A 72089-nucleotide genomic window follows, 5' to 3' on the forward strand; every position below is an offset into this window, starting at 1 on the left:
CTTTGCCATATAAGGCAATCTTCTAGCTCGCAAGCTTGTTTTGGGTAAAATGTATCTCTTAGTTTCTGGGTAGAATGTAAGGTCTCTTACCTCAACCAATGAGGATAAAGAGATTGAGGTAAACAAGTGGGGGGAGGGTTTTCTTAGACTTGTTTGTCTAAGGGTGTATAGCTGCTTGTTTGCTGCCTGTATCTTACCTCCCTACTGCAGTCCGCCCTGGGTAGGTGATGCCCAATTTTCACGTGAGACTTGCTAGAATAAAACTTCTGTTTCTACTGAGAGAAACCTCTGAATTTTTATTTGGGTAGGTGGTCTCAATCCCACTCAATGATATGGAATGTAGCCTGCTGTTTTCTGAGGTGGATCATCATCTACAGCTTGTTTACAGGCCTGAGAGAAAGAGGTATCCATTATCTTAAGGTGTGTGTTGAAACAAAGTTCCAAGAAGGCACTAGGAACCCAGAATGCAGAGACCTATCTTTAGTCATAACAACCAGAATTTCAATCCTCCTCAGAGCTTGGCAAAAGATGGGAGCTTACGAATCAGAGAAGGAAAATCACCCACTGCCACGCTCCAAGTACAAATCAAGTGGAGCACAAAGGGCTTTTGTAGGTACCATACTTTGGGTCGCACTGGGGGCAAGGCAGAAGGTAATTATTAATTTTCTGATCCCACTGCTGCCACTGTACTGTCAATTCTGGTAACAAATGACCAAAGAGCCATAGAGGTTTTGCAACCAGTGTTAACTCCAAAAAGAACAATGATCTCGCACAGGTTAAAAGCAAAAAAGCTTTCTTTATTCTGTTGGGGGAGAGAAATTAGACACATAGGTCAGGGTCTCCTCTAGTAAGATACCCGAGTGTATGGGACAAGTGAAAGTTTCTCATGTAAGAGGTAAGCTATGCTCCATAAATGTAGTGAGGCTTCAGCATGAGCTGGGCCTGTTTCATTTTTGTTTCTGGGGAAGGGAGTTGTGCACCAGCTGCCCACCCCCCTCCCTTGTTTTGTAACCACCCGCTCTGTTGTTTTGTGCCTTAACTTTACCAAATAAGGCGATCCTCTAGCTCCCGAGCTAGTTTTGAGTAAAGTGTATCTCTTGGGTTCTGAATATAGACTGTGAGGTCTCTTGCCTCAGCCAATGAGGATAAAGAGATTGAGACAAACAGGTGGGGAGGGGGGCTTTTTGAAGTGGTTTGTCTAAGACTGTATATATATACTGCTTGCTGCTGTTTGTGCTTTGCCTCCCTACACCAGTCTTCCCTGGGTAGGAGATGCCCAACTCTTGTGAGAGACTTGCTGGAATAAAACCTTCTGTTTTCTACCTGGAGATGCCTCTGAGCTTTTATTTGGGTAAGTGATCTTTATTCCACTCACAAGGCAGTGAGGCTAAAGTTTGAGATATATATAAGACTCAAACAGTACAGTGTAGCAACAGTGAGGCAAAGTTGTCTAGTGACCAAAAGTCCATTCATATCAGGGCTTTACGCTAGAGCCTGTTGGTGCTTGCCAGAACTCAGGGACCATTAGTTCTATGATTTAGTTGCAGCAGCGTTCATCCAAAGGATGAGCACAAAGGATTGTTGTTATGCCAAGCTCAGGGCATAGCTTGCTTGCTGGGCCTTAAGCTCTAGAAAATAGTGCATTTCCTACTAGTGAAAAAAAAAGGAGTAAAAAGAGAGGGGTGGCCTTGAATCTTGACAGCCACAATATATCAAAAAGATTTTTTTAAATTAAGAAGATAAATGAGAAACTGCATTTTTGCTTTTTTTTTTTGTGAGGCAATCAGGGTTAAGTGACTTGCCCAGGGTCACACAACTAATAAGTGGAGAACCTATATTTTTTAAATTAAGCTTTTTTAAAATAAATTTATTTTGATTTATCAGCAATAACTTCCATAACTTTTGAGTTTTAAATTTTTCTCTCCCTCCCTCCCCACCTCCCTCCCCAAGATGGTGTGCAATCTGATATAGACTACACATATGCATTCCTATTAAACATATTTTTACATTAGTGATGTTGTAAGGAAGAATTAGAACCAATAGGAGGAACCACCAGAAAGAGGAAACAAAATACAACAGAAGGAAAAAAAATAGCATACATATAGAGTCTGTAGTGCCTGACTTTCCTGGGATCTTCTATTCCACTCCAGGTGGGCACCCTTTCTCGCTACTTACTGCTTCATAGGGCTTGCTCCCCACCCCGCATACAGCCACAGATGACTGCCTGGCACCCTGGGGCAATTCCACTTGAACTTGAACTCCTGTGGACAATGAGAACAATGATAACCTGAGCTCATTCTTCAATGATTAACATACTTTTACCCTTTCACGCCTGTCCTATTCCAGTGATTCTGAACTCACAGTTGCTATTGTTCAAATTCCATTCTCCGTATCCTCCCCTTCCCTATTGCCATCCCCTCAATTCTCCCTCCCAACCTCCTACTTGAAGCTACTCAATCCTTCCGCTATGCTCTCTGGAATGCAAACAGGATTTCATCTTAAATCTTTTTCTTTCTTCTGTCCTCCATTCTGTTGTACTCACTGAGACCCAGCTCCCTCCCAATGATACAAATTTTCTGGCTAATCTTTCTAGCACTGGTTGTACTTTCACTCTCTTCCTTCTACCCCCTCCCCCTCCCTCAATCATAAACACACCTTACTCCTCATTGTCACTTCCAAGGCTCTCCATCTAACACGGGCACTCAGTAATCTCTTCCTTTGAAGCTCATTCAATTCATATTTATCACCCCATCGGGCTTCTCTGTCTTTCTTGCTCAATGAGTTAAATGTGTGGGCTCATGGTCTTTCTCTCCTCCCAACTTCTTCCCTGATAGTACAGGTCTTCAATATCTATATCAATTCTCCCTCAAATGCTCTTTGAAGAACTTCCAGTTCCTCAGCTTATTCATGACTGTTGCTATTCACAGAGATGGTCATACCCTTGATCTTGCCATCATCCACAAGAGTTCTACTTCCCATTTCATGAACTTTTTTAAAAAAAATATTTCCACATTAGTCATGTTGTTATGGGTTTTTTTTTTTGGTTTGTTTTTGTTTTTTGGCTAGGCAATGGAGTTAAGTGACTTGCCCAGGGTCATATGGCTAGTAAGTGTTATGTGTCTGAAGCTGGATTTGAACTCAGGTCCTCCTGAATCCAGGGCCAGTGCTCTATCCACTGCACCAAACACATTAGTCATGTTGTGAAAGAAGAATCAGAACAAAAGGGGGAAACCATGAGAAAGGAAAAAAAAGAGAAAATAGTATTTTTCAATCTGCATTCAGACTCCCTAATTCTCTCTCTGGATGTGGATAGCATTTTCCATCATGAATCTTTTGGAATTATCTTAGATAATTGCTGAGAAGAGCTAAGTCTATCAAAGTTGGTCTTCATACAATATTGCTGTTCTTCTGGTTCTGCTCACTTCACTCAGCATCAGTTCATGTAAGTCTTTCCAGGTTTGTCTGAAGTCTGCCTGCTCATCATTCTTATGGAACAATAATAGTATTCCATTACATTCATATACCATGAACTTTTAGATTTTTTCATCTGATCACAATCTATTGTCATTCTACTTCTACCTCTGCAGAGCCACCAAACCATTCTTTGTGCTCACCAGGATCTCCAATCCCTTCACTTCTCAGTTCTATCCCAAGCCATCACCTCTACACTGGCTACACTCTTTTCCCTTCCTCATCCTGACCCACTGGTGAACTAGTTCAACTCTACCCTGTCCATTTCTCTTGAGTGCCTTGCCCTGTTATCCTATCAGGTAAAATCTTTCCTGTTGATAGTAGTGGAAGTGGGCCAATGAGTAGCTGCAGCTCTCTTCCTAGGTAAGATAGGGAGATTCAGTCTTAAAAAAAAAGGCATAATGTATATTTAGGACAAATTAGAGTACTTAACTAATTGGTACATTTCACAGCAATATATATTTAAAAGTACAATTTGTATAATTTTGTTTCGTCCTAGAACTTTCTGGCAATAAGGAGCGCTCCTAATAATATTATATGCTTTATTTGGAAAAATCTATTCAGTTATTTAATTATATGAAGACATTTATGGTCGTCTGTGTTGATCTGGCAAAGCTTTTGGACCAGACTTAAATATATTTCATTGTCTATGTTTCCCACTTGTTTGTCCTTCAGTCTTGAAGAGGACCATGACAACAGGAAGGTGATGCTATGGTTTGCAAGTGAATTGGATTTAAGTGAGGGAGGGCTATGCAAAGTCACCAGCCTCACTTTCTCCTTCAGAGCCATCTGGGTCCAGTGGCAAGACATAGATCAGGGCTATTAGAGATGGCCCCCATGTTCCCCACTATCAACTGGAGAAAGGAATCATGCAAACTATCAAAAAATGACAGTATTCAATTTAAACTTTGTCAGGATATTTGACATATTGGGAAGAATTGTGTTATACTGGAAAGAATGCCACATTTGGAGTCTGAGTACCTGAGTTCAAATCTCAGCTACTTATTACCTGTGTGACCTTGGACAAGTCACTCACCCTCTTTTTACCTCAGTTTCTCCATATGTTAAATGAATGGGTTGCCCTAGAGGTCCTTCTCAGCTCTAATATATTGTCCAGTGAGTACAGCAGTTCTTTCAATGGATCTGTAGTCTCACTGATGTGAATATTCTCTTGAACGGTAGAGATCACAACCCATCCGTGCCTTCTCCTCCTGTGTGATTCTTAGCCAAATCTTCCCAAGAATCATTCTTTAAGGAGCTATCCAACATGCTGGATGGTTTCCTTTAAGTCTTTTTTTTTCTTAACATTTTGTGGGTTAATAGTGGAGGACTCAGGTTGTCATCTTATTGCCTTTCACACCAATTACATTATTGGCTCACCTTCTTTTCTGATCATATATTTCCTAGGTGATAGCTCTTACATTTCTCATATACCACTCATTATAGGAAATATGCCAGAGATGATTTATGTTCATCCTATGTTTCTCTATTACATTTTGGGTCGTCTGAAATTTTGATTTTTTAAAAAAAATTATGATTTTCTAGGATTTGCAGACTGCATCACTAAGAATATATTGGCATCAAAAAGATGGCATCTTGTGTCAAGGAGCAGCTTAGGATCATTGACTGAACAGTACAGTTTTCCTAATGTGATCTGATCTGCCTCTTTCTTCTTATTCAGTTCTGGGTCCAGTTCACTGTTCATCTCTAGTGCAAATCTAACACATATGTCCTTATGGACTAAATCAGTGGATTGCATTCAACTGCATGCTATTATCTGAAAAATAAGTAGTTTTAACCATTTGATTTCTCCTGTGAGGACTGTTTAGTCAATCCCTTTTCTGGGATTGTGAATCTGATTGAGGAGATCCTTATTCTGGGGACTGATCAATAAACACAATGTCATCTCATTCACAAACACGAACCCTCAGAGGACCTTATGATCTATAGAGAACACCTCTTCCATTTGTATTCTCTGAAGGATATCCTCCTTGACAGTGATAGATACCTTTGGTGAACATATGTCTGTTTCAGGCCTTTCTTAGTATTGATGATCAGCTATCTGAACAAAAATTATTCCTATGATTGTTTCTATCATGAAAATTTCATGATTTTAACATATGCCTGGTAGATATCTTGTGGAAGGAGCCCCTTTATCTTGCTCTATCAAATAAAATATTATTTTAAAAAATAAACAAACTATCACTGTAAGATTTTACTTCTAGACTTTTTGATGAGTTGTTTGACATTGAAGACGTGGTCACTGAAGATAATTGCAAAATTCTCCTGTTTCAACTCTGAGGTACCACCTCACACTTCTCAAGTTGGCTAATATGACAGAAAAGGAAAATAATAAATGTTAGAGGGGATATGGGAAAATTGAGATATTGGTGGAGTTGTGAACTGATCCAACCATTCTGGAAAGTGATTTGGAACTATGCCCAAAGGGCTATAAAATTGTGCATGTCCTTTGATCCAGCAATACCACTACTAGGCCTATCTCCCAAAAAGATTTTTAAAAATGGGGAAAGGACCTATTTGAACAACAATATTTATAGCAGCTCTTTTTGTAATGGCAAAGAATTGGAAATGCAGGGGATGCCCATCAATTGGGGAATGGCTGAACAAGTTGTGGTATATAATTGTAATGGAATATTACTGTGCTATAAGAAATGATGAGCAGGTGAATTTCAGAAAAATCTGGAAAGACTTACATAAACTCATGCAAAGTGAAGTGAGTAGAATCAGAACATTGTACACAGTAACAGCAGCACTGTACAATGATCAATTGTGAATGGCTTAGCTATTTTCAGCAGTACAATGATCCAAGATAATTCCAAAGGACTCATGATGAAAAATGCTGTCCACCTCCAGAGAAAGAACTGATGAAGTCTGAATGAAGATCGAAGCAGACTATTTTTCACTTTCTGTATTTTTCTCATGTTTCTTCCCTTTGGGTCTGTGACTTGTTTCTCAACATGACTAATATGATAATATGTTTTGTATGATTGAACATGTGTAACCTATATCTAACTTCTTAGGGAGGGAAGAGGTAAAGAAAGGGGAGAGAAAATGTGGACCTCAAAAACTGTAAAAAAAAAAAGAATGTCATAAATTGTCTTTACATTTAACTGGAGAAAAATATTATTTTTTAAAAATCTGTTTTTCCTCATATTTTCATACACATATTTAGATTGTTGTTGTAAGGTTTTTGCAGAGATAAGCATATGAGCTAGCAGTTAGTGATTTAACTACCATTCTGGCAATAATACAGTTATGTTATCTTTTTGTATTGGTTTGGCAAATTCTCTTTGCTATATCTTGAAAATCAGCCCTTAGTGCTTTAAAAACTGATCTTCAGTGCAAGTCATGTCAAGTAAAGTCAATGAGCATTTATTAAGCACCTACTGCATGCCAGCCACTGAGCTAAGACCATGAGGATGCAAAGAAAGGTAAAAGACAGTCCCTGTTCTCAAGGGGCTCCCAGTCTAATGGGGGAGACGGCATGCAAACGACTCTGTACAAACATTATGCACAGGATGAGGTAGAGGGAAGGCTACCAATATTAAGACAGATCAGAAAAGTTTCTTGCAGAAGGTAGGATTTTAGCCAAGAGTTGAAGGAAGCCAGGAGTTGGAGATGAGGAGGGAGAAAACTCCAGGCATGAGGCAGAATCACTGAAAATGCAGATTTGGGAGACAGTGTCATTTATGAAGCGCAGCAGGGAATACAGATTTCTTTTTGTGTGTATGTACCTGATCTATTTTAATTCCAACATCCTACAAGTAATGCTATGTGGAAGTGAGATAAGAAACCCATGTCTCCAAAGAAATAAACTTGAATAACACTCTGGGGGGGCACTCTGGGGACTTCCAGGACTTTCCACTTGCCCTGTGGCTGAACTTTGAATTTTGCTGTGTCCTCCAATTAGAGTGTGAGCTCTTAGAGAACAGAGTCTGTCCTACTTTGTTCTTCGGATCCCCAACATTTAGCACAGTGATTGGTATGTAGTAAGCACCTAATAAATGCTTTTTCATTCATTCATAATAAGTGTAAACAGGAGGCAATGAGGAACTCTGAAGAACAGGAGTAAACGCTGTTATTAAAGAATTGAATAATGAGAAAAAAAAGATGGGCTAGTCATGTGGCAAGCTCAAGAAATGACACGTGAGATCCATTGGTACCCTCTCAATGTCCGGAGAAAGTAAGAAAGGTCTACGACATTTGTGGACCCTCTATGGTGAACTTACGGAAGAACTTACAAGAATGGCACAAGATGGGGTGGTATGGATGGCCAATGAGCTTCACTGTTGGAGGAAACTTCAGGATGAAGGCTAAACCAATATCCTTCTCTTTGAAAACTGATCTGTTAATATTTAGTTACATAAGTTTTTTTAAAGTATGTTTCATGTTTTCATTTTTTGCTTTCTCATTGTCATTTTTAGAAAGGATGCTATAATATAACGCCCTTAGGGTCACCCTGTACAGTTTCTTGGCTAGCATTGTAAGTGTGGTTCTGTTTTGTTGCTATTTGAGATTGCCACTTGCCTTCACAAGTGATTATAATGGGGCCCCAGCAATTTCTTCCTATAAAATTGATGATTTTATTTGCAACGAAAAGTATTAGAGTGTAAAGGCTTCTTTGAATGGGAACCTTTGAATGGAGACATTAACCTGTCTGCCTTCCTGCATACTCTGATGCAAAATGTCTTTGAAATAGATCTCTGTGTAAATGTGCCTTTCCCCACAGCTACAGTATTGATGAGTGAAAATAATAATAATAAATAGCATTTATATAGGCATACTACATGCCAGGCACTGTACTAAGTGCTTTACAGTTATCTCATTTGATCCTCACAACAAACCTGGGAAACAGGTGCTATTATTATCCCCATTTTACAAATGAGGAAACTGAGGCAAACAGAGGTTAAGTGACTTTCCCAGCGTCACGTAGCTAGTAAGTGTCAGGTTGGATTTGAGTTCAAATCTATGATTAATGTTTGTGATGGTGACACTGAAGTGCTGAAAGATTCTCAATCAATCAACTCATCAATCAATAAGCATTTAATAAGTACCTACTATGTGCCAGGCACTGTGCTAGGTTCTGGGGACATAGTGACAAAGAATGAAGTGATCTTTGCTCTCAAGAAGTTTACATTCGAATCAGAGAGAAAATCAATCCATATGATTATTCAGTATAAATATAAGGAGAATACCTATACATACATACAAATTAGTTTGAGAAGGAGAGAACTAGAAGTTGAGGGGCTTAGGAAAGGCTTCATGGGGAAGGGGATTCTCGAGCTGCAGTTTGAAGGAGAGGGCTTCTCTGAGGTAGGGTGAGGAGGGAGGGTATTCTAGATGTCAGGGATGACAAATGCAAAGGCATGGAGGGAGGAGTATGTGGGGAACAGAGAAACGGTCACATTTGCTCTATTACAGTCCAGGAAAGAGAGTATGTTCAGCAGAGACCAGAAATGTAGGTTGGGGCAAGGGGGCGAAGGATTTTAATAAAACTAAGTGGAGGAATCTATGTTTTATTTTAGAAGCAACTGGAGCCACTGGAATTTATTGAGAAAAGGAGTGACATGATCAGACTTGTGCTTTAGGAACATCACTTTAGCAATTGTGAGGAGGACGGACTGGTGTGAAGATCTGACCACAAGGAGCCAACCAGGAGACTGTCGCAATAACCTTTTGTTATTCAATTGTTTCAGTCATGTCAGACTCTCCCTAACTCCATTTTGGGGTTTTCTTGGCAGAGATACTGGAGTAACTTGCCATTTCCTTCTCTAGCCCATTTTACAGATGAAAAAACAGAGGCAAACAGGGTTAAGTGACTTACCCAGGGTCACACAGGTAGTAACTGAGGCCAGATTTGAACTCAGGTCTTCCTGACTCCAGGCCCAGAACTCTACCCACTGCACCACCTAGGTGCCCCTCTGAAATAATTTCAATGGAAGACAAAGAGGATCTGACTATTCAAGAAGAGAGAATGGGTCAGAATGGGAGAGATGTTGTGGGAGTAGGAAAAAGATAATATTTGCTAACTGAATGGATGTATGGGCTGCGAGTGAGAAACTGAGAGTAAGACCAAGGTCATGAACCTGGACAGCTGGAAGAGCTATGGTGCCTTTGACAGACAAAGAGAAGCTGGGAGAGGGGTGGGGTTTAGAATAGGTTCATTTTGAGAAGTCTTCGTGACATGTAGTTTGAAATGTCAAAATGTCCTTGTAAGGTGGGACTGAAGTTCAGAGAAGGGGGAGCCTGGGGCTGAATGTACAGATCTGTGTTATCTGCAAAAAGACCCCCAGGGGGTCTGGGGAGGTCACCAAGTGCCTTTTGAATCATTAAAGAAAGATCAACACATGTTTTGAATGTTTTCAGCATAAGTTGATTTCATTGTTTATATATTTTGTAAATTTGGTTTTAGGCATATAATATATATATATATTTGATTAACTAAACAACACATTCTCTAAACATGTCACATAATAAGGAATTTGCTGTATATGTCTTAGAGTAACGTAGTGCCTGGTACATAGTAAGCACTATATTATTATTGTGTTATAATATGTATTAGTACATCATTAGATTAAAATCAGATGGAAACTACATTTTAATTTGGTTTGGCTGTACTCAGGAGTGCGGTGGGAAACACATTTCTGCTCTGGGAGATATAAAGAATAAGACAGAAGCTCATCCTTCCTTCAAGATGTTTGTAATATCAAGCAGATAAGACATAGACACATGATGTAATAGAAGAAGCTGGATTGTGATCTAGCAAGCTAATTCAATTCCAATTATGTTAATTACTAGCTGGGTGACCTTATCTTTGGGTCTCAATTTCCCTATGTGTAAAATGATGGGCGTTCTGAAGGAGACTCAGATATAAATAATACATGGGCCCTGCCCTCTTGGAAGGCATTATGTAGTGGGTGTAGAATGACTTGCCCATAGGGTGACTTCTGAGGTCCCTGGTGGCTCTAAATCTATTATCCTATGTAAAGTAAGTCACTTTACAAATTTGAATGGAAGGAAAATGAGTCAGCTAAAGAAAACTGCAGGGGTACAAGGAGGAACATCTTCAACCCTATGACTCTACACTAAGGTGACTCTTTCCAAGATCTGTGGTCAAGATAGCGCTGAGGACCTTAGAAATCATCTAATACCCTCCCCTCTCCTCATTTTGTAGTTGAGGAAACTGAGCCCCAGAGAGAAGTGACTAAATCAAGATCATTAGGATTGTGTGTAGAAAGCTCTGATCACAAGATTTCCTCTTAGGCTACCACATGGGGGAGCCAGTTCTAACTAGCTGGCAAGCACCCATTGTTAAATTTTCAATATGAATGTTTATTTACACCTCAAAAATCAGCAATGTCTGCAAATCAGGGCTTCATTTATTGTTGGTTGATTTTTCTAGACTCAAGAAAGTGTTAATAATTCAGATTACACTTTCTAAACGTGTTTGCATACATTTCCATCTCCCCACTCCCCCAACCTGGTGTTAAACATTTACCAACCCACCACAGCATTGTTCTATAAACTTTGTTTAAGCTCTGCAAGTTATCGGAAAGGAAAGAAGTCATCACCTCGTGACTGTAAGATAATAACAATTAATAATAACAATAACTGGAACAAATTTAGTGCTTCGAGGTTTGCAAAGTGCAAACCTCCATTTTCTCATTTGAGCCTCAAAACATCCTTGGTTTCATATACATCATAACCTGGACTTCGCAATTTTTTTTTCAGTGACTCTAACGTGTAGATAGAGTATGTTTAATCTTTTTTTTTTTTTTGGCTAGGCAATGGGGTTAAGTGACTTGCCCAGGGTCACACAGCTAGTAAGTGTTATGTGTCTGAGGTCGCATTTGAACTCAGGTCCTCCTGAGTCCAGGGCCGGCGCTCTATCCACTGCGCCACCTAGCTGCCCCCTTTATTTAATAATCTTAATGCGGCTTGTAAGTATCTTGCTGATGATCCACGTGTAAAATTCTCTTTTAATCAAACTACTATATTCAACCCTCATACACTCAATGAATGAATTAAATTGAGTGGATCGTGCAGGAACTGGTCCACAAATAGGTAAGACCTGTCGTAAAGCAGAGAAATGTTTGCTTTAGGGTTTAGTAGTTAGATATTTCAAAACAAACACTTTCATCAGCTAGTTCGGAAAAAAAGCTATGGCATACTTTCAGTTTTAAGCTCAACGCAAGTGTTTCTCTGGTTGATTTTATTGTTTTTAAGGTGCAGCTCTAGCCGGTGTTTATATCAGAGATTAAAGGCCACTTGACGCTCCGCCCCCAGGGCCGTGCCTCTAACCTCTGCCCTGGGAACATTCCGACCTCAAGGTCCGCTCCGCGGGACCCAGTTTCAGCAGCCAAGGGTGCTGACACCCCGGATCTAGCTTCAGAATCAAATGCGAAATGTTTCCCGAAATCTTCTGTGCTCTCGCAGGCGTGTTTGCCATCCTAGGGCGTTTCCTCGCTTCTCTAGCTAGCCGGATTCCAGGTAGGGGTTCCACCCCTTCCTCCTGCCCTTTGGAGGGCACCCCCTGGCATCATCCCTCTAACTCCAGAGCGCAGATTCCTCCCTTTTTTCGTGCCGGGCCAGGCCCAGATTCCAGTGGGCTGCAGGCTTAGGAGTCAGTGGGCGGGGCTGGAGGAAAGACTTCGGCTGAAACGAAGTGGGGATGGGAATGCTGGGAGGTGGGGGCGGTGAGAAGATGAGGGGAAGGAGAGGGTCTGGGTGCCTGCTTATACAGCGAAATATTTTATTTTTTCCCTTCAGGGATAGGCATCCTCAGCTAAGTGTGTTCTTAATGTCATTCTTAACAGCCTGCAAGTGGTTTTCTTTGGCTTCCAGTGGGGATAAAACTTCATAATCAGATCGCACCAGTGTTTTATAATTAAAAAAAAATAAACAGCACGATTTTTTTTAGGGCTAATGCAAACTTTGATTCTGCTACGTAAAGGCCAAGTGCAGAACCTGATTTGTTACTGTATCATGTTGCCTTGTTACTGCATTTTGTTTTTGTTACAGCTGTTTATTTTGTGTTGCCACTGAGGAAGCTTGACAAATATTTATTAATCACCCATTATGCATTATTACTAATCAATCAACAAACATTTATTAAGCGGCCGACTGTGTGCCAGGCACTGTACTAAACTCTAGGGATACAAAAAGAGGCGTTAAGTAGTTGCTACTTGTTTGTTAGGCACCTGCCATGTATCATTAAGCACAGTGCCAAAGATGAAATAAAACTGCCACCACGGAGCTCGTAATTAAATGGGGGTGGAGTGGGGGGTGGAAAATGAATTGCTAGGTGAGAGTGGAGAATAAGAACCTTACTACACACGATAAGTGTAAGGTTGCATTCAAAGGTAAAGGAGAAGTCCAGAGTGAAATTGCTGGAGAGATCCAGCAATGGGGTTTGAGGAAGGATGACTGGAAGATAGAGCCCCTGAACTGGGCTTTGAGAGAAAGAGAGGGATAAGGAAGAGAAGAGTGTGAGCAGAGTCCAGGGGACTAGACGAGACTTGGACTGAGAGTACTTAAGAGCAGTGTGAGTTTAGGAGGGAAACAGAGATTGGGAGCCAAATGGAGGGGGGTCTCGAATGCCAAGATAAGAAGTGTATATTTTATTGTGGGTGCTCTGGGAAATCACTGAAGGTTTTTTAGTAGAGGAGTTATAAGATTGGAAATGTGCATGGGGAAGCTAATTTTGACAGCTCTTAAAAGGAGCTATTATTGAGGTAATGTGATCACTTAAAACTTTGATGCTAGTCCAGGGGAGAGTGGATGAGGGCTTGAACAAAGGTGGTGGCCGTATAAATTGGGGAGGGGGTAGGTGGGTGCTAAACATATTTCAGAGGTAGAATTGACAGGATTTAGCAACTTATTGGAAGGGAGCTAGGTAAAGAAAAAGGAATAATAAAAGATGACTGATTCTGAGCCTGGGTGGACCTCGAAGATGGTGAATCAATTAACAGAGATTGCTACATCGAGGGAGGGAGCAGGATTGAAGGGAAATGGTGAGGTCAGCTTTTCTGCAAATTGAGTAGGAGGTGCCAGTGGGATAATCAAGTGGAAATGTCCAGTAGGCAGTTAACTAGAGCTAACAGGTATGGGAGCCCTAGGGAGATATGGAGGTAGGGGAAGAACACATGAAGATTATGAAGAATTGTATAGGCTGAATTGAAGCCATGAGAGTCGATGTGATTGGAGAGAATATAGAGAGAAAAGAGAAGAGAAGAGGGTCAAGGAAAGAGCCTTAGAGAATGCACACGAGTAAGGGGAAGGAGGATCCCTACCTCTTAATATATAAATAAACAAATTATATACATATATATAAATGTTAATATTGTACTATGTTATATTATATATGTACATAATATATTATGATAAATAAACATTTATTAAGTGCCTACTGTGTGTCAGCATGAGATCAACTAGAATAGTTTCAGAACTGTGAAAATGTACTGTTGCAGAAGGCAAAGGCAGACTTTGAGCATTTAGAAATTATACAGATAAATGCTGCACAATGTTTTCAAAAACAATATAATTAATATTTTTGAGAGGTTATTATGTGCAAGGCGCTGTACTAGGCACTATGGTGTTTACAGAGTTTACAGAGTTGGGGAGGATGTGCTCCCTACTCTTATGGGTTCAGGGAATGCTCCAAAGAAGAGATGATATTTGATCTGGGCTTTTAAGGACAAATAGGATTTCTAGAAAGGGAGATTAGGGGAGGATATTATGGGAAGAGGGAATGTCACAGTAAAGGAGTGTACAGGCATTTTCCTGGAATGATAAATATGCCGGTTTGACTGGATTATAATTTATGTATTGGGGAATTGTGGGGAAAAAAAACCAGGCGCTTCATGGAAGCTGCTGAGACCACTGAGATGGGGTGTGGAGAGAGAAGAGAAGAGGGCCAGGACACAGTATTGGGGTACACCAATGCATAGGAGGGTAGGTAGGTTACAGGTTCCCTCATTAGTCTAGCATTTAGCTTGTTCAGAGACAATGTGGAGCCTCTGAAGGTTTTTTAGCAGGGTTACTCAGTCTCAGAATTGAAAGGAACCTCAGGGAGCCTCTAGACCAACCTTTACCGAGACAGGAATCTCTTCTACCATTGGCCAGTTGGTCAGCAAGCCTGTTGGAATACTTCTAGTGAGACGCCACCTCCCAGCTTCCAAGGCAGTTTGTTTCCCTTTTGAACAGCTGTAACTGTTGGGTGGTTTCTTCCTTACTTTAACCCTAAATTCTCCATCATTTCTGTCCACTGCTGCTGGTTCTGCCTTCTGGGGCCAGTCAGAACATATTGAATCCCTCTTCCACAGAATACTGGAAGGCAGCCATCTTCTCTCCTCCACCTCTTTTCTTTTCCATACTAAATATTACCAATTCCTTCAAGTGAGCCTGGAAAGATGATTTCAAGACCTTTAACCATCATGGTCACTCTTACTTACTCTTTACCTTGTGCAGCTCTTTCTTAAAACATAGTACCAAGAACTTAACTTACTATAATGGCCCTAGCCTATGACACAGACACTCTTTTAAAGAAGAACTGAGACTACGCTAACTTTTTTAAATTGTATTTTTTTCCAATTATATTTAAAGACAATTTTTAGCCTTAATTTTTACAAGACTTTGAGTTCCAAATTTTCCCCCTCCCCTTTTCTGAAAACAGTAAGCAATCTGACATAGGCTATGTATGTACAGTCATGTAAAACTTTTCCATGTTAGTCACAGAGATTACACTAACTTTTTGGGAGCACTATATCACACTGTTGGTTCTGGTTGAGATTGTAGGCCACTAAAACTCTCCAGTCCATACTCTGCACAATTTCCAAACAAAACAAAACTAAAAAAAAACCCCAAAACCAAAAACCCTCAAAGCATCCTCATGAAACATAGGTACAAATATGTCACTTCCTTGTTCAAGAATCTTTAGTGTCATCCTATTATCTTTGGCATAACATACAATGTCTGTAGCCTGGCATTTAAAAGGATCTTACGTGTCTTTGGCCCACCCTTCCAGATCTTTGACCTTACTTTCTGTTACAGTCATTTATTAAGCACCTATCGGTGCTAGGCACTGGGTTTAACAATATAAAAGTAAGATACTCCTTGACCTTGAGCAATTTGCCTTCCCCTAATAATACACATATTTACAGATAATTCAGTATAGCATATATATGAAACAATAAATGCAAATGGTTGTGGGTGGGCATTCCCAATTAGAGAGGAATCAGGAAAGGCTACCTGAAGGAGGTGGCACTCCCTGATAGTAGGAATTTCAAGAGGCAGAGGTGAAGAGGGAGAGTATTCTAGGTATGAGGAGCACTCTATGCATAGGAATAGAGGAGGGAAATGTATTTTTGTATATATGAACAGCAAGTAGTCCAGGTGGCCTGGAGCAAAGAATGTGCAGGGGAGTAATAAGTAATAAGCCTAGAAACACTATTAGATTTTGAAGGGCATTAAATGCCAAACAGAGAAATTTATATTTGATTTGAGAGGCAGTAGGCAATTGCATCATCCTGAGCAAGGGAGTGCCGTAGTCTCACTTATGCTTTAGAAATAGCACTTTAACAGGTTTGAAGGATGGTTTGCATGAGGGAGAGACAGGCTAAAGGGAGACTAATTAGGAGGCTATTGCAATAGTCACGTGAAAGGTGATGAAGGCCTGAAGTAGGGTGGTTGTGGGATGAGCAGACAGAAGTGATGCATGTGAGAAATATTGAGAGGTAGAAGCAAGAAGACTGGACAGCTGATTAGATATGGGGGTGGGGTAGGGTGAAGTGAGTGAAGAATTAAGGATAATTCCTAGTTTATAAGCCTTAGTGACTGGAAGAATGGTGGTATCTTTGGTAAACAATAGGGAACTAAGGAAGAGGGGTGGGTTTGAAGAGCAAGAGAGTGAGTTCTGTTTTGGAAATGTTGAGTATTTACGGGACATCCAAATGGAGATGTCCTATTAAGTAGGAGATGTGTTACTGGAACTTAGGAGAGAGATGAGGGCTGGTTATGGAGGAGAATTGGGAGTTTTAGAATTCTGTGTTAGAGAATTGGGAGTCGTTTATATAGATATGATAGTTGAATCTGTGGGAGCTGATAAGACCATTGGGATTAGGTATGGAGAGAGAGGAGAGGGCTCAGAACACGACACTGATGTATACCAATGCACAGGAGGTGAGGAGGCATGGATGATGATTCTACAAGGAAAACTGAGAAGAATTGGTCCAATAGGTAGGAGGAGAAACAAGGAAAAAGCATCACAAAAATCTAGGGAGGTCAAAGTATCTAGAACTAGGGTTCTTAACATTTTTTGGTGCCATGGACTTCTTTGGCAAGTGAAGCCGATGGACCTCTTCTCAGAATACTATTTAAAAAAATGATAATGGAAAGAAATGTTAAATTTCATCTAGAAGTAGTGAAAATGAAGGTATAAGTTTTCCCATTCAAGTTCACAGACTCCTTAAAGTCTATCCATAGAGTCCTATGTCATCTATAGACCCTAGGTTAAGAACCCCTGATCTGGAAGGAGGACATAGTCAATAGTAGTGTCAAAAACTGCTGACTGACCGAGAAAACCATATAAGGATTGAGAAAAGATCATTAGATTTAGCAATAAAGAGATCAGTGGTGACCTTGAAGAGGGTAGGTTTAATCCAGTGGTAGGATCAAAGCCAAATTGCAAAGGTCAAGAAATTGTTGGGAGGTAAGAAAATGGAGCAACAAATGTAGTCTAGGAGTTTGGCTGAGAAAGAAAGGAAAGATATATGATGGTAGCTTGAGGTGATGCTAGGGTTTTTTTTTTAGGAAGGTTTTTTTTTTTTTCCCCTTAAGAAAGAACAAGATTTGAACATGTATTTGGGAAGCAGGGATGGAGCCATTGGATAATGACAGGTTTAAAATTGGGAAAGAAAAGGAATGATCAAAGGGGTGAGTTTCCATAGGAAATAGGAGGGGATGGGATTAAAGGTCCATGTAGAGAAGATGGTGTTGGCAAGGAAAAGGCCCCCTAATTCTTTGAGAGTGGAGCAGAGGAAAAGAGAAGGGGGATACCTTGAGTTGATTTTTTTCAATGTGGAATTTGGGAGGAGAGCTCCTGACAAATTTTTCCAGTGAGGTATGAGGCAGGGAGACCAGTTAGGCTATTGCACCACACCTGGTAAGAGGTGCTGAGGATCTGAACTAGGCTGGTGACTGTGTGAGTGAAGAGAAGGTAATGGAAGCAAGAGATGTGAAAATCTGGCAACTGATGGAAGAGTTGAGGATAACACTCATGAACCTGGGAAACAGGAAGGATGATGGTGTTCTTGACAGCAAGAGGGCTGGCTATGTAGATTTGGAAGTCCTCTGCGTAGAAATAATATGAAAGGCTAGATAATAAGATGGGTAGCTAGGTGGTGAAGTGGATAGAGGACTGGGCTTGGAATCAGGAATATTCATCTTGCTGAATTCAAATCTGGCCTCAGACATTTAGTAGCTGTGTGTCACAAGGCAAGTCACTTCACCCTGTTTGCCTCAGTTTCCGCATTTGTAAAATGAGCTGGAGGAGGAAATGGCAAACCACTCCAGTATCTTTGCCAAGAAAACCCCAAATGGGGTCACCAAAAGTTGGATTGAAAATCGACTAAACAACAACAGAATAGGATTGCTAATAGGATAATCATTGGAGCTGATGAGACTACCAAGAGAGGGTGTAAAAGTAAAAGAACTTTTCACTTCCTCCATTACAGAAAATGTATGTTTGCAGGAGGAGTGGCTTTCCCCCAGAAAGATAATAAGCTTTGTTTGGACACATTGAATTTGACACAACTATAGGACTCAATAAATGCTTGTTGAATTAAATTGAATGTGGGGAGAAGAGATAGAAGACCGTTGTAATAATCCAGGAAGTCCTGTTATATGGAGGATAATGAGGATGGAAAAGAAGGCACAAATTCACCAGCTATTAAGATGGGATTACATGGGACTAAGGCTTTTTGGATGCCACACATATAACCATCATAGTCTAATTGAGGATAACATCCTCTCAGATAAGCTCATATAGATGAATTCATATACCATTAAAATACAGGGTGTTCCAAAAGTCTTAGTACATCGTTAAGCTATTAAAGCTTAAATCTATTAATGTTTATTAAAAATGAAAAGTACTAAAACTTAAAACTGCACTAAGATTTTTGAGGTACCATATGTAACTTTATAAACATGGTAGTTTTACATATCACTAAGTTTAATGTAAACTTGGAGGAGGTTTCAGGGGAGAGGAGTCCATTTGTGCTGGGAGCTGAGCCACAGATTTGTGGATTATTAAATATTGAATAGGCATGATTATTATTATTAGGACAAAATTCAAGTCAGTCAGTCAGTAAATATTTATTAAGTGCCTGCTATGTGCTGGGAAGTAGGCCAAGCATTGGGGATACAAAAAGAGGCAAAAGACAGTTCCTGCTCTCAAGGAGCTCACAATCTAATGGGGGAAACTAGTTATTAATTATTCAGTACAAATTATTGATTATCTTCATGATATTGTTATAAACACAGCTGATACTTCATAGCATGTAAATCATCTATTTAGATCAAGAGTCTTTAGCCTTTTTTGTGTCATGGAGTCTGGTGAAGCCTGTGGACCTTTGCACATTCATGCTGTAAATGCATAAAATGAAATTCATGAGATGGCAAAGAACACTAATTATGTTGAAATTGAATTGTGTGTGTGTGTGTGTGTGTGTGTGTGTGTGTGTGTTCCCAGACTCCAGATTAAGAAGCTGTGATTCAGATAGACATAACTATTGCTTATCCAATGGCAAATGGTCGTTAGTCATCCTTGGTAAAGCCCTGAATTAATTAGTAGACGATTAATTCTCTAAAGTCAAAAGATCGCCAATAGTTGGATTAGAGCCTTGTCATTAAGGAGAAAAGGAAAAAGAATTGTGTGGTCATTTGAAGCCCTTCAAAATCTGGTTCTAGCCTACCTTAATATACCATATATACCTCCTCTTCACTTATTCCCTGTTCTAGCCAAACAGCCCTTTTTGCTACTGTTCTCCAAATTTGACTTTCCATCTCCTGTACAGCAACATAACTCTCCCCCTCCCCAAATGCCTTTGTGCGATCTGTTCCCCAAGACTGGAACGCTCCCTTCTCACCTCTGCCCCTTAGAATTCCCAGCTTCCCCAGAGGTTCCATCCCACGGGAGCCACACCTCTTGTGGGAAGCCTTTTCTGTTACTCCCAGTTCTCTCTGTTCTTAATGAGTATTTACTCATTTTTGTACTGTTTCTCTTATCTCACCCAAGGAGAATGTAAGTGCCATGTGGGTGGGGAATGTTCCATATTTTGTCCTTGTGTGCTCAGGAACTGACCCAATGACAGATACATAGTAAACATTTGATAAATGCTTATTGTATTGGATTGTTTCTGATATTAGAGTGGAGAGGAGGGGAGAAAGAAACAGAATTTAAAGGGGATATCTGGCGGGGTTGAAGTTTGGACATTTTTATATTTCTTGTGCTACAACTAGGCCTTCTTTCTGTGGAAAGGCTAATCTATAGCTGGTTCATGAAGACTTTCTGTGCTTTTATTTTTTCCCATAGTTCTGAAGAACTATCTGCCAGATATTCAACAGAAGCATGTAACCTTCAGTGACCGAAAGGGTCTGCAATGTATCGCCTCATTAATAGCCACCGTAGAGGAGACCCCTCAGTCCATCCCTGCCAGGACCCAAGGCCATTTTCCCGAGTGGCTCAACGGTTGTCTGATTCGGATAGGACCTGGGAAATTTGAATTTGGAAAGGAAAAGTATGCCCTGATTGGAGAATGGAAAGCCATTTGTATTGTTATTACAATAGGCCCTTTTGTGTTTTAAATCTCCAACACTTATTTTTCCAGTTTGAAACTCTACACAACCCCTCCCCACCCCTTTCCCCTATCCTTTTAGTCTACAGCAAGTTCACTGATGTTATTGATAACTGTGATGTGTTCCTGGTTGAAGGTACAACCATTGGTTTGATGGCATGGCTCTGCTTCACCAGTTCAGGATGGAGAAGGGCGCTGTGACATACAAAAGCAGGTTTCTGCAGAGTGACACCTATAAGATCAACAGCGTTAACAACCGGATTATAATCTCAGAATTTGGGACTCTGGCCCTGCCTGATCCATGCAAGAGTGTTTTGGGGCGCTTCATGTCAAAGTTTGAGTCCCCTGGTAAGAACATTTTACATTTAGAATTTTCAGTGTTTGGTGTTAGTATTTTAATCGTTATTCTTTGTAATGATTGGTGCAGTTATAAATTCCAAAGATGATTTTTATGGGTCCCTGAAACTATGTTGGTGGTTTTTTTAAACCCTTCAACTCTATATTTAAGACCCACTGCAAAGAGACAGGGCAGTTATCTGTATTAAGTGGATCTTGGGTTTATTTTCAGCCATGACAGACAATACCAATGTCAACTGTGTGAGGTACAAGGGTGATTACTACATCAGCACTGAGACCAACTACATGAATAAAGTGGATCCTGAGACCCTGGAAAAAACAGAAAAGGTGAGGTGTCAGTCATGAGTGAGAAATGAGAGGCTGGCATTTTCTTCCTTCCAAAAGAGCTTTGGAGGTAGCTGACAACTGAATAAGAGATTGGAGCCTTAAACTTGACTGAGCTTTGGTCCAACATGCCAGGCCTCCCTGAGCTGATGAGCGTGATTATGCTCTGGGATGATAAACACTTTATTAAATCTGGAGGACACAAGAGTAACCTACTTCTCAGTGACGGGGGAGGAATGGAAGGAAAAAGGTTATTCTGATGCTCCCTCAAGCCCTGCTGCCTCCCTCTCCCAATGAGATTCTCCTTTGGTCCTTGGGGCTGTGGTTCCAGGGAAGCCTAGAAACAAGGAGGTGGGGGTGGGAGTGGGGTAGGTTTGCTGGAGCCAGCTTGTACAGGCTCATGATTGTTAAATTTTCAGTGTGCACATTTACACTTCAGAACTGCAAATGCTGCACGTGAGGGCTTGATTTATTGTTATGTTGATTGTCTAGATTTAACAGTGATGGAGAAAGTGAGAATAGTGTAAGTTCAACTTAAAAGTGTGACCTTTGTACCCTTCTCCACCCTGAGAACTGGTTGTTAAACGTTTGCCAGCACACCCCTGCCTAGAGCGATGCTCTTAGACAGTCTGGTCTACATCATATTCAGAGGTAGTGCAGGACCTCCACATATGCCTCCACATAAATGGTATCTTGGTTCAATAGAAGTTTAGGTCAATCCAAACTATGTTGGTTAATGCTTGAGCTGTAATTATGGCTTTGAATTTTGAGTTCTGCATTGTTGGAGAAGTCAAATACAGGGTTTTTTTGGTATTTAGGTTTCACCTTTTCAGTGGCAAAAATGATTTTGACCTGTCTCTCAGAAAGTGGGATATGTTTGTGTGTGAGAGTGAGAGATTTAAATTTATATATCCACCTGCCCACTTGGTCTGGGTCTGTGATTTTACTGGTGTCAAGAACATGACACTCTCTCTTTACCAGTACAGAAAGCCAAGACTCCTTCAGCTTGTAATCTTAAAGAACTGAGTGAGACATTGAGAGGTTAAAGGATTTACCCGGGATCACACAGTCAAGACTGTATGTGTCAGAGGCAAGACATAAACTGAAGTCTTCCTAATGCTAAATCCATCTTTCTATTCCCTCCCTCTTCCTGATGTGTGTGTGTGTGCGTGTGTGCATGTATTCCTGTGTGTCCCAATAGCTTGAAACTAAACTAAGACTTTTGGGATGCCTTGTTTGTCGGAGCTCTCAAGAGCACATACGCACACCCACATCCCCCCCCCCCACAGCCACCTACCCACCCACATACTCCCACACACCCCTGCTGTTTTTGAGACTCTACATAAAGGCTTTTCTAAAGACCTTTTTGCCAGTTTTTAGCAAACGTTTTGTCAAAACATTAAAAACAAATCTTTGATATACTTTAATTTGCAGGTGGATTGGAGCAAATTTGTTGCAGTGAATGGAGCAACCGCACATCCCCATTATGACCCTGATGGGACTACTTACAACATGGGGAACTCTTATGGACCACATGGTAAATGGGAATAGGAGTCTTCGGAAATTACTTGGGCTAACTGGTTCCCCAGGCTTCCTTCCCTCTTCTGGTTGGCATGTGTAAATGAATTACTGCGTGTTTGGGAAAGGAGACCATCATTTTCAATTGTACACCCTCCTATGGAGGAGGTTCTGAAAGGACTCTCTAAACTCCCAGCCCTTTACTTAAAGGATGTCACTTCTCAGAGTGGTATTCCTCTGAAACCAGTCGGTTGTCTCTTTGCATTTTCCTTACTATCAACATATACATTTTCTTCCTCCCCTTCCTCCTCACCCGCTCCTTCCTCGAGAGGTGTCATTTGCTTGTGGCTTAGTTTTTTGACCATTTTCCTTCAGTCCTGATGACCACATGCATGGAAGAGAGCTTTCCAGGACCTGTGTCCTGGATGTTTAGGTGGAAATAAAATTTGAGATGACTTGCAACTATAAATTTTAAAGAAAGCTGTGATAAAAGTGACATCCTGTGGTTATTCGGCTGACTGCTTTCTTACTCGTGTATACATTTTTCTCTTACAACCACATATTTACCCACTATCTCAGGAAATTACTCAATATTTACTAAGCAACAGCTATTTGCTGAACCTTCTATTGGGATTTTTACTGCCTGCCTTCTGCCAGTTATCCAACTACTTGCTCATTCTCTTAAGGCATTCAGGACTTGGTTTCAGAAGAATGTGGTTTGAATTCTGTCTCAGACTGAACATTTACCACCTATGTGTCCCTGGTCTTGTTATCTAATTTTACTGAGCCTTAGCTTTTTCACCTGTAAAATGGACAAATAATAACATCTACTTCACAGGGTTGTTGTGAGGATCAAATGAGATAATATGATATGTGCCGAAAGGCTTAGTGTAGTTTTAAGCTATTAAAATTTCAAACTGCACTAAAACTTTCGGCATACTGTATATATTTGTGACTGTGTCCTTCACTGGTGGCAGCTAGGTAATGCAGTGGATGGGGTGCTGGGCCTGCAGTCAGGAAGACTCATCTTTGTGATTTGAAATCTGGCCTCAGACCCTGGGCAAGTCACTTAACCTTGTTTGCCTCAGTTCCTCATTTGTCAAATAAGCTGAGAAGGAAATGGTGAACCACTCCAGTATCTTTGCCAAGAAGACCCCTAATGAGGTCATGTAGAGTCAGACACGAGTGAAAGATGACTGAACAACAACCCTCACTAATGGATGCATTTATATCTTTCTGTGCATAGATGTTCAATTCAATAATTTATTAAGTTCTTACAACGGGTGCTAGCCATACAAAAATAAAATTAGAATCCCATTACTTGAGGAGAAAGACATATAGCTTTGAGGTCTATATTTTGTGTTTCTGTAGGTCAGGAGTGTGTGTGTGTGTGTGTGTGTGTGTGTGTGTGTGTGTGTGTATAATATGGAGTACTGTATGTGTATCATATATCTATGGTGGATATTTTCTACCTACCAGTCAGTGCAGATCTGCATGTTTGTTTATGCTTGTGGTGTGGGCTGTGAGTGTGGGTGTGTGGGTGTATATATATACTTGTTAGAGGAGAGTAAATGGGAGGCCCGGTATTTGCAGTATTATTTTGTGTAGTATCCCTTAATGGGTTTCAAATGAGATCTGAGTGGTATCTTAAATTTTTTTTCTGTCTCTAAACCCCAGCTATATTCAAGTTTTCTGGTATTATCCTCATATAAGCCCCAAAATGAGAGGATCTTTTTTGTCATTTATAGTTTCTTGAAGCGGTGTTTTACTTAGATATTACTCTCTACTTTCCTTTGGGTAAGTAATGTAGCCTCTCACTTTCCTCATCTGTAAAATGGGGATAACAAATCCTGTACTTCATAGATTTGTTGTGGGCATCAAGTGAAATAATGTAAGTAATGATTTTCTAACCTTAAGGTGCTATGTAAGTGTTAGCTATTGTCATTATTCTCAGCTTTGGGTCATCTTCAAATTTAATAAGTATTCTATCTGTGCCTGGCACATAATAAATAAATGCTTGTCGGCCTATTATACTTTCATTTAAATCACTGATAAAAATACTAAAAGAATAGGACCAGAGATAGAGTTCATCTATTAGCAATGGCCCGCTAAGCTGTTTATATTTACTTTAACAAAATTCTTTGCCTGCTGTAATTTAATCCATTCCAAATACATCTAACTGTATTGTTATTCAGCCCACATCTATAGCTTGTGCCACAGGATATTGTGAGAGACTGTCAAATGCCCTGCTGAAACCCAGAGCATTGCTCAGATCTACTAGTTTGTAACCCTGTCAAAAAAGGAAATCAGGTTAGTTTGGCATAGCTAGCCCTTAATAAAGCTATTGCTGGCTTTTGGTGACTGTTTCCTTTCTAAGAGCTTAGGAAGCATCCCTTTAATAATTATTTCTAGAATTTTACCAGGCTCATTGACTTAGAGTTTAAAAATACCCATCTTATTTTCTTTTCAGAAAATCCATTATTTTACACATTTCTAGGTTGAAATTGACCATTTACCATGATTCTTCAAAGACAACCAACTCAGTAATACCATTTGTAAATTCTTTTAGTAGCCTGAGATGTAGCTTGTCTGGGCTCTGTGACAGCAGAGATGCCTTTTCTTCCATCTCCTTATTTTAGATTTTGATTTCCTATTTAACATTTTGTTTTTTTCTTTCCTTACCAGCTTGAAAATCATCCTTCTTGGTAGAGAAAATAGAAATTGAATTTTCCTTTTTCAAGTCAACAAATTATTTTTTATAGTACTTATTATGTGTTATTAAACATCTACATAGTGCCAGGAACCATGCTAAATACTGAGGATATAAATAGTGGCAAAAAACAGTCCTTGTCCTCAAGGAGCTCCAATCTAATCTGATGAAGGAGACAACTATTGTCTGCTTTCATCTTTCTATTAGTGACAGGCACTGACAATCTTTGTATCCATAGTGCCTAGTACAATGTCTTACAAACAGTAGGCATTTAATAAGAGTTTGTGCTTTGCTTATTGATTTGAACTGAATGGAGCTGACATCCCAAGCTAGATTTCCACCCCCCCCCCGAGTCTTGTTACATACATTTAAACTTACTAATAGTGTTTGCATTAAGACTGGTCTACTTATATGACTTTTGTTACTGTATGTTTTGACATTGAAGAAGCAGTGTGCCTCCACTTTGGTCACCCTCCTTTGACTTTGTTCTTGGCATGTAGGTGGTGCAGTGGACAGAGTCCTAGACTTAGAATCAGGGAGAACTGAGTTTGAATTCTAACTCAGATACTAGTTGTATGACTCTGGGCAAGTCACTTAACCTCTGTCTGCCTCAGTTTCCTCATCTGTAAAATAAAAATAATGATAGCACCTACTTCCCACCGTATTTGTGAGAATCAAATGAGGCAACACAAAGAAAGTCTTTGCAAGCCTTAAAGTGGTGTATAAATGCTAGCAATTATTCTCTGCTGTGAACTCTACAAAGGGTTTACTGAATCCGTGGCCAGGTGGAAGGATGCTGCTATACCTGGTTCTTCTCCTGTCAGCTTTCAGCTGTTCTGTTCTACTGTTCTGTAGGCTTGCATCAGGGTCCTTTGAATTCACCCCCCCCTCCAATTGTGTATTTCATGTTGCTGTAAATATATTTGACCTGCCTCTTCCTAATACCACTTTCCCCAACTCTGGTTATATAAATCTTGTACATACTTATGAATATTTTTTCTTTTTAAAGAGATCATTGTAGGGGTGTGACCTGTGTTCAAGTCAAGAGGCAGGCAGAGTGGCAGAGGGCCGGACTCTGAGTTAAGAAGACCTGGGTTTGAATCCCACTTCTGGCATTTGCCAGCTGAGCTATCGTGGACAAATCACTTAATCTCCCTGAGCCTCAGTTTCCTCATTAGTTGAGGTGAATGCTTCTAATACCTACCTTTTTGTTTGTTTGTCTTTCTTTGCATCCGCAGCACTTAGTCCAAGTCCCTGGCATACACTAAGCACTTAATAAATGCTGGTTGACTGACTGACTAAAGTTCTATGTAAATGTCAATTATCATTCAATGGCCTTTCACTCTTCATCCTTTTTAATGTCTCCCCAACATTTGATACTGCTGACCACCCTCTTCTTTTGGATACTGGCTCCTCTGGGTTTTCATGACACTCTTCTCACTTGGTTCTCCCTTTGCTTATTTGACTTCTCCTCAGTGAATATTTAATAATCAACTCTCAAATGTTTAATGATCAACTCTCTGTAGACGAGGACTCCCAGATCTATGTATCCATGCTGATTCTCTTTCCCCAAACTCCAATCCTGCCTCACCCACTGCCCATGAACGTTTTGAATTTGATAGGTGTCTCAAACTCAATGTGCCCCAAATGGGGCTCATAGTCTTTCCTCTCAGACAACCCTTCTTCCTCACTTCCCTCTTCCTGACAAGGGCACTTTTATCCTTCCAGTCCCATGGTTCATAACCCAGGAATCATGTTTGACTCTTTTTTGGGTTTTTTTTTTGGGGGGGCAGTGAAGCAATTGGGGTTAACTGACTTGCCCAGAGTCACACAGCTAATAAGTGTTAAGTGTCTGAGACTGGATTTGAACGCAGGTACTCCTGACTCCAGGGCCAGTGCCCTATCCACTGCACCATCTAGCTGCCTCCATCTTTGACTCAACTCTCATCCTCTTCCCTCCATACCCAGCCAATTGTCAAGCTTTTTCCTTCCTTCCACATCTCCTGCATCCATCCCTTTTTCTCCACGCTACCACCCTATCTCAGGCACTCATTGCTTCTTGTGTGGACTACTGCAATAGACTCCTAATTGCTTTCCCAGCCTTTAGACTCTACTTTCTCTAATTCATCCTGTATACAGTCCTCAAAGTGATATTCCCAAAGTGCAAGTCTTACCATGTCAATCTTCTGCTTAAATAGTTTTTGTGGCTTCCTGTTGCTTCCAGGATAAATTACAAATTTCTCTCTCTGGCGCTTAAAGCCTTTTTACAATCTGGTTTCGATCTATCTTTCTCAGGCACATTTGTATTCTTCTCCTTCTTGAGTTCTGCATTTCAGCCAGACTGGCCCATTTATTGTTTGCTACACATTTCATGTCTTCATTTTTACCCTTGTACCCTCACTGCTTAGCATACACGGTGCCCATCACTTGTTTTCTTCTTAAACTTCACCTGTTGGACATGTCAGACTGATGTCTCCTAGACATCTTAAGCTCGAGCTTGTCCCAAACCCAACTACTGAACTCATTATCTTTCCTTCCAAATCCTCCCTTCTTCCTAACTTATCTATGACTGTTGAGGGTACTGCAACCCTCCCATTCACCTAGGTTTGCAACCTCGGTATAAAATTTGACTTCTCAGTCTCTCTCTTAACCTCCTTCTTCCCCTTGTTACCAAGGCCTGTGAATTTTAGCTTTGTAACATCTGCTGGATATAAACCCTTCTCTCCTCTGACGCTGCTACGGCCCTGCTAAAGAACATCATCATCTCATTCCTGAACTACTCAGATAGCCTCAAATTTGGTCTCCCTATTTCAAGGCTTTCCTCACTTCCATCTATCCTCCACTCAGCTGTCAATTTGTGATTTTCCTAAAGGGCAGGTCTGATCATGTCACTCCCTTATTCAATAAACCTCTAAGATCAAAGATGAAATCCTGTCATTCTAAACCCTTCAGACATTGCTCCCTCCTGCCTTTCAGACAGTATTCTCATGCTCTATTCCCTTCCCTTGCCTCTCTTTCTCTGCCCCCCTCCCAGATTTGAGATTCAGTGACATTGGCCTCCTTATTGTTCCTCAAATAAGCCACTCTATTAGAACAATTTACACAGTAACAGCAATGTTGTAAAGCTAATATATATATATATATATATATATATATATTAGATAAAGAAAAGTTATATAATAATACTTAGTAACTCTGATCAACACAACGATCAACTATAATTCCAAAGGACTCATGATGAAAACTACTATTCACTTCCTAATAGAAACTGATGGATTCAGAGAGTAGACCAAAGAATGTTTTTTCTCTTTATTTCTTTTATTTGATTTTTTTCTCCCAGAACATGGCTGATGTGGAAATTTGATTTGCATGACTTCATATTTGTAATAGGTTTTGTATTTCTTGTTTTCTCAATGGGTGGGAGAGGGATAGGGGAAGGGAGATAATTTGGAACTAAAAATAAAATAAAATTAAATTAAAAAAAATAAGGTACTCCATCAAGTGATTCCATGCATTTTCACTGGCTTGTCTCCCATGTTTGGTATTCTGTCACTTCTCATCTCTGTCTCTCGGCCTCCCTGGCTTCCTTCAAGTCTCAGTTAAATTTCCATATTCTACAAGAAGGCTTTCCTGATCTTTTTTTTTTTTGCTTAATTTAAAAATTTTTTCATATATATATGTATGCATATATACATGCATACATATATACAGACACATAAAAATTTTCCCCCAATTACTTGTTAAAACATCCTGATCCTTAATTCTAGTGTTTTTCTTCCATTGATTATTTCCACTTTATCCTGTGTGCAGCTTGTTTGTACATAATCATTTGCATGTTGTCTCTCCCATCAGACTGTAAGTTCCTTGAGAGCAGGGAATGTTTTTATTTTGGCCTTTCTTTTTATGCCCAGCATTTAGCACAGCGTCTGGCACCTATGAAGCGCTTAAGAAAAGCATGTTGACTGACTGAATGACATAGTGTGTGCTCAGGAAATGCCTGTTGAATTGGAATGTATTGAATTGAATATCCAGCTCTTATTTTCGTATTCAGACAGCTGCTGCTATCAAGGAAGAGAGATGAGAAACGTTTCAACAGGTTAACGCAGTTCTTTCTCAACCTGCTTTCTATACTCTAACGCCAAGGAAACGATTTTAGAATATAAATTTAGTATTTATCATACAGCATTATAAAAGAATTCTGAGTTACAGTTATCAGGCTGGTTGGTTTTCTTATGAGTATGTGTTATCTTCCATTTCCAAGCCTACTGTATATAATCTTCTCTTCATGAAACATAAAGGTTTCAATTATTGCATGTAACTACTTGCCTAGGGTCCAAGGGAGTGTTGAAGCTTTTGGTCTGGCATGAGCATTGCTCTTTAGATGACCCTTCTCATTTTCCAGGTTCCTGCTATAATGTTATCCAGGTTCCCCCTCAGAAAGAGGACCTCGAGGAGACAATCCATGGAGCTCGAGTGATATGTTCCATTCCTTTTGACCAAAAGATGAAACCTTCTTATTACCACAGCTTTGGTGAGTTCAAGGAAAAATAAATCAATAATAAGCAAATAGACCTTGCTGGTCCTCATTTGTCATTGTAGCATAGGCCGCTTGGTTAGCATAATTGATTGGAGCAGAGGGTTAACAAGGCAAAGTTCCTAAGTTCTACTCCACCATTAGTATTTCAGACAGTCCTCACTGTGGCCCATTACCCTCTGTGCTCTATTCATAAAGAAGATTGGATGGATGTGTGAGACTCAGTTCAAGTTATCTCTATTAGGGGGAAAAAACCCACAACTTCAAAAACATAACTGCTTAGTAACGGGCTGCTCAGTCAACAAGCATTTTTTTTGTGTGTCGAACAGTGCTAAGTGATGAGAATACAAATACAAGCATCAAGATCATCCTTTTTCTCAGGAAGATTATATTCTAATGGGAGTAGGTAGCAGATAAGAAAGTAGAAAAAAAAAGGGAGGAAGAGGAAGACAGAAGGGGGTGAGGGGAGGAAGGGGGAGCATGATAAAGAAAATCTGAAGTGCAGTCTGGAGAGAATGAAGAAGTATGGCTGGCCTGGGTGCCCTCCTTAAACAGACGATCTGGAAGGATCCATTCAATTGGAAGGAGAAAGGCTACAGCGACTGGAGATACTTCCAGTGTATGAATTCCAGGGCTAGGGTAAGTGTCCAGGATGAAAATGTTTCTCGGACATGTGAGAGAGAGAGTGTAGAGGGTATTATCTGGAGAAGACTGTGACATTATCTTAGTATATGATTAAGGTGCCCTTAATTCTACCTTACTAATTTGAAAGCATGATAGGAAGGAGTTATTTAAATCTTTAGGAAACACTCTCTGTAGGTTTCTTCAGGATTGCTACAAAAATATGTCTTCTCTTGCATCTTAAACCATGTTGTCCAAAATGCTCCAGCATGTGAATTCTTGTGCATATAGTACCACAAGTTCTTTTGTTCTGGCTAAGCATAAAATTTCCAAATGATGTGGGACACCTTATGTGGCACCTCCTTTTTTATGTATAGTGTATCTGGATCAGCAGAGGATTCATGTCAGTATTTCCTGGCATTTCCCTTCATTTTGTGGGGATGGGAAATGCTATGCACAATGAAGCTGACAGAGAGCAAGTGAAGAATTACTACTAAGTGATCTTTGTTGAGGCCAATGATCTGCCCAGACATGGTTTTGTATCACCCAAACTGTTCTCCATAACTCAGAGTTTATTTTCTTCTGCTTTGCCAAATTCTAAGGTCCTCCAAGAGAATGTAAGCTCCCTGAGGCAAGGGACTATTTCATTTTGTCTTTGAATCTTCTGGTACCTAGTGCAGTACCTGGCATGCAATGGGTATTTATTAAAAGTTCATTGAATGAAAGACCAGTAAGCCAAGATTGTTCTTCTGCACCTTTCAGGAATGACAAAAAACTATGTCATCTTCATTGAGCAGCCCCTAAAGATGAATCTGTGGAAACTCATTACTTCCAAAGTTCGGGGGAAGGCCTTTTTGGATGGGATCAGCTGGGAACCCCAGCATAATACACGGTTTCATGTGGTGGATAAGCATACAGGACAAGTAGGTATTTTGACTGTATATGTCAGCAGTGGTTTCACACTACAGGAGCTTAATAAATATTTATTGCTTTAGAAAAGTTATTCAGAGATGAATTTCCACAAAATCCAGTTTCCATATTGTTAGTTTCTCACCACTGATGAGGATTCCTCCATTGGTATCAAGTATTCTTCCATGGTATCAAGAAAACTCAAGGTTTGCTCTCATCACCTTGGTTGGAACTCTTGGGGTGGATTTATGGGAGGACATAGGATCATAGGTGTAGAGTTGGAAAGGACCATAGAGGTCATTGAGCCCAACCTCCTCATTTAAAAGATGAAGAAACTGAAGCCCAAAGAGGTTAGATGACCCAACGTCACATTTGAGCCCAGGTCTTCCTGGGTTCTCTAGAGTCACACAGGATACAATGAATGAGTTGTAATATTTTGGGAAGGAATTCCCACACTGATATCCTGTGGTATTGGAGAAAGCTAAGTGGCACAGTGGATAGAGTTCTGGACCTAGAGTCAAGAAGACCTGAGTTCAAACCCAGTCCCAACCCCTTCCTGGCTATGTGACCCTAGACAAGTCATTTAACCGCCAGGTGCCTCAGTTTCCTCAACTGTAAAATGGGAATAATGGCATTTACCTGGTAGGGAGATTGTGAGGATCATATGACATAATGTTTGTAAAGCACTTAGCACAATGCCTGGCACATAGTGGATGCTTAATAAATGCTTACTGGACATCCACTGGACCGCTGGCACAATTTCTTACTCTGCCCTAGGAACTGCTAATCTTATCTCCTTTGAAACATGGATTTTATCCGTCTCCATGGCCTGGATTAGCTATTTGTACTTAATACAGCAGGTTATGCATATTAGAATCACTTTAGGAAATGATTATATTAACCAGCTGAATCAATTAAAAGGGCATCTGTGAACATTATCCTAGCAGTGTCTCTTCCACATGGCAGTTATTGCTGATGTAGGTAAAGCATGTGTAGCAGTCTCATAACTTCCTCAGTTATCCACTGTCTAATTATAAGCTCTCTTAACTCCCTGGTATGGTTACAACAATGCTTACAAAGTCTGGAGTCTCATCCTCCTGTTTCACAGTGCTGGCTGATGATCAGGTCCACATTCTAGGTTTCTGTCCCAGAGGGCCATTAAAAATGATAGGTTTCTTGGAACCCCTTGAATAATTTTTCTGGGGGGGCTAGGCAATGGGTTAAATGACTTGCCCAGGGTCACACAGCCAGTAAGTGTTATGTGTCTGAGGCTGCATTTGAACTCCTGAATCCAGGGTCCGTGCTGTATCCATTGTGCCACCTAGCTGTCCTGAATTTTTTTTTTTTGGTAAGCATAGACCTACATTGCATATAGACCCAGAGATTTCTAGAGCAGAGAACCTCTGTGTGTGTGTGTGTGTGTGTGTGTGTGTGTGTGTGTGTGTGTGTGTGTGTGTGTGATTATAAGGATAGAGTTAATTTGGGCTCAAATACCTCTAAGAGACTGCCAAATCAGGAAGTTAACACTAGCTGATGTAGCTTCTGTGAGATGGTTCCACTTGCACTTATCCTAGCATCAAAAAGGCAACTTGATGCCCCAAACTAAAAAACTCATTTTAAGTGGTTATTTTTCTTTAACATATAAAACAATGGACAGGGAACTGACACTGGAGACAGGAAAACCTAGGTTCAAATCCAGCTTCTCATACATACTGGCTGTGTGACCTTGGATGAGACACTTGATGTTTTAGGGCCCTAGACCAGAGAAGTCACAAACATAGCTGGCAACACGAACCAGATTAAAATGTAATTGGGAAATAGTTAACAAAATAAATAAAAATACAATAAAATATAGCATTACATTTTAAAACTAAGTCTGACTTGACGTTTACTAGCTGTGTGACTCTGGGCAAGTCATTTAATCCCAATTGCCTCACCCCCCCCAAAAAAAAAGTAGAACTAAGTCAGTATGCTGCCCACATGGATTCTTATGTACATATCAGTAGCCCCATTTCTATTTGAGTTTGACACCACTGGTCTAGATAACTCTAAGACTTATCATTTGCAGAGACTGACTTGCCTTGGTTTGTCACCTAGAAGTTCCTTGTATCAGTGAAATCAGAGTTAGGTCTAATTCTTAATTGAATCCATAGTCAGCTCTCTTCTCTGCTGCCAGAGGTCTTGCTTCTTTGAAGCTGCTTCCTTCCTGAAATATTGCTCCTCTCTATGTCAGTACCTCTATAGAGAGTGTGTATCTCACTGTTCCTTGTTGTGTGTGTCCTACCTGTGCCTGGAACTACCTAGAACTGTTCTATTGTCTTTTAATATGTAGTCTTCTATTGTCCAATGGACAGGTCTCCTAATTTTATCAGTAGAACTTCACACTTCGAAAAGGCATAAATGGATGCTAATATATCTTTGCACCTATAAATACCTTATTGCCTGTTATTTGCTCTTTGCTTTCTCCAGTTTTATCAACTAGGAGGTGGTGGAATGGTGAAGAACAAAATTTACTGTTCCTTTTATTTCATGTCTTCCTGATGGCACTGTTGATATTTCTGCAGCTTACCAAAGATACCTGTTTTTCTGACCCTGCCTGTCATGAGTTTATAGCTTGTCCTAATTTGCTGTTTTCTGCATATATGTTAAAGATGTTCTCTATCTGATCATCTGGGTCATCAATGAGAATATTGAACATGCAGTCCTGAGCTATTTCATGCAGGACCTGGCTATATCTCTATGGGCACACTACCCAACAATGTCACTTTTCTGAATAGAAACTTCAAACTCTTTGTGGTGGTTTTCTAACCCTATTTCTTCCATGTGAGAATGTGATACACAGTAGAGTCGTTGTACAGTCCAAGGATCCAGGACCAATGTCAGGATATGCTACCCATAAGTTTGCCAGATCTGCCACACAATCACATCAACAGAATCCTAACTTTTGATTTTCCTATATTTAAGTTATTTGAATCCTGGTGTCATAGAGAAGGAAAAAAAAACCCCTCACTTTTGTTTTCTTTCTTTGCAGCTCCTTCCAGGGGTATTTTATAGTAAACCTTTTATTAGTTTTCATCAAATCAATGCCTTTGAGGACCAGGACTGTGTTGTAGTGGATCTGTGTTGCCATGATGATGGTAGAATCCTGAATGCTTACCAGTTACAGAATCTACGGAAAACAGGAGAAGGGCTGGACCAGGTAAACTTTTGTTGTCATATATGTAATGAAAGAGAGAGCCCCGCGTGTAAGGAAGGAGAACAAGTGTGCTGGGGACAATGTCCTTGTGTGTAGCTTGAAGGGAGACAGAATAGATATCTCAAGACTCTTCTCCCTCCATCTTTCTCCAAGGAAGACTTTCATTCCTGCCAAGAGGGAAGGCAGGAGGTTGGGACTAGAGGCCACCACTCTACTCTTCTCAGAGAGTGAGGGTACCAGGCTAGAAGTATATATCTGAGTCCCTTAAAGATTGTTCATCTAGGAGATGTGATCAATTAATTTTTTATTACTTTGTCCTTTTTTGGATAGGAATGCCTTGCCTTTCATGAGGGGTAGAGCATTCATCTCTGCCAACAAGGAGAGTGTTTCATACCAATGGGCTTCAGGAAAGACATTATATTTCAGTGGCATTAAACCTGCCAGTACCAGGCTTAGGGAGTAAAACTGCTTGTTTCTTTCTTGGGAATTAGAGACCTACAAGGATTTGAAGTAATTTTGTAGCACTAAAGTCAGAACTACTTTTGTTTATTTAAGATTTATATTCCAATTGCTCCCCCAAATGAATTTGAGGGACCTTATAAAATCAAGAAATAATATGGAATGGTGGATAGAATGCTGGCCTTGGGGTCAGGAAGGCGTGGATTCACATTCCACTTCTGACAGTTAACTGTATGACTCTGGGCAGGTCATTTAGCATGTCTAAGTTTTAGGCTACTCCCCAGGACTTACCTAATAATTTGCAGATAGATTTTGCTCTGCAGTAGTGGAGGGACTTCCCCTACTGGATTGAAATTACAGATCCTTCTTATGTGTTCATCGATAAAATCAATCACAACACAAAATAGAATGACTAAAAATAAAAACCGAGCAAAATTAATTAAAAGGATCAGAGAATTAAATATTACTAGACACATGAGATGAATTGATTACTGCAGCTGAGCACTGAATATAGCCATGCATTTCCTGGCAGCCAAAGGATAAAAAAAGAAACAGGTTAGGGTTGATAATTCTCATTGTATGGCAAATGAAAACATACATGTTTATGCTTCATGTTGGTAATTCAGCCACTAATGCAGATCATAATCCCTTCTTGATTTTGTAAGGAGGGTTTATTTTTGGTTCGGGGATTTTACTGTGACCCCCAAAATTCATGATCTAGTGATTAACCTTCTGGAGATGAGCCTCTCTAAACTTAATTAGACTAGTCTTCATATGACAGGTATGTAGAAAATTGACAACCCTGTTCTTAAATTCTTTCCAGCTTGGTAGGGCATGTAGAGCATATAGTCTGGTGGTACATAACCTTTGGCAACTCAGGGTCATCTCCATGTTACAGGCATCAGTGTTGGCCTTTTTCCTGGTACTTAAAGAGGAATTTGTGCTCCTTAATTTAACAATCTTAAAAGAGCTTTCAAAAACTATAGAATTGCAGAAAATCAGTGTTGTTAGGGACTTCCAGGTAAAGAGCAAAAAACTGAGACCCAAAGATAAGTGACTTGCCTAAGATCGCACAGGCAACTCAAGGGAGAACTGGAACTAGCACCCGGATCAGCTGGCTCCCAGTCCAGGCCTCTCTTCTGTAGCGCAGTGACTCTTCATTGTAACACCCTGCCCCTCCAGTGTTCTTTGCTACCTGAATTGTTGGTTTATGCTTGTAAGGTATATGTGTGTGGGTTGTCTAAATTTATAGATGTAGCTCATGGGTGGCAGGGACAGATATGATCTGAGGTTGGCCAACCTTTGCAGTCAGGAGAAAGGCCACACCTGCATCCCCAGCTTATTAGCTGGGCAATATCTCCTCTAGTTTCTAAGAGGGACGTTAGACTAGAAACATATCTATGTGCCACTCCTTAAATGTCTCTGTTCTAGGGGTACAGTAGGTTCAGAAGGAAAGCAGCTTCCCTGACTGCTCTTATGAGGGAGTGTAGCCCTTAGCCTAACCTTACCAGCTTACTCCTCCACACTAAATGCTATTTACACACACACACACACACACACACACACACACACACGCACACACGCACACAAAGTCACAAACAATGAATAGCAGTTAAGTCCATCTATCCAAGCAAAACAGCAAATTGAAATCTGAGTTCTACAGTTTTGAATATACCAGAGAATATTCAAAAGTAAATGAGTCCTTCACCAGGGATTAAGATAAGATTTCAGCTTAAACCAAGAGAGAGAAAATTATCTCACCCAAGGGAAGTTCTTTCTCAGCAGTCTCTAGAATTGCAGGTCCCGGATGTCAAGGAACATGATGGGGCCAGCTCCCATACATGTCTGCAGTTTGGGGCAAGGTTGCAGGGTTGCAAGGAGAAGGTGGGATTCCAGTCTATCATTCAAATTATGTCTCTCTTGACTACCTCCCAGGAGATCTCCTCACCTTGTGTGTTTTTGAAATGTCTGAAACCAACCAAAGTAAGTCCCTTATGGCAGGCCCAGAGGGAAGTGCTCTAAATTGTCCCAGCCAATCAGGAGTCATACCTCCCACTGCTTACTATGATGTTATTTTCTCTCAAAACTGCTCCAGGCTTAATTGGAAGCCTGATTACACATTAAATTCAAGGTGGATTTTTCTGGTAAGTTTTGACATGTGAATGTTGTATATTGTTGATTAAAGAGTGATCCATATGCTTTAAAACAGGGATTCTTCACTTTTTTGTTGTTGTTATTGGTCATGGACCCTTTTGGCAGTCTGATGTGGCCTATGGACCCCTTCTCAGAATGTTTGTTGCCTACACTCATAGTTGAAAGAAATACTAAATTTCAGTGAGAATTTAGTGAAAATAAAGATGTAATGTTTTCCCCATTTAATTTCATGGGTCCCCTGAAATCTACCCATGGATCCCTTGAGGATCTGCAGATCCCACCAGGTTAAGAAAGAAGCATAGAGAACGCAGAGGTGACATTCCATGGCAAAGTTTGAGGAGCCTTGTATTCTTAAGTAGACAGTGTGCCAACCCACTTCTCCCACGTCCTCCTCTCAGAGGGTAAGGCCTTTATTTTCCTTAAAAGGGAAACTCTGTCCCAGTACTTGGACAAATTCTTGGTTGAACTCCTATGGTTCTGCACCATATAACATGAAGTACATTTTCAAGGGCAGGTGTGAGTTGTCTGAACTATAGAAAGACCTTCGATTGGCCCCAGTAGGCCATCTTAGTAGAACTGTATCCTGACTGGTCTGCCGGGTTGAGTTAGTTGGGAATGCCTTCTCATGTAGTTGAATGAACTGACGACTTGGCAGATAGGATTATCAAGTATTGTCCTTTTAAATGTTGGAGGATGTCTGTCAAATAGAATGATTTTCATTTTGTTATAGTTGATGCGAAGCTACTCCTAATAACAGTTAGCCAACAGGCTCAACTGCTTCTTAAAAGTCTGCTCCTAATTAGAGATAATAAAGCCATGTAATCAGCATAGAGGCAGATGCTTGGTTTCCCATTTGCTGTGGCTAAAGGACATGTATCCAATTTATCAAATGACTGTCCCAGTTATTTAAATATAGATTGTAACAAGGTGTGGGCTGGGTCAGAACCCTGTTATATGACATTTTGGATTAGCAGTTCATTTATCTTTAAATTTTTCCACCCTATCCTGATTTTATCAGTAGTATTATGATGTAAATTTAAAAGAAACATTACTAGACTAGGATTAATAATAATAGCTGGCAATTATATAGCTCTTTGAAGTTTTACAAAATGATTTTCAGATATCTCATTTTATCCTCATAACAACCCAGCAAGATAACAACCCTGCTATTATTATCATTGTTTTACAGATAAGGAAACTGTAGCTGAGAGATGTTAAATGACTTGCCTAGGGTCCCACATCCATTATGTTTCTGGGGCCAGACTTGAATTCAGGCTTTCTTGATTTCAGAATGTGTGGTCTATCCTCTGTACCACCTAGCTGCCATGTTTTATTTATGCCAAGATTAAATCATTTGCTTCATAGACAATATTGCTATCATGTGTGGGACTGTGCTTGAACCTGATTGCCACAGGGAGGCACCACTAGTTTAGGTGAGAAAAATGTTCTGGACATGCAGAACCCATTGTAGTTATAGTGGTGTAGTTGAAAGAGCACTGAATTTGGGGTCATAGGACGTAGGTTCAAGCCCAGGCTCTGCTACTTAGTAATGTATATGTATATGACCTTAGTATGTATATGTATATGACCTTGGAAAAATCACTTAGCTTCTTTTGGTTTCAGTTTACTTCTCTGTAAAAACAAAGGGATCAGACTAGATTATTTCTAAAAATCCTTCTCACTCTGAATCTCTGATCCCTTCCAGTTCTAAATCCTTTGATTATCTCTATTTGTCAGGCTCAGAGACAATGAAATTCAGGGTTAGAAAAAGTTTCAGGGGAAAATGATCCCCTTAAACCAAGATTAGAGAATTATAGAATCTCAGGGTTAGATGGGACCTTACAGAGGCTGTCAGCATAGTGGAGGGACAAAAGAAATGCAATGAGGTAGAGATGGAAGCAGGGCATAGGGTAGACCACATGATGCACAGGCTAGAGACTACCCCCAAGAGACTTCTGTGCTGCTAAATGAGAACCCTTGGGATGAGGTTGGTTGAGTGCACTCTCACATTTACCCAGAGCTGCTGCAGCCATTTAAGGGAAGTAGTTAGAATAAATAGTGCTCATGCATGTGTGATAAATCTTGTGGGTGTGGCAAGTGAACATGGTTTTGGTGTCTAGGAAGTTATGGGTATGGTGTATGTGTGTGCGTGTGTGTGTGTGTATCCATATGCTATGTTGAGCGCCCTCCCTTTGGGAATAGCAGCCAAGGTAGCTGTACTTGTATCCCTATGGTATTGTGTATATGCATTGTGCCTAGAAATTTGTGTGTGTATATATGTATATATGTGTGTACATATACATATATATGGAAAAAGAGAGAGAGAGAGAGAGAGTGAGAGAGAGAGAGAGAGAGAGAGAGAGAGAGAGAGAGAGAGAGAGAGAGAGAGAGAGAGAGAGAGAGAGAGAGAGAGAGAGAATGATTTACCTAGGGTCAGTGGACATTATGTCCCTGAGAACATACACTCTTAACCATTACCCTGCCCTAAGGGAGAATTTGTGCCAGTAGTTGGGGAACCCAACAAGACATAACCATATCAAGCAATTAAATTATCAATAATACTGTCTCCTTGGTTACAGCTGTAAATGAAATTTCCCCTAGAATTATTCTGTGGGTTAGCACACAGTATTATGAGATTATGAGGATAACTGGATTTGATGAGGCATTTTCCTCTTTGGTTCAGGCATGAGAAATATCCCATAGGGAAACAGTCTTCCCAATCCTGACTTTCTGTGGATAAAGCTTTGGCAGAACTAATTCCATTGTTGGTGTTCAACTTTGCTAAAATCAGTGTCTGCTTTATTTGGAAAAAAATGCTCTTTGCTGTATTCCAGATACCTGAAGCCTCCATCTACATATGATCAGGAGGGCTGTAGATGCTCAGGCCTTTTAGGGTGGTCTTGTCAGGAAACTGGATCAGGGTTGAAAGGAGTTCATTCTTGCTATTTATACGAGGTAGTTTAGAAGCTTACCCATTAATGAGAACTGAATTCAATATGGCTAGTCTGCCCTTGCTTTACCAAATTTAAGAAAAAAAATTGTAAGAGAATTTCTGTAAAAAAATTCTAGATTATTAATATCCAAGTCTCTTGACTAGATGCTATTAAAGCATGAGAGGATGGTTAGAAAATCAAATCTTTCCTTTTGCCTTCTCCATCTTGCCATATTCTGGGTTAAGATTTTAGTTATTGAGAAGTGTTAAAAATCAACTTCGGGGTAAAAAAAAAATTCATCTCTGTCTTTTGGGGATAGGAGCTATGTGCTTCCACAATGACTGAAATATTGATACCCCCTGGGGGTAGAAGGACCTCATTCATCTGGGAGGGGGGGACAGTTTAGCATTTGGGCACCATAGCAACCCTGTTTTCTGTACTGGTAGCATGTTCAAGTGTAGTCCAAGTGAGAATGAGGAGTTAATAAGGAGTTAATCAGATGTACAATGTTAAGATAGTCTGTGCCTGAGGAGAGTGGGATCAGGGAAGGGTGAGGAGTCACCCCAAGAGCTGAAAAATCAACTGAGAAGAAATTTGGAAGAAAATTATGGGGAGAGAGGGACAGGTTGATTAAAACTGCCATAAACTAGATTCCACTTGGGATCAGGATTTTGATCAGGTGTGTACTCAAGAAAGAATGAGGCTGAAGATCAGAATTATGGAACCTCTAAGTAGGAAGGGACCTCAGAGGCCATCAAATTCTTTCCATACTTGAACAAGAATCCTCTTGATAATCTACCTGACAAGTTGTCATCCAGCAGTTGCTTGAAGATCTGTCTTGAAAGGGAATTTTTTATCTCCTGGGGCAGCCCATTACACATTAAAGAGTTCTAAATGTTAGAAAGGTTTTTTTTCTTAAATGGAGCCTAAATCTACCTCTTGCCAGCCTCCCCTTATTGCTTCTAGTTCTGCTGCCTAGGGCTGGACAGTTTGAGAACTGGACAGAAATTGGAAATTGAGAAATTGGACAGAAGTAGAGGCACCAACAGGGGTATTGTTACCTGCATCCTAAAACTATTTAGAAGAATCCCCACTTTAGGAGTTGAAAAGAATAAGAGAATTCTTTTGTCATATTGAGAGGTAGATCAATTTACTTATATTTATTCTAATAGGCATTCTAATGCCTTAGTTAAGGATCCTCTATTCTGCCCACCTCCAAAAACCCTTACAGAAAGATTCAGAACCACCTGAATTATTTTCTAAAATTAAACATGTAAAGAGATTGCCTTGGGGGACTTTGCTTGGATATTATTTCCCACCTAGATCCTGCTTAGTCCATGCTAAGGGCTGATTAGGAGTCCTGGTTGCTGGCAGAAAGTTAGGTAGGTTGGAGAACATGGTTTCGGTTTGTGAATGTTTCCCTATAGAGACTGATTGTTTGGGGGTATAAGTCAACAACTCTGTTCTAGTAGCTCTCCTGAGATATTCATGAAGTGGGACTTATTGTTTTTTGGGGCATGGGTTGGGATGGGGAGAATTTAGCCTGTAATTTTTCGGAGTTCCCAAGAGCTTCGTGATGTTAGGTGTGGGAATGAATACCTCCTTCATAGGGCAGCCTGCTAGTCCAGGATGAGAGGTGGGGTGGGCAGCATTTAGGAATGAGAGTGGAGAAGCAGATTTGTTCCTGGCTGCTAACTGAACCATTCATGAACAAAATTACTGCATGTGGAATCAGAGAACCTGGATCTGAATCCTGACTTGCCGTCTGTTGGATTTTGGGTAACCTCTTTAGGCAACAGTTTACTCATCAGCACAATAAGAGTGAACTTGATGATCTCTAAAGGACCCTTCCTGTTCTAAATCCTTTGATTTATTTTGTTACTTCAGGTTGCTGGTATAAAACTTAAAAAAACCCTTAAAATGAAAATAAACAAAATGAAATGAGATGCAACAAAAAAGATAACAGAGTAGAAATTCTGAAAAGATTAACAGGACCACTAATGGCGCAGCAAGATCCTCTGTCTAAAGTGGCTAAAGTTAGTGTCCTAAGATAGTGGTTCTCAAACTGTGGTTCAGGAGCCCTGGAGTACATGTGTGTGTATGTATGTGTGTGTGTGTGTGTGTGTGTGTGTGTGTGCCTGCCTATTATTTTCAAAACAATACTTATATGTTTAATTTCCAGTATGATAAATACTGATAGATATAATTCACATAAATATTTTTGGGAGGGTTAATTTTTAAGAGTGCAGAAGGGTCCTGAAACTAAGACAGTTGAGGAGATGAAGTTGGATTTCTTTACAGAGAGAAACTTTGAAAGTCTCTAGGGATCAAACACCAAACACCTTGGATATACAATGGTAGTGAAACGCCTTGTTTCTCCTTTTTGGACATTACATGCCCTAGAAGGGCGAGATAATTATCAGTTAAGGCAAAGTTCAGCTGTTCCACGAGTCATCCCCATGCAATTCCAGAGCCACAAACAAGACTAGTTCCTGTACTTGGCACTTCACAGCAACTCCTGAAATTAAAGAATGTATCCATTATTTACTTGCCTGTTTTTTGTCCAGTCTAGTTGTTTAAAATGTGGTGATTCAATTCTAAATTATAAGTAACTTGAATACAATTAGAACTTTCTAGTACTTAAAACATGGGCCGGGGAAGGGAGAAGGGTTCTTGTCAGGCTGCAGGCCATCTTTTCGCAGGTGAGTGTCCAGGAAGTCAAAAGAGAGGATATGTCTAGCACTATGCTATGCACATAGTAGGCATGCATTTAGTAACTGATGAATGGCTAGGCATTAGACTGTAACATTTTTCCATGAGGTAGCAAAGTGCTATTCTGTTTCTTCAATGATAACTCCCCTTTTTCTTAACAGGTCTACAACTCGGTGACAAAAGCTTTTCCCCGAAGATTTGTTTTGCCTTTGGGTATCAGCACAAGGGCCTCAGTGGGACAGAACCTCAGTCCATTGACCTATTCATCAGCTACTGCTGTGAAACAGGCAGATGGGAAGGTATTTTGTGAAGGCTTATTGATTAAAACTTTGGTCTTTGGGAGCAATACATACATACATACACATGAAAGCATTATGTGTTATACATAACATTAGTATGTAGTGTAGCTATAGCTAATATATATCTATACTATACATACATATATACATATATACACATTAATATTACACACGCATATACGCACACTAATTGCTTGATGACTTGGGGCCTAGTAGGTTTCATAAAATGAAACTTGGAAGAATAGGGTGGGTCATTCTCTCTTTTTTTTTTTAATTTAAATTTTTTTATTTTTTCCATATGCTTTTGAGTTGAAAATTTTTCTCCCTTTTCCTCCCCCTCCACCCTCCCCAAGACAGTGCGCAATCTGATATAGGCTTTACATTTACATACCCATTAAACATATTTTCTCATTAGTGAAGTTGTAAGTAAAAATTAAAACCAACATGAGGAACTATCAGAAAGATGAAACAAAACTCAACAGAAGGTAAAAATAAGTGATAGCGAGTCGACTTCCATAGTTCTTTCTTTGGATGTGGACAGCAGTATCCATCCTGAGGCCTCTGGAAATGTCTTAGATCCTCATAATGCTGAGAAAGGTTCAGTTTAACAATCTTAGTCATTGCATAACGTGGCTGTTATTGTGTACAAAGTTCTCTTGGTTCTGCTCACTTCACTAAGCATCAGACCATATAAGTGTTTCCAGGTTTTTCTGAAGTCAGCCTGTTCATCATTTCTTATAGCACAATAGTATTCCATTACATTCATATACCACAACTTGCTCAGCCATTTCCCAATTGATGGGCATCCTCTCAATTTCCAATTCTTTGCCACCACAAAAAGAGCTGCTATGTATGTTTTTGTACATGTGGGTCCTTTTCCCATTTTTTTGATCTCTTTGGGATATAGCCCTAGAAGGGCTATTGCTGGATCAAAGGGTATGCACATTTTTTGTACCCCTTTGGGCATAGTTCCAAATTGTTCTCTAAAATGGTTGGATCATTTCACAACTCAGGTGGGTCATTCTCTTAATAAAAATGTTACTCTCACTGTCTTGTGGCTGGGCAGGGGTGAACACTAGATGCTTGTCGATCCATGTCATGTTACAGTGTCATGCTGTGTGGCTTATCTTCAGCTCACCACATATAACTGATGTCAGGGATGGGGCAGAAACGGTGTAGAACTCACATAAAACAGTCTTATGCTTGTGGTGTGTCCAAGACCTGAGACTGACACTGATCAGCACTACTATGGTGGGACTGCTCCAATTTCTTTGAATTTATATATCCAGAGCCTTTGTCCTGATGAGGATCACCACCATCATCACCACAACCAGTTAACAGATTGGCTGTTGAAAGGTATATAATTTTCAGTCCTCTAACGTCTTTCATGGCTTTCATATAAATTCCAGAAGTAAGAATAGTTGAGAAAGTATTGATGTGGTATAGGGGAAAGAGTGCTCAATTTGGAGTCAGAAGACCAATCAGGTAACCAAACAAGCAATAAACATTTATTAAGCCCCTACTATGTGCCAGGCACTGTGCTTAGCTCAGGGAATGCAAAAAGAGGCAAAAGACAGTCACTGCCCTCAAGGAGCTTACAACCTAATGGACTAGGGTTCAATCTCCACCTTTGTCACTACATGTGTGACTTTTTGATTAAGTGGTTTTCATGGAATTATTTTGGGCCTCAGTTTCCCTATCTGTCAAATGAAGATGTTGGCCTAGATCGTTGAGATCCCTGCCAACCACAGATTGACTTAGAAAAGCACATGAACATTATCTATGTTGTATTGTATTTTAAATTTATTTTGTTAAACATTTCCCAACTACATTTTAATCTGGTTTACCATCCTGGAGAGTTTTGTTGCTTCAGCCATGAGTTTGATGCCTCTGGCCTAGGTGACTTCTAAGGTTCCTTCCAGGTCTAAAACTATGACCTGATAAAATATGACCAGAAAATTCAGTTTCCAATTCATTTTCTAAACTCTGGAGTATTTCAGCCAACTCTCTAAAAATCTGTGCCAGAAGATAGAAACCTGATTTGGACAATCATTTTTAAAAATAGATTTTTATTGATATCTTCTTTACATCATGCATTCTCTCCCCCCTTTTCCTAGTCATCCCTTAAAACAAAGATATTTTTTTAAAAAAGGAAGAAGAGAAAAATATTCATCAAATCAAATCAACACATTAAAAGATCTGCTGTTATATGCAGTATTCCACACTCATGAGCCCCACATCCTCCACCTCTGCAAAGGAGTGGGAAAGAAAAAGAAATGTTCTCATATTTCTTCTTTGGGACCAAGCTTGTTCTTTGTAATCCTGCAACATTAAGTTTCAATTATCATATAGTTGCTCTTTTCATTTACATTGTTATAATCACTTTGTATATTGCTTTCCTTATTCTGCTTACTTCTCTTTTCCAACAGTTTATGTAAATCCTTCCACGATTGTCTATTCATCATGTTTGTTGTTTCTTACAGCATAGGAATATTTCATTGAATTCATGTACAACAACGTGTTTAGCCATTCCTCAATCAGTGGGCATCTACATTGTTTCAGTTCTTTGTTAATGACCTCCTTGTGATAGATACTTAGTGGAATCTCTGGGTGGAAGGTTATAGGCATTTTAATTATTTTGTTTGCATAATTCCAGATTGTTTTCCAGGATGGTTGTACCGATTCATAGCTCCACCAGCAATGCATTAATGTGCCAGTCGTCTCAAAATCTTTCCAACACAGACTATTCTGACTTTTTGTCAGTCTTTGCCAATTTGGTGGGAATGAAGTAAAGCCTCAGATTTGTTTTGATTTGTGTTTCTCTTATTGGTGATTTGAAGTATTCTTTCATACGGGAGTTAACAATTTGCAGTTTTTCTTTGGAGAACTATTTGTTCATAATAACGTAGCAGTTCATGTTACCCAACCTCCCCTGGGCCCTCATTGCAGCATGGTAGACCTTTTATTCTCCTATAATTGATTCCTTATCCCACTCCTCACAGTAGCTATTCCAAACCTTCTCTTTCCTCTTTAAGTCTTCTGAAAGTCCAAAAGCTCTGAAAGAGGTGTAAAGGTTAAGCAGGATTCAAACTCAGGTCTTCCAGACTCCAAGTCCAGCAGTCTATCAACTATGCCATTAGCTGGCTTTCAAACTCTCAGCTTATCTACTGTTTTCTTCCTCCTGCTTTCAAACATGTCCAAGTCCTTCCAGTCCTTAAAAAAAAAATCTTTGCTAGGCTATCATCCTCACACTATTATCCAATATCTCTCCTCCCTTTCTCAGCTAGTCTTCTAGAAAAAGCTGCATATCCTCATTGTCTCCACCTCCTTTTCTCTCATTCACATTTCAACTCTTTATATTTGTCTTCCCACCTCATCACTCAACTGAAACTCTAAGTTATCATCAGTGATTTCTCAACTGCCCAATCTGATGGTCTTTTCTTAGTCCACATCCTTCTTGACTCATCTGCTGCACTTGACACATTCTGGACAGTCTCTCCCCTCTGGGTTTTAGTGATGCCACTCTCTCCTGGTTCTCTTCCTACCTGCATCACCATTCCTTTTTAGGCTCTTGCCAGCTCATCACCTAAGCCCTTTTTTCTTCTCCCTCTACACTCTATCATTAGATACTGGAGATTTAATGATCACCTTTAGGTAGATGACTCCCACATCTATTTATCTAGCTCTGGTCTCTCCCCTGAGTTTCAATCCTTCATTATCAGTTGGCTATTGGATATTTCTTTTTTTCAAATTTAAAAAAAATTTTCTTATATGTAAATTTATTTATTTTCAGTTTTCAACATTAACTTCCACAAGTTTTTGAGTTCCAAATTTTTCTCCCCATCTCACCCTTCCCCCACCCCAAGATGGCATGCATTCTGAATATCCCTTCCCCTAGTCTGCCCCTCTTCTATCTCTTCCCCCCTTCTCTTATCCCCTTCCCCTTCTATTTTTTTGTAGGGCAGGACAGACTTCTGTACCCCATTTCTTGTATTTCTTATTTCCCAGTAGCATGTGAAAACATTTTTTTAAACATATGTTTTTAAAACTTTAGGTTTCAAATCTTCTCCCTTCCTCCCTCCCCCCCACCCTCATTGAAAAGGCAAGCAACTCAATATAGGTTATACATGTGCAGTTATGCAAAACACTTCCATAGTAGACATGTTGTGAAAAACTAACTCTATTTCCCTTAATCCTATCCTGCCCTCCCATTTATTCTATTCTTTCTTTTGACCTGTCCCTCTTCAGAAGTATTTGCTTCTGATTACCCCTTTCCCAATCTGCCCTCCTCTCTATCATCCCCCTGTTCTCTTGTCCCCTTCTCCCCCTATTTTCCTATAGGGTAAGACAGATTTCCTTACCCAATTGAATGTGTATGTTATTCCCTATGAGAATAAGATTCACTCATTCCCTCTCACTTCCCCCATTTCCCCTCCACTGTAAGAGCATTTTCTTTTCTGTTTTTTTTTGTGAGATAATTTACCCCATTCTACCTCTCCCTTTCTTCTTCTCCAAATATAATCCTCTCTCATCCCTTAATTTTATTCTCCAGATATGACCTTAATCTTCAACTCACCCTGTGCCCTCTATCTATCTATCTATCTATCTATCTATCTATCTATCTATCTATCTATCTACCTACCTATACATACATATAATTTTTTCCTCCAACTACCCTAATACTGACAAAGGTCTCATGAGTTATAAATATCATCTTTCCACTCAGGAATGTAAACAGTTCAACTTTAATAAGTCTCTTATGATTTCTCTTTCCTGTTTACCTCTTCATGTTCCACTTGAGTCCTGTATTTGAAAGTCAAATTTTCTATTCAGCTCTGGTCTTTTCATCAAGAATGCTTGAAAGTCCTCTATTTCACTGAATGACCATTTTTTCCCCTGAAGGATTATACTCAGTTTTGCTGGGTAGGTGATTCTTGGTTGTAATCCTATCTCCTTTGCCCTCCGGAATATTATGTTCCATGCCTGCGGTCCTTTAATGTAGAAGCTGCTAAATCTTGTGTTATCCTGATTGTGTTTCCACAGTACTTGAATTGTTTCTTTCTGGCAGCTTGTAATATTTTCTCCTTGACCTGGGAACTCTGGAATTTGGCTACAATATTCCTAGGAGTTTTCCTTTGGGGATCTCTTTCAGGAGGAGATTGGTGGATTCTTTCAATTTCTGTTGTGCCCTCTGGTTCTACTATATCAGGGCAGTTTTCCTTGATAATTTCTTGAAAGATGATGTCTAGGCTCTTTTTTTGATCATGGCTTTCAGATAGTCCAATAATTTTTAAATTCTCTCTCCTGGATCTATTTTCCAGGTCAGTTGTTTTTCCAATGAGATATTTCACATTGTCTTCTATTTTTTCATTCTTTTGGATTTGTTCTACTGTCTTGATTTCTCATAAAGTCACTGTCTTCCAATTGCTCTATTCTAATTTTTAAGGAAGTATTTTCTTCAGTAATCTTTTGGACTTCCTTTTCCATTTGGCCAATTTTTCTTTTTAGGGCATTCTTCTCCTCATTGGCTTTTTGGACCTCTTTTGCCATTTGGGTTAGGCTATTTTTTAAGGTGTTATTTTCTTCAGTATTTTTTTGGGTCTCCTTTAGCAAGCTGTTGACTTGTTTTTCATGATTTTCTTGCATCACTCTCATTTCTCTTCCCAGTTTTTCCTCTACTTCCCTTACTTGCTTCTCAAAATCCCTTTTGAGCTCTTCCAAGGCCTGGGACTGATTCATATTTTTCTTGGAGGCTTTGGATGTAGGAGCTCTGACTTTGTTGTCTTCTTCTGGTTGTATGTTTTGATCTCCTTTTTCACCAAAGTAAGATAACATAGTCTGACTCTTTTTGCGCTGCTTGCTCATGATTCCAGCCAATTACTTGAGTTTTAAACTCTTTGTTAAGGTAAGAGTCTGCTTCCAAGTGGAGAATGTAGTGTCCCAAGCTTTGGGGGTTTATATAACTGTTTTCAGAGATACTTGTAGGGACCCATAAATTTTCAGTTCTTGCGAGGTGGTATGATAAGGGGTGAGGTGTTTACTCCTTTCCTGGCCTGTGCTGTGGTCTGTTAGTGACCACAAGTACTCCTTTTGGTCCTGTAACTGTGAGGAGGGTTTCCTGTCCACAGCCACTACAAGCTCCACCATGCCAGCGCTCCTCCTCACCCCAGGACCCCCATCCAGAACTGTGACCCAGATCTAAGCATGGGCAAAGCAAGAGATTCCTGCCCCAGCACCAGCAGAGAGATCCTTGCAATCCCCGTCTGATCAGCCACTTGATTCCCCCTCAGTCTGTGGGCGGAAGCTCAGGAAGCAGCTGCCCACCCCAGGGCTACATTCTCAGGGAACTGGAGCTGAGACCCTGCCTTCCTCTCTCAGCACTGCAGAAACAGACTTTTCCCACTGACCTTTTAAGTTGTCTTTGGCATTTGTGGATTGAGGAGTCTGGAAACTGCCAAAGCTGCCCGCGATTCAGTCCTCTGAGGCCTGCTCCAGGTTTGCTGCAACCTGCGTGCCCATGGCTATGCTGCGCTCTGCTTCCAGCCTATCGAGATATACCTTTCTGATCAATCATCCAGGTTGTCTTGGGCTGGAAATTTGTTTCACTCTGTCTTTTTGTGGGTTAAACTGCTTAGAATTTGTTTTGGCCATTTTTATAGGTATTTGGAAGGGTTTGGGGGAGAGCTCGAGCAAGTTGCTGCTTTCACTCTGCCATCTTGGCTCCACCCCTTGGCTATTGGATATTTCATACTGGATGTCCCAGGGACCTCTTAAACTCAACATGTCCAAAATTGAACTTATTAGCTCCACCCTCTCCTCTTCCAAACTTCCCTATTTCTAGCAAAGGCAGTATCATTCCAGTCTCCTAGGTTTATAACCTGGGCTTTATTCTGGCTTCCTCACTCTCTGTCTTCTCACATACCTAATTAGTTGCCAAATGTTGCCATTCCTATCTTCTTATCTCTTGTATCTGACCCCTTCCCTCCATTCACACAACTAGCTATCATCTTAGTTCAGGCCCTCATCATCTCTAGCCATTACCTCTATTGCAACAGCATTCTAATTGTTTTCCTACTTAAGGTCGTTCCTGTCCATCTTACATATTGCTGCCAAAGTAATTTCCTCCTTCCTTCCTTCTTTTCTTCCTTCCTTCCTTCCTTCCTCCCTTTCCTCCCTTCTTCCTTTCTTCCTTCCCTCCTGTCTTCTATCCTTTTCTTCTGTTCCTATATTGCCTGGGCTGGAAGTACAGTGGTCACACATGGGCCAAATCCAATACTTATAAGCATAGAAATTTAAACTGCTTTCATTTTTTGACCTGGGCAGGTTTACCCTTCCCCCCTCTTAGGCCACCGGTATTGTCTCCCAGGGACTCACAATGTTGATGCCAGACTTACCACAGGTACTTGTTAAGGCTGCAGCCCTACTGCTGTTTGGAACTCCTGAACTCAAGGAATCTGCTAGCCTCAGCCTCCCTCAGTAGCAAGGGTTTTAAGTGTAAGATATCACACAAAATCAAAGCAATTTTCCTTAAGCTTAGCTCTGACCATGTGAATCCTCCTTTTCCACTCAACCAAATCAATTGTTTCTTGGATAAACTATGAACTTCTCTGTTTAACTTTTAAAGCCCTAATAAGTTGACCCCAATTTATCTTTTCAGCCTCATTAGACATTACTCCCAATTGGCCTACTCTCCTTCTTCATATGTGACACTCCCATCTCCATGCCTTTGCAGTAGGTATCCCTTATTCTTGGAATGTACCCCCTCCTTACCTACACCTCATGGAGTGCTCTTTTCCTTTAAGATGCAAGACAAGCACAACCTTCTGCATGAAGGCTTTCTTGATTTCTACTACCTGCTAGTGTTTCCCTTCCCAAAGTACCTTGTATTTAACTACTTTGCCTGGTTTTATTCATTATTTTTATTCATTAGATACTTAAACCACCTATGTACAATACATATACTTGTTTTCCCCCTTAAATATAAGCTTCTTATGAATAGATTATTTCTTTCTTTGTACTTATGTCCCCAATGCATGGCACATAGTACATGCTTTATGAATACTTATTAGTGTAATTGATATTCTTTGACCACTTTTTTTTTCATGGTTCTAGAATTCTTTATTAATTTATTTTGATTTATCAACAATCACTTCATATGCTTTGAGTTTAAAATTTTTCACCCCCTTTCTCCTAACCACCCTCCCCAGGATGGCACACAGTCATATACATTCCTATTAAACATATTTTCACATTAGTGATGTTGTAAGAAAGAATTAGAACCAATAGGAGGAACCACTATAAAGAGGAAACAAAACTCAACAGAAGAGAAAAAAATAGCAAATAGTATGCTTTGATCTGCTTTCAAATTCTATAGTTTTTTCTTTGGATGTGGATAGCATTTTCCATCATGAGACCTTTGGAGATGTCTTAGATCCTTGTATTGCTGGGAAGGGTTAAGTTGATCAATATTAGTCATCTCACAAGGTGGCTGTTATTGTGTACAACATTCTCTTGGTTCTGCTCACTTCACTCAGCATCAGACCATACAAGTCTTTCCAGGTTTTTCTCAAGTCAGCCCGTTCATCATTTCTTATAGCACAATAGTATTATTCCATTCCAGTTCATATACCACAACTTGCTCAGCCATTCCCCAATTGATGGGCATCCTCTCAATTTTCAGTTCTTTGCCACTACAGAAAAAGAGCTGCTATGAATATTTTTGTACGTGTGGGTCCTTTTCCCATTTGTATGATCTCTCTGGGATATAGCCCTAGAAGTACTATTGCTGGGTCAAAGGGTATGCACATTTTTATAGCCCTTTGGGCATAGTTCCAAATTGCTCTCCAAAATGGTTGGATCATTTCACAACTCCACCAACAGACCACTTTTCTTTTGAGGAATAGTTTGTTGATCTCATTTATTTCTGTTAGTTATCTCTATCTCTTCGATATCAAATCTTTATAAAAGACTTTTTTTGATATAAAGATTTTTTCTCTGGTTAATTACTTCTTTTCATATCTTAGATACTTTACTTTTGTTTGTGCCAACTTTATGTAATCAACATTATCTACTTTATTTTTTGTAATGGCCTCTCCCTTGTCTAGTTAAGAATTCATCCCCATCCATAACTATGAAAAGCATGTGATCTGCTTCTCTTGCAGTTTTTTTCATGGTATGATCTTTAACATTCAGTCGTCTTATTTTCCTATCCTATTTATTGTGGAATATGATGTAAGATGTTGGTCTAAGCTTAATTTCTTCCAGACTGTTTTTCAGTTTTCCCAGCTGTTCTAATCAAATAGAGAATTCTTTCCTAGGTAATTTATATCTTTGGACTTGGCAAACATTGGGTTAATATAAGTTAAGTTATTTTTTATTCTTCCGTATTTCATCTGTCCCACTGATCTACTTTTCTGTTTTTAACCAGTACCAGGTGGTTTTGGTTATTATTGCTTGATATAGTTTGAGGCCTGGAAGTGATATTCCCTCTTCATTTTCTTTTATGTACTTCCCTTGATTTTCTAGATGTTCCTCAATGAATTTTGTTATTCTTTTATCTAGCTCTATGAAGTATCCCTTTGGTAGTTTGGCTTGGCATTAAATCTGGAAACAAACTTTGGTAGTATTGTTAGAAAGTCCTTTATGTTTCCTTTGGGGTCTCTTCTAGATCTGGTGCTCTCATGAAAATCTCCATCACGAGGATCTGGAAGAGGAAGGGGGCATAGAATTTCCCCAGATCAACTATGCCCAGTGCAACGGCATGAAGTACCGATTCTTTTATGGCTGTGGCTTTCGGCACCTAGTGGGAGATTCCCTGATCAAAGTTGATGTGGTGACCAAAAAACTGAAGGTGAAAACATGGAAATCTCCTTCATTTCCTTAAAGCTCTCAAGACCTATTTTGTTATTTGGCATTAGAAAAAAAAATTAAAATAGCTGCTAAGATGCTTTAATTTTCAAGCAGTCCTATCACCTACTGTATTTGGGAGGTGTGAAATCCCACCTGGAACACAGATTAAGAATTCATTTTTTTTCAAGGAATGTAAACAAAACACCATAGTACCAAAAAATTATTTCATGTTTGGTGTTTGGAGACAACAGTAGGATTAAACTATTAGGACAATTCCATTTCAGGTTGGCAGGACAAAAATTATGTTGGCTGATGATATCTGGGTCTAGGAAAGCTTATCTCCTCTTCTCCCCCACTGCACCTTTTCTCCTTTCTCCTCACTTCTCCACCAGTGCTAGGATCTAATTTAGTAAACCTAATTTTTTGTGTATATTAGAATGCTATCATAGGTACTAGAGTTAGGCTGGGAGTGAGAACAGCCACACATAAATTCTAACTGGCCACTAACTTCTTTATCATATATCCCAGGTATGGAGAAGGGATGGATTTTATCCCTCAGAACCTGTTTTTGTGCCAATACCAGGAGCCAGTGAAGAAGATGGTGGGGTTATTCTTTCTGTAGTGATCACTCCCAACCAGGTAACTATATTTCCTTGTTGTCGGTCAAGATAAAAAAATAGTTTAAACAGTTCAAAGCTTGGAATTAGTGATTTAACTCATCTTCAGTAAAGGGTAGGGACTAATTTCATTTTTAAAATTTATATCCCCTATGCCTAGCACAATGCCTTGCAAGTATACGTGCTTAATAATTGTTTACTGAATTAAACTGAGTTAATATCTAGTTGATATAACTCCTTCAGACCTTCCTGCCTTTCATCTTCTCTTTCCTTCAGCCCCTATCCAGTAGCCACACTGTACAACTCACTGCCCTTTTCTTATCTTTTCTTTTTTTTTTCCATGAAACTGACATAACTATGTTATGTACAGTTCTGTCAGTTTATATAAATCAATCAAGTTTCATTAATTAAGCATCTATCATATATGAGACAGTGCTAGGTACTGTTTCATCGAAACAGCAAAGACTCTTACACCCTAAAACATGGCATGGCAGCTCTAAAATGCTTATTATTGATTACTGTCTCCTCAGTGCCTTTTCAATGCCTTGAATGCCCTCTGTCCTCTTCTTTTTTCATTGAATTTCTACCTGTCCTTTAAGGCTTAATTCAAATACTAACTTCTTCATGAAACCTTCCCAGAATGCAATGTTGGTAGCAACCTTTCACCTTAGACCACAGGTAGCACTGTTTTGAATCTCTCTAATGTGCTTATCATGCAATTTTGTGTACTCTTGACCTAGAAGATTACATTTTATGAGGACAGAAACTGCTTTATCTAAACTTTATACCCTCTGCCTGTGCTGTGCATGTATCTACTGCTGAATCTAAACATTTGGGGGTTTCTTATTTCTTGACATGAGCTGACTATACATTCCTTTTCCTTAGTCCCTCTTACTTTTAAGGAGAGCAAGAGTGCTGTTTTCTTTTCCAGAATGAAAGTGCCTTTCTGCTGGTGCTGGATGCCAAGACCTTTGAAGAGCTGGGCCGAGCAGAAGTGCCTGTGGCAATACCCTATGGCTTTCATGGAACCTTTGTTCCCAAACAGTAGGGACACTGTCAAGGCCATGATGATGAAGTGGGAAATGGAAACACCCTGATACATTGGTACCCAGATGTATCTTCCTCATTCAGTCATCAATCAGTAAAGATATACATACATACATACATACATATATATGTATATATATGTGTGTGTATATATATATGTATATATATGTATATATATGTATATATAAATACACACATGTATGTATAAAGACAGTTCCTGCCCTCAAGAAGCTTATAATCCATTACAAGCACTATGCACCACAGCTATGAAAGTAGTCTGTTGTCTTGGCATTCTAAACCATGGACACTGGAGAGTAACTTTGAAATTAAAAGTGCCACTCATAGTGGTATAATTTTGCATTCTCAGAGTGCTTTTACTTTTAACACTAGGTGGCTTGAAAATATTAACCTAAATATGAATATCTCACATTTATATAGCATTTTAGTCTTTAAAATTAATTTTCTTTTTTTTCTGAACTTAACACTAAATAGAATGAACATTTGCATATAGAAAAAGAGGATTGTATATAAAACTGTAGGTTTCATAAACAATATGTTTATATATTATGCAATATATATATATATATATACATATACAACATATGTACACACACACACACATACATACATACAGCTCTCTCTCTTTTGTATAACTTTCTTTTCTTTTTAAGTATTTAATAAGACCAACCTACAGCTTTCAAAGGGCAGCTAGGTGGTACAGTGGATGGAGTGCTGGGCCTGGAGTCAGGAAGACCTAAGTTCAAATCTGACCTCAGATATTTCTGGGCAAGTATCTTAATTCTCTTTGCCTCAGTTTCCTCATCTGTAAACTGAGCTGGAGAGGGAAATGGCAAAACACTTTAGTATCTTTGACAGGAAAACTCAGGACTTAGAGTAGGAGGATCTAGATTTAGATCCAAGTTCTGGAACTAGAAGAGACCTTGGAAATTATTTAGTTCAAGCCCCTCAGTTTATAGATAAGGAAACTGAGGACCAGAGAAGAAAAGTGATTTGACCAAGCTCACAGATAAGAAGTAGCAGAACCTGGATCTAAATCTGGATCCTCCTACTCTAAGTCCTGTGCTCACTCCATTTCACCAAACAGGCAATTTCATGGCTTGTCCAGAAGCCTCCAATATATTGGATAGAACACTTGTGGTGAACTTCTGGAAGGACATAGGATTATAAAAGCATTTTATCACTAGAAGGGACTTTATAGGCTTTTGAATTCAACCCCCTCATTTTAGAGATGTGGAAAAAGAGGCTCAGAGAGAATAATTTGCCCAGGTTCACAGAGCTAATTAGTATTTAAAGTAGGGTTTGAACTTAGGTCTTCCTAACTACAAGCCCAGTGCTCTATCTACTATACCATGCTGGCTCAAAGAGTACCACAGGACAGGGAGGCATGGATAGATAGGTTCCAGTTTGTGTTGTTTTGGGGGAGGGCGAGACAGGATGGACTCCTAAACTGATGAGATTATAGTTTCATTTGAAAGCTACAAATTACAGCTAGCAAGTTGTAAACCTAGGATTCAAAATACATGTCTTCTAATAAGACTAGAAGCCTACTTTTTCAGTTTCCAAATGCTTCTACTTGTCTTTCCATCACACCTGGCTACCATTCACCTCACCTTTTCATTGGCCATATATAGCACCCCTAGACAATACAAATAATGCAAGCAAAATTAAACCATATTGTTATCATCATGGATAAAGAAAGGATGATGTCTCTGGGGGTTGGAGTTGGGAAGGAAGAGAAGAAATACAAATTATTACTATTTTGACTACTATGTATCTGAAAATTAATTTCTACTTCCCATCTTTGCCTTCTCCTCTCCTTAACAACTGCCTGAATTCATACCATCTTTCCAAAGTCACTCAGAGAACATCGTTATTGTCCCCTAAGACCCTGTGTTCCATAGGGACCAAAAGCAGATAAAGATGAAACAATAAAGAGGATTCCAAAAGAGACCTTAATTTATAAGGGATGTAAGGACAAGGTAAACAAATCCAAAACAGGTGAGCTATCTGTGAATCTTGTCAATTCTACCTCTTCCCATCAAACACATATCCTGTACTCCCCCAACTCAATTTTGGCATGGTGTAACGCAGTACTGCAGAATTGAGGTAAGCAACAAGCACCTTTAAAATTAATCCATTTGTGAGACTCACTTTTACTCTCCAAACAAACTGGAAACTACCCTTCAGTAATAGTTTCTCAACTATAATTCTGTCTTGACAGAGTTGGGCAGCAGGTGGCGACCCAGGCCACATAATTCCTGAATTTCCATTTACACTATTAACTTGGCTACTGTATTTCTCTTGGCTAAAGAGCAGTCAAAACACCTGGCTGATGATGCCAACTGCCTTTAGGAACCCCTCACCTGCTCATTTGCAAAATATTTCGTATGTAAATGGAATGCATAAAAAAACCCTTTCAATTAGCTGCTTTGCTGAACATGTATACAAACTCAAAAAACCCTTGTATCATGAGATTTAGAACTGGAAGGAAATTTGGAAATCATTTGATCCTAGAGATCATTTAGTCTAACCCTCTTATATTACAAATGAGGAAACAGAGACCCAAGAAGGTGACCTTGTCCAAGGTCACACAGGAAATGAGAAGCAGAGCCAAGATTCAAAGGAGGCAGGTCTTTTGGCTCCAGATTCAGGTATCTTTCTGTTGTACTACATCACCATCTCTGGGGTATAACTGGCTCCTGTTTGGTATTAAAAGAAAGTAGAGAAGTAACTATAAGACAGTGGGAGGGAGTAGGGAGAGAAATAACTTTAATTGTTGTTGTTCAGTTGTGTGTGATTCTTTATGACCCCTTTTGGGTTTGCTTGGTAAAGATACTGGAGTAGTTTGCCATTTCCTTCTCCAGCTCATTTTACAGATGAGGAAACAGGCAAACAGAGTGAAGTGACTTGCCCAGGGTCACACAACTAGTAAGTGTCTGAGGCCAGATTTGAACTCAGGAAGAGGAGTCTCCCTGACTCTAAGCCCGGCGCTCTAGCCACTGTGCCACCTAGCTGCCTTAATAATTTTAATATATGTATTAATATTATGTACTATTAATATAACAATGGGGCAGCTAGGTGGCACAGTGGATAGGGTGCCGAGTCGAGTCGGGAATCCAGATTTAAAATCCTTCCACAGATACTTACTAGCTATGTGAGCTTGACAAATTACATAGCCTCTGTTTACTTCAGTTTTCTCATTTGTAAAATGCAGATAATAATAACACCGACCTATGAGGGTTATTGTGAGTATTGAATGAGATTAATGTAAAGCATTTAGCACAGTGCCTGGCACATAAAACGGGCTGTATAAATGCTAGCTATATTGTTAATATTGTTGTTATTATTGTATTATTGCATCTGAGACATCAGTTTCAGAAAAATAGAGTAGTCCCATTTATATTTCCCTTGTTGCACCTTGCTGATATTCAGAATAATATCCACCCTTTCCTACCAAGCCAGTTTTCAGCCCTTTCTTTTTCCCACCAAAGTTTCTCCTCTCTAGCCCTATAACAACCAACAAAATTATGGGGTTAGGGCTTTTCCTAAGAAATAGCAACTTGGTCAAATTGTGCTGTTGGTTCCACATTACCCTGATACATTTTTATAGAAGGGAAATTAGATTTAAGTGAACATCAAGGACTACCTTGAAGGGGAAATGAAGTCACAAAAAGGTAGCCTGAGAATGCATTGGCAAAGAAGGGATGAGTTAGCTTCTTATTTCCATTTCATTTCCAAACCCACAGGAAAAATTTCCCTGTTCTTTTATTAATCAGTGAGACATCTTCTATTTCATTTTTCAATTATATTTAGTTGAATCATTTTTTGACACTGGAGGTATGAACTTATTAGGTTTGGAAGAATGATACTGAAAGAGACAACAGTGGAGCTGAGGTCAATTCCAGATGCTACTGTGAGAGTCTTATCAGTTTGTGAAAGCTGGTATTACCCTATACAAGGTTAATTTACAAGTATGTTAAGTGTAATGGAGTCCTGGTCAATAGGAGCCTCATCTCCAGTCCTCTTAAATAATGATGAATTAAAAGACAGTACCATATCATGATATTTCCATATGTCCTACAAGAAAAGTTTCCTTAATAATAGGTTGTTCTAAGGTTATATGTAAAACTTTACCTAGATATTTAATATTAGGACAAAAATGAATTTTTAAAGAAAATTTTCTACCTCATATTTTTGGGCTGATAAGGAGAGTTGTATGATCTGAGGGCACCATTTCTTGAGTTCCCAAGTCACCTTCATTGATTTAAGTGTAACCCAATGATGCCTGTCTGAGTATTGGTTCGGAGGCTGAAGGTAAACAACTTGCTCCTCTGTCTCCCACCTTTGGAATGAAAATGTACATGTTACTAGTCAAAACTGGCCACATCCTTTCTCCTCTGACCAGGTAGTTCCTACTTTATTATATGGTGAGTTCCTTGAGAAGAAGGACTGGCTTTTGCCTTTCTTTATATCTCCAGCACTTACCACAATGTCTAGTAGACAGTAGATCCTTAATAAATGCTAGCTGACTGACTAGTCACCACCCTTGCAAAATGCCACTGTACCTCAGGTGCTCAGCTCCCTAGTTGGTAGGATCCTGCTCCACCTGCAATTTTATCACTTTGCTTCCTTGAATTATGCTGCTGTTGCAACCACCATTGTTCTTATAGTCAACTACTCTTGCTTTTATAAGTTAAATGGTTGCCTCTGATAATGCCAAAATAAACTGTTCCGTCCACTGCCACAGTGCTCTTAGTTAAAAAACTCCCTGCGTGCAGGTGCAACCCATCTCTACAGCTCTCATAGCCTCACCCAACTCAGCTCTAGACAGCCTCAGTCTTTCCAAAGACAAGAAGAAAAATATTCGTCTGGGACACCATTTTCTTCTTTTTGTTTTATTACTTTTTTTTTAAAGGCAATTTTAAAGGCAACTTGCCCAGGGTCACACAGGTAGTAAGTGTCAAGTGTTTGGTCTGAGGCCAGATTTGAATGCAAGTCCTCCTGACTCCAGGGCCAGTGCTTTATCCGATGCACCGCCTAGCTGCCCCTGGGACACCATTTTCTAGAAACCTCAGTAGCAAGACTCCAAACACTTTTCCTTACAGAAAAAGTTACATACACCACCAGTGAACATCAGAGTCTCAAGCTTGGGTTCTGAAATCCCTATGAGGTAGATGGAGTTCCAAATTTCTATGTATCTCAAAGGAATTTCTACTTTGTGTAATAACTGTATCATCCTAGCTAGGTGGCTACACTCAAACACATCTTTGAGGGATACTAAATTATTTGTTGATAGCAATAATGACTTAGGGTCATTACATTATAGCTCTGGATAGACCTAGCAGAAAACTATCTTGTGAACCATTTTACCCAAAATATCAGTCCTTTTTCAGAGGAGAAAGTAAATTGTAACCCTAGGCCCCTCACAGTGTGGACAACCTAGAGACTTTGTGAGATACTCCCAGGGTCCTAGAGTATGACCTTTCCTGGGGCAGCACTGGAAGGGAAGGCCCAAGCTCAGAAATTGCTTTGGACCTTAAGTCTATCCTAGACCACATCTGGTGTTGCTGCCTCTGGGTTGCCTAGTTCAATGTTTTCCAAAGTGGGGGTTGGGACCTGAGCCCCAAGGGGTGTGTGATTAAGCAAATGGACAATAGAAAGATGGATTACATTCCATCCTTGTTGTCATAATTAGTCTTGGGACTTGTCTCCAACATACCCAAACATATCCTTATGCCCCAACACTTCCCCATCCTCCCTGCCTCTGTTTCACAAGTTCTTACCTACCTCCACCCTCTCAAGTGGGCTTTGGCTCCTCGGGGTAATTATAGCCAACTGCTACCCACTCATCTCACCCATAGCAGCTGAACAGATGCCATGAGGAAAATTCCACTCCATCCCGACAGACCTACCCCTACCCTGTCTCTTGAACCTGAAGGCTGTGGCAGATGCCCCTCAGAGGGCACTGACCTGAGAATTTGAGCCCCACTTCCTTTCTTTTCCTTTTGGGTGCAACTGAGTTTTACTGGAAGTAGGGGTGGCCTGTGACAGATTGCAGCTCTCTGTTATTTCTCTCCCCAATTCCACTCCTCTTCCATACTTCACTACTGATGACAGCACCACCATCCTTGCAGTCACTCGAATTTACAACTTTTGTCATCTTGAATCTTCACTCTCTTTCATCTCATATTCCCAAAAGAATTGCCAGATATCAACATAACTTATTATCTTTCCCAATGGCCCCTTTCTCTCTAATTACATAGCCATCACACTAGTTCGGGATCTCCTCACTTCTTCACCTAGACTATTGCATTATCCTAATTAGCCTCCCTGCCTCAAATCTCTCCTCCCTCCACACATCCTCCACATAACTGCCAAAGTGACCAAACTAGCTTTTGACCATTTTCCCCAAAATTGTTTTTATTTTTCCTAAATCTCAGATCCGACCTTGTCACTTCCCTCCTCAAGAAATTCCAGTGGCTCCCTACTGATTCTCAGACCAAATATTATTTCATCTTTTTAATTTTCATTTTTGGTTTGTGTTATAATGTACATAGCTTGTAATACCACGGTAAGATGCTTACAATTGATCAGTAAGGAAATATACAATATTTAAGGCACATGTTCTTTTAAAAATTATTATTACTTTTACTGATAGGGATGGGCAATCAAAAAGTTTGGAGGGCCTCGTTGACGTTCGGTTATTAAGCGAAGAGGGGGATGGTCTTGGTTCCTCTTGGCTACAGAAAACAAAATTAGGAGCTCGGGTGGAAGTTGCAAACGGGCGGCTTTAACAGGGATGCAAGAAAAACTGCCCTAAATTAGAATTATCCCAGGGCAGCGCGGGCTGCCTCGGGAGGCAGGAGGTTCTACCCTGGAGGTCTTTTCTCCAAGGCTTGGCGACCCCTCGTCGGGTACATCGCAGTAGAAGGTATTTTATTCCAGCAGGAAGTGGCCTGGGTGACCTTTGGCCTCCCGGGCTTGTTAGAATGGGTTTGAAGGAGCGCCCAGGGCTCCAGGAAGGAGCTCCGCCGCGCCGGCAGAGGGCGACCTTTCCCGCAGCCGCGATTCGCGGGCAGGGCCTCCCGGAAAGCGAGACCCCGGACAGTAGCTGGCCGGGCGTTACTGCGCTGTCTTTCCTCTGTCCACCTTCTCCCGGAGGTAACGGGAGAGGCCTGTGGCGCGCGGACTCCCGACATGATGAGCGCGTCAGGCTCGCGCCCGGGACGTCGCTATGCGCGGGTCTCGCGGTGCGTCACCTTCAGCGCGAGCCATCGGCTCCACAGGTGAGGTGGGGGGGAGGTAGATGTGGGGCGGGAAGGGGGCGGGTCCAGGGCTGGGGGAGGCTGCCTGAGGTTCAGGGGAGAGGGGAGGGGCTAGGAAGCTAGTCGTGGGGGGGCGGGGCCACCGGTCTCGCACTTGCCCTCAAGGAACAGGCAATTGGTCGCTCGGCCGAATGGGTGGGCATAGGCAAAATAGGGGCGGGGCCATCGGCCCCACGCCACTAAGAGCGGGGCGTGGGCCGGAGTGACCACCTAGGACTAGGGAGGAATTGAAGGACAGGAACGTCTGCACCGACGATTACAAAGGAAAAAGCCTATTAAATTGAAATAGTTATAAAAATATTTTTAAAAGGTCACCGGCGCCAGGTTAAGAACCCTGTTATTAGTATTATTGTTAATAATACAATAAAACATCTATTAAGTACCTGTTATGTGCCAGGCACTGTGCCAAGTGCTGGGGATACTGAAAAGCAAAAGAAACTTCTTGCCCTGAAGGAGCTTACAATCTAGTTGGGGCGGGGGAGGGGGGGCGACCACCAGCAAACATACACAAAGCAAGCCGTTTACAGGGTAAATAGGAGATAATAGCTGATGCCCTGGGATTTTGAGGGGTTGGGGAAGGCTTCCCATAGAAGGTGAGATTTTTGTTGGCACTTAAAGGAAACCGGGAAGTGAAGCTGAGAAGGGAGAGTGTTTCAGGCTTAGGGGACAGTCAGAGAAAATGCCCTTAGGTGAGAGATGGAGTGTCTAGTTTGTGGAACAGCCAGGAGGGCAGGGTCACTGGCTCAAAAAGTACCTGCTGGGGAGTATGGTGTAAGAAGGCCGGAAAGGTGGGAGGGAGCTAGGTTATGAAGGCTTTAAATGCCAAACGGAGCATTTTGTATTTGCTCCTGAAGGCAATAGAAAGCCACTGGAGTTTATTGAGTAGGGAGGTGACATCATCATCATCATCATCATCATCACCCCTGCAGTAAGGAAGAAGAGGCAAGTCGTTTGTACTTCTTAGCAGGACAGGGCAGGACCTTTGGGGGGGGCCACAGGTGAGGCAGGGGCTAGATTCACCAACAAAAGAAGAAAAGATGGGTATATAAGGTATGGGGTGTAAATGTGTAATATCTAGTACTTGTGAGCTATTAGGTTAAATTGGGGGAGAAATGGGAATAGGAGTAAGAGGTGAAACTAGGGAGAGAAGTGATGCTAATGAACTGGAGACATTTATTGAATACTTTCTGTTTGAGGTAGAAAAGGCATAATAATAAGAAGTTTAGAAATCCAATCAATAAGCAGTCAATAAACATTTATGAAGTGCTTATTATGTACCAGGCACTGTGTTAAGGACTGGGGATACAAAAAGTTCATTGAGTTCAGTGGTCTCATGGGAATGTCATGGCATCTCAGCCTTTTTCTATTTATTTATTCTATCTTTTTTTCCCCAAAAAGCTGGGAGAATTAACTTTTTTCTCATGTAGTTTTCATTTATGATTTCTTGAAATATAGCTCTGAAAAAACAGACTTTGAAAAAGCCCATTGTGATATAAATGGAATTACTTGACTATGTCCTTCAGCCCAAATCACTCCGGCTTTCTCTGATTGGCCATTAATAGGTCTTGTCCCAAGTCTTGCTCATTCATTGTTTGGCTTTTGATGGCTCACAGTGAGTGTAAATAGCAATTGTTTCTTTTCTGACCAGAGGCTTTGGGGTCTTCCCCTCCTGGATTGATCCTTTTTGTGCAGGCAAACTAGGCTATCTTTTGTCTCAATTTTTACCTAGCCTTTAATCACTGAATGGACATTGCCTCAGACAAACTGAGATTGGTAAAGACCTTAGCTTAAAAAGGCCAAGATCTCCTGCTATATCTTGGAGCATCGCCAGTCATCTTGACTTATGTCTTGCCACTGGACTCCAGTGACTCTGGGGGAGAGAGTAAGGCTGATGACTTTGCACAGCTCTGCCTCACTTAAATCCAATTCACTTGCAGTAATGTCATGGGTCCTTCTTTGAGAATGAAGGACGAACAACAACAGTTTGTAACTAACTTGAAAGTCTCTAAATGATTGCCTCCAGAATCAGATATCAAATATAAAATCGACTGTTTGGCTTTTAAAACCCTGCATAACCTGTCACCTTCCTACTTTTCCCAATTTCTTAATCCAGTGATACTGACCTCCTTGCTGTTTCTCACACTAGAAAATCCATATCCAGAGATTGGGTGTTTTCATTGGCTCAAATCCTTCTCTCCCCTGCCCCCCTCCCACATTCCTCTCATCCTTCCTGCCCATTTCCTGGCTTCCCTGGCCTCCTTCAAAGCTGACCTCCTCCAGCTAAAATCCCACTTTGTATAGGAAGTCCTTCCCCAATCCCTCTTAATACTAGTAGTGCCTTCCCTCTGTTGACTATCTTCAGTGTATCCTGTCCACATCTTGTATGTACAGAACTGTTTGCCTGTTGTCTCTCCCATTAGTCTGTGAGCTTCCTTGAGAGCAGGGATTGTTTCACTTTTCTTTGTATCCCCATAGTGGGAAACAAATAGTACAAATACAAATAGCCCCCAAATAGTACATGTTTAATAAATGTTTGTTGACTCTATCTGACTGGTTGAGAGAGGAAATTATTACATTTAGATAGAACTGGGATGTAAGGAAAAGAGAAACTTTGAAGGATACTGTGGCAAGGTTGTGTGATAGTCTCTCAAAGAGAATGCTGGAAGTTCACAGGTTTGGAATGAATCACTGGCCAGTCACTTTTAGGGGCCTATATGACCTTAATGTGGGTGAATTTAAGGACCTGTAAATCACTTGCCTCAATGGTACAGTGTTCTGATCTGGGATGATAGTAAACACTGAAAGTCTTGTAATTAAAAAAAGAAAGAAAGAAATCCAACATTGGGGTATATGAGCAAATACCGACTGATTTTCAAAGGATGTATATTTTTAAAGCATGTAAGGAGTTTGCAGGTATTATTTGTATACTATTGTTTATTCCTTTTTTTCTTTGGCAGCAAATCGCTCAGTGATGAAAAGAATCTGAAGCTCTTTGGGAAATGTAATAATCCCAATGGTCATGGGCATAACTATAAAGGTAAGAAAGGGAGCATAAGAATTTTAGCTCTTTCACAGGGATGAGGGGTAGAGCACATGATCTTTCAGAAAGAACAGTGGTTTGGGAGTCAGGAGATTTGTGTCCTATTCTAGACCCAGCTCTGACAATTACCTTGGGCAAATTACTCTCTCACTTTCTATTTCCATATTTGTAAAATAGATAAGTTGGACTGCATTGATCTTTAAGATCTCTTCCAGGACTAACATTCCTTGAGTCTGAGTGTTAAATGTATGTCTGTCCTTGTGGACTTAATAAGTGAAAAACATTGCAAACTTAAATTCTCATGATTTTAGGCAAAAAGGAGAATTAATTTCAAATGTAAAATCTCTCCCTTAGTTAAATAAATTTTAGTAGTTTTGAAGTATTCATATGAGCAGGAGAAGAAAAATACTCTCAATTATCTGCTCTAATGGAGTGGAGCAATGTTACAGCTAATCCAAAATAATTGGTAGTTTAAAATAATTTTTATTTGGCTTAGGAATTCATAATAAGATATTTTGTGGCAGTATATATCCATTTAACTAGGTCTGGCCAAGGCTAACATTAAAATGAATTTGTATTCCCTTAAGTACATACTCACTGAGAGAAGGAGCATGCTGCCTGGTGGGTATACTTCTGGGTTTAAACCTTGCCTGTGATAATCCATAAAGAGTAATTTATGCCCGGATAATTGAAAGTTGCTTCTTAGAAGAGTCAGCCAGGCATGGTCTGTAGTGGATAAAGTGCAGGCATTAGAGTTAAAAAAAATCCGTTTTCAAACCCCGCCTCTGGAGTATTTATTAGTTTTGTGTCCATGGGCATGTCACTTGATGTCCAAGTTACAGCCAACTTCCTAGGACTTATTTATAAAGTGATTGTCCAGGTGGTTGATGCCTACACTATGGGTGGAGGGGGTTTTCTACTCTGATAGAATCAAATCACAGATTCTTTTGAGTTCTATACTTGAAAGTTTATTCTATTAAGACATAACAGATGCTTCCAAGTGCTGATCTATAAACAATTCGCCTACCTTCAGATAAACATCCATTTGTGAAGCAGTTTTCTCCTAAATTACCCCTTACTTTATAAAAGCACCTGTTTTTCCTCAAATTATTGCTGTCAGCTTATGTGTGTATTCATGTGGATGAGGTAGAGAGATTCATATTCCTCTTTTGTCTCTACTAAGAATTTAAGTCATTGAGTGTGCTTAATTTGCTGTGTGTCCTTACTCAGACAGGTGTTGCTCAGAATTGGACACCAGTTCTGGTAGTTTTCCTGCCAAGCTATAACACACTTTCCCTGGTCTTGGCTTTACTGTCTCAGTTTAGTTGGGATCTGATGATAAAGGAACTGGCTTCAAAATCAGGTAGTTGTTTTGTTTGAAAATATTAAGAAGTTCTCTGTCTACTGCAGCTTATGTTGCCAATCTGTGCTCATATGTCAGCTTGTTGAAAGTCATGTCTGTTTTTGTTATTTTGTTTCCCCCCCCCCAGTTGTGGTGACAGTACATGGAGAGGTATGTGCAGATAATATTTCTTTGTCTCTGTGGTTTGTGGAGCTTGCTTAGGCCTTTTCCAGCTTATGTGGTGGACTCTTGGCATTATGCATCCTATGCTTAAAATGTTTCCTTTGCTATTGTTTACTTGATAGTTTTTTTTGTATCTGGTGAATTGCTGCTTTTCCTAATTTCTCCACTTCCAAAGAACTCTTCTTCAGACTGAGGACTCAAATATTGTGGCACAAGTAGTACTGTGTGAGAGTGAGTCTCAGAGTTAAATGATTATCTTGGACATGAGTCTATGGGGAAGCAGTTGTGGAAATATTTTGGCCTGCTTTCTGTGCCCCATACTGGCTTTCTTTATTTCCTAAGGGTTAATTATAATGAGGTGTCCAAATCTAATTTTAACTTTGTTTATCCCTTAGATTGATCCTGTTACAGGAATGGTTGTGAATCTGACAGACCTAAAAGACTATATGGAGGTAATACTATTACTCAGTACTGTACAGCTCAGTGGTGTACATTTAAAATTCAGGTCCTCAAATACAAATTTTCAAAGGCCTCCTCCTGTAAACTCCTGCCTTTAGAATTATTTTTTGCTGTGGGCCCTGGGGAGCTTACTTTTTACTGATGGCCTCACTGCTGCCTGTTTTATTGCTGCTTGAATGATTCATGGAATGGAAACCAATCAGAAATATTGTATAGTGATCAAGAGAGCTATTTGTGTCTTTTACCTTACTTGAACTACACCTTATTTCTCTGCTTTACCTGTTTAAATCCTTCTCATTCTAAAAGAACCATTTGCGTTCATGAAAGGTCCTATTCTACTCCTGCCCTCATAGATTTTCCCATTCTTTGGGCTCTTTAGTCTAAAATCGCTACCACAAAATTTAGCACTGAATTACCTCATATCTTTCCCTGGGCAGGGACTACTTATACTTTGTATTTTCTTCAATTCCTAGTATGTCACTAAGTATATTAGATGTATCCAATGATTACTTACTCAGTACTTTTTCTGAAACTTAAATTCTAATAGCATCACATTACATTTAATTCTCTGTATGTCACCTTCCCCCCCCCCCCCCATGACATAAACAACAGATACTTATTGAGCACTTTGAAGTGTACATTTGTGCTGTGGGAAATAAGAGAAGTGTATCTAGCCCCTGCCTTCAGACTACTTACTGACCTGGAAAATAAGACTTGTATGTGTAAAAAGCCAAACAATACAAGAGATAGAAATCAGCATGTTAAAGTGTTAATTGAAAGGTAGAACTGCTGCAGATTCATAGAAAGAAGAGATCACTGTGGGGTACAGTAGTTAAGAGAAGGCTTCATGGAGGAGGTGGATATTGTCCTGGCCTGAAAGTCATAGAGTCTCTGAGTTATAGGGACCCTTTGAGACCAGATTTTACTGGAACAAAACCCCCTCTACAACATTCCTGAAAAGTGCTCATCCAGCTTTGCTTAAAGATGCCTAGCTAAGGGAGCTCGGTACCTCTTGAGGTGGCCCATTCAACTTTTGAACAGCTCTCATTGGTACAGAGGGATTTATTTTCCCCTTAAGTCCAAATTTGTCTCTTTTCAGCTTCCTACCATTGCTCCTGCAGAAGTGGTATTATGCCTCTTGCACAAGACAGCCCTGTCTTTTCTTCTCTAGACTTAATATCCGTTGTTCTTTCAGCTCATATGCATATGACCTGATCTTGAGGCCTGCCACCATCTTCTTGGTCTCTTGGGTGCTCTCGAGTGAATCAGTGCACTTTATAAATGTAGCCCTCAGAACTGAACGTGATATTCCACGTGTTGTGTGACTAGGGCAGAATGCGACCCCACTATCATTTGCTTAATTCTATACACTAGAGCTCCATTCATGTAGGCCAAGGGCAGATTGGCCTTCTTGGTTGCCATATCACTCTTTTAACTTGTATTGAACTTTCTGCCCATTAAAACTTTCAAGTTTTTTTTTTAGGTGAACTATTATCTAGCCATGCCTCTTCCATGTTGTACTTATGAAGCTGTTTTTTTTAAATCAAACTGAAAAATTTACATTTATTCTTATTAAGTTTTATCTTATTAGCTGTAACACAGAATTCTGACTTAAGAATTTTCTGGATGCTGACTGTCATCCAGCATGTGTGCTAGCTTTCCTAGCTAAGTGTCCTCTGCAAATTTGATAATCATGTCACTTATGCTTTTATTGAAGTCATTGATAAAAATATGAAATAGCACAGTACCAAGTACTGATCCCTGGATCATATTGACATTGAACCATTAATGATTACCTTTTGTGTCCATTTAGTAAGCTTTGAAATCCACCTAACTGTGCTATTAACTAGCAAACACCCCTCCTTGTCCACAAGAAAAGTGTGAGAGATTTTGTCAAATGCTTTGCTAAAAGCTAGGCACACTGTCTGTGTAGCATTCCCTTGATCTGTCAGTATAGTAACTTTGTTAAAAAAATGAGATGAGGTGAGTTTATTGGGGCCTTTCTTCTTCTTTTTTTTAGATGAATTTTTATTTATCTTTTGTTTTTACATCACCTATATTTCCTATTATGTCTTCCTTGGTGCCACCTAGTCCTTACTATAAAGAGTACAAAAAAAAAAATCCAACCTTAGCTTAGGCAAACTAACCAGCCCACTGAAAAGATCTGGTCTATGCAGTATTTCACCTCCATAATGCCCAACTCTGCAAAAAAATAGGAGATATTCCCTTTCATAGCTCTTCTTTTGTAGCAAGCTTGGTCTTTGTCATTTCACGGCATTGCTTCAGTTGTTTTGTTGTTGTTGTTGTTTCTGTTACACAGTTGTAGTTATTGTGTATATTGCTTTCCTAGTTGTGCTTATTTAACTTTTCACCAGTTTACATAGCCTTCATGTACTTCTTTTTATCCATCATATTCATCGTTTCCTTTAGCATAGTAGTCATCCATTACATTTCTGTGTTATAGCTTGTTTATCCATTCTCCAGCTGATGGGCATCTGCTTTGTTCTATATTCTTCCCTACTATACAAAGTACTGCTGTGTATATGGAGCCTTTTTTTTTTTAATCATTGACCTCCGTGGAGTATATGCCTAACAGTGTGGGACCTCCAGGCCAAAGGTTAGCATAATTTTAATCACTTTCTTTGCTTAATTCCAAATTGTTTTCCAGAAGAGTTGGAGCAGTCCACAGCTGCACCAACAGTATATTAGTTTGCTCTTCTTTTCATAATCTCCCTTCAACATGGTCTATTTCTGTCTTTTGTCATCTTTGCCAGGCTGAGCCTGAGGCAAAACCTGAGTTGATTTGATTTGCATATTTCTTGTTTGTAGTGATTTGGAGCAATTTTTCAGATATTATTAATAGTTCGTAATTCTTTTGGGTACTGTTTGTTCATATCCTTTGACCATTTATTTGGGAATGGCTTTTGGTGGCATATCTTGTTCTTGATGAAGCCATGCTATCTCTTCATGATCACTGATTTATATTCTAAGTGTTTTCATACCATCCTCTTAAATGATGCATTCTTGACTGTTACTAGAAATTAGAAGTCAAGCTCATTATTCCTTTAGTTTGCAGATTCTTTCTTCCATTTTGGGGAAATTGAGACAATATTTGGCCTTCCCCAGTTCTATATCGCCTATTCTGTGCTATGTCATTCTGACAGTGATTCTGCATTCACATCTGTCTTTTCTTTTAGTACTCAGAGATGTAGTTATCAGAATCTGGAGACTTGAACTTACCAGGGATATTGAGGTCTTATTTATAGTATTAGCTCTCTGTTAGCCATTTTCTATGTTTTTTTCCTTCTGTAGTACCCATATCATTCTTCTTGGCAGAGAAAACAGAGGCAAATCTCACATACTTATTTTCCTACTACCCATATAGGACAATCCTTTCAATTTATTGAAACCATAATTCGTATTAATAGTGGCTGACTTCTATATAGTGCTTTAAGGTTTACAAAGTACTTTGCAAACAATGCCTCATTTAACTCCACCACAATGTGGTGAGCTCAGTATGACAGATATTATTATCCCCTTATAGTGGATGAGGAAACAGGCTTAGTGGTGTTAGCAGACTTGCCCATAATCAACCAGCTTGTAAGTTCAGAGGCAGATTGGAATCTTCATCTGCCCCACTCTAAGGCTAATGTTCTTTTTACTGCATATACCATGGTGCCTCTTAAGATTCTAAAAATGATTGCTTCTTTGATACCAAGGCTTTTTAGGGTAGCTGAAAGTGGGTACTAATGTCAGAAAAAAAGGACAATTAACAGCTCTTGATAATGAAAAAGGAAGAAAAATGATATGAATGTGTTTGAATACTTGAAAATAATCTACTTGCATTTATAAAATATTTTTCCTTCTAGGAGCTCAAGATAATTAAATTGATTCTTAACAGATTTTGAACTAACTTTGTAATTAAGCAGCTCTTAAAAAAATAACTCTTAAAAAACCTTAGTACTCGCTTACATGTCCTTTTGCTAGCCTCAGATGCCTTGTTGTGGCACTAACAGATGACAGTTATGACGAGGTGTTGTTTGAAATATAAAATCTCTTGGAGATCATGCAAGAATTGTTATCTGAGGTTCTCAATTGCCTTGGGTCACGTTACAGGAAAGTTCTAATATATGTATTTCCACTCTGATATGAAAACTGGTATATGTTCATTATTGGACAGTAATTGTGGGTTTTTCATTGTGGTTTTTCCATCTGGTCTTTACACATGAAGGACAACTCATCAGTTTGGAGAAGGAGATCCTATTTTCCACTAATAGCATTAAGCTACCTGGAGTTTTGGTTGGATAGAGTCATAGCACACAGGAGCCCAAGCTCCAAGTAACAGGGCCAAGGTCTAAGAATCACAAGCAGTTGCCCATACAAATCTGAATCACAAATACAGCCAATCTTTTTTTTTTCTATTCTATTTTGGCTCCAGGAGGCAATTATGAAACCCCTTGATCATAAGAACCTGGACCAGGATGTACCTTACTTTGCAGATGTCGTGAGGTAGGTGCTGGCTCCCACTTTTGTCTCATAACAGATAATAAAATGAGAATGAATTTTCGTATTTGTTCAAATAGACTGCAGTCTTCCTCCCACTCCTACCCCTCCTAATGTGGCATGTATAAGACCTGAGTGTAACTTATAATAGTAGTGTTAGCATCATAGTTATAGCCTAAAATTTGTTTCTCTGGCACTAGAGGCAGAAACAGTAGCCATGGCTTTCTCTGGGGCCCTACTCACTCAAGTGGGAAGAGATTGGGTTGGTGGTTGGCTCTGCTGCTGTTGTTGCTATAAGAGAAAACTCAGAAAGATCTTTAGAAAAGTATTTAACATCCAAGCATCCATTTAATGACCTACCTTGTATCTTTCATTCTAGAAAAAAACATTAGGGGTGAGTAGTAAGAAGGGATTTTTGGCTATAGTCTCCCTCTTCCCAGAGCTTATGCTTTGGTTTCTATGTTCAGATAAATGAACACTACTGCTCATGGCTTTATAGATGGTAAAAAGTCTCTCCAAGTTATGGAGTCTGGTCTTCTCCAGCTCTAAAATGGCCGGTTGCTGGGGTGCTATTAATTGGTCCATGTATGGTAGAAAAGTACCCTTAGCCGAGAGTCCCCGGAGAGGCTAGA

At 40.0% G+C, this 72089-nt stretch overlaps 2 protein-coding genes across 2 annotated transcripts in view; both read left to right on the plus strand.

The window, feature by feature from the left end:
* The first annotated feature begins 11718 nt into the window (after positions 1 to 11718).
* BCO2 (beta-carotene oxygenase 2) lies at positions 11719 to 56368 on the plus strand. The gene is made up of 12 exons (XM_020989752.2): positions 11719 to 11982; positions 20084 to 20288; positions 20482 to 20693; positions 20914 to 21029; positions 22461 to 22563; positions 29657 to 29785; positions 31172 to 31332; positions 34350 to 34517; positions 42934 to 43071; positions 52739 to 52921; positions 53449 to 53559; positions 54469 to 56368. Exons 1-12 carry the CDS (start codon positions 11898 to 11900, stop codon positions 54583 to 54585), a joined length of 1728 nt encoding a protein of 575 aa, XP_020845411.1. The 5' UTR covers positions 11719 to 11897; the 3' UTR covers positions 54586 to 56368.
* A 5288-nt stretch (positions 56369 to 61656) lies between these two features.
* Positions 61657 to 72089, plus strand: part of PTS (6-pyruvoyltetrahydropterin synthase) — a 13197-nt gene continuing 2764 nt past the window's right edge. Inside the window, exons 1-5 of the mRNA XM_020989750.2 lie at positions 61657 to 61891; positions 64888 to 64967; positions 66461 to 66483; positions 66891 to 66947; positions 71393 to 71463. Of these exons, the coding sequence (XP_020845409.1) occupies positions 61803 to 61891; positions 64888 to 64967; positions 66461 to 66483; positions 66891 to 66947; positions 71393 to 71463 (320 nt within the window). The 5' untranslated portion in view covers positions 61657 to 61802. The remainder of the gene's footprint in view (positions 61892 to 64887; positions 64968 to 66460; positions 66484 to 66890; positions 66948 to 71392; positions 71464 to 72089) is intronic.

Source organism: Phascolarctos cinereus, unplaced genomic scaffold, assembly GCF_003287225.1.
Source record: "Phascolarctos cinereus isolate Bilbo 61053 unplaced genomic scaffold, phaCin_HiC Scaffold_726;HRSCAF=1367, whole genome shotgun sequence".
Taxonomy (NCBI): Eukaryota; Metazoa; Chordata; class Mammalia; order Diprotodontia; family Phascolarctidae; genus Phascolarctos; species Phascolarctos cinereus.

What these genes read in the sequence shown, in the direction of transcription:
- BCO2 (XM_020989752.2), top strand. Translation starts at nt 11,898, where the DNA reads ATGTTTCCCGAAATCTTCTGTGCTCTCGCAGGCGTGTTTGCCATCCTA. An exon ending in TTCTTATTACCACAGCTTTG is followed by an intron (nt 29,786 to 31,171) that starts GTGAGTTCAAGG and finishes TGCACCTTTCAG; the next exon opens with GAATGACAAAAAACTATGTC. An exon ending in TGAAACAGGCAGATGGGAAG is followed by an intron (nt 43,072 to 52,738) that starts GTATTTTGTGAA and finishes GGTCTCTTCTAG; the next exon opens with ATCTGGTGCTCTCATGAAAA.